The 60,948-nt window shown below is 38.2% G+C and overlaps 5 protein-coding genes and 1 pseudogene across 6 annotated transcripts in view; 2 read left to right on the top strand and 4 right to left on the bottom strand.

Moving 5' to 3' along the window:
* Nucleotides 1–11,186: 11,186 nt before the first annotated feature.
* Nucleotides 11,187–14,473, top strand: LOC131840808 (uncharacterized protein K02A2.6-like). Its single transcript, XM_059189004.1, has 3 exons — nt 11,187–11,841; nt 12,439–13,371; nt 14,460–14,473. Exons 1-3 carry the CDS (start codon nt 11,187–11,189, stop codon nt 14,471–14,473), a joined length of 1,602 nt encoding a protein of 533 aa, XP_059044987.1.
* Nucleotides 14,474–15,451: 978 nt separating this feature from the next.
* On the bottom strand, nt 15,452–16,749 carry LOC131840771 (ADP,ATP carrier protein). The gene has a single exon (XM_059188967.1). The coding sequence runs from the start codon at nt 16,493–16,495 to the stop codon at nt 15,593–15,595; it is 903 nt and encodes a 300-aa protein (XP_059044950.1). The 5' UTR covers nt 16,496–16,749; the 3' UTR covers nt 15,452–15,592.
* A 1,908-nt stretch (nt 16,750–18,657) lies between these two features.
* On the top strand, nt 18,658–22,748 carry LOC131840777 (transcription initiation factor TFIID subunit 10-like). 2 transcript variants are annotated; one of them, XM_059188975.1, is made up of 3 exons: nt 18,658–18,740; nt 18,818–18,981; nt 21,148–22,748. In XM_059188975.1, the coding sequence occupies exons 2-3, from the start codon at nt 18,848–18,850 to the stop codon at nt 21,362–21,364; spliced, it is 351 nt and encodes a 116-aa protein (XP_059044958.1). In that variant the 5' UTR covers nt 18,658–18,740; nt 18,818–18,847; the 3' UTR covers nt 21,365–22,748. The 2 variants fall into 2 exon arrangements, with proteins under 2 accessions (XP_059044958.1, XP_059044957.1); XM_059188974.1 differs by having other exon boundaries at nt 18,660–18,740; nt 18,811–18,981.
* Nucleotides 22,749–43,316: 20,568 nt separating this feature from the next.
* Nucleotides 43,317–44,396, bottom strand: LOC131840807 (tigger transposable element-derived protein 1-like). Its single transcript, XM_059189003.1, has one exon. It carries the CDS (start codon nt 44,394–44,396, stop codon nt 43,317–43,319), a length of 1,080 nt encoding a protein of 359 aa, XP_059044986.1.
* Nucleotides 44,397–46,001: 1,605 nt separating this feature from the next.
* Nucleotides 46,002–46,755, bottom strand: LOC131840805 (uncharacterized; annotated as a pseudogene).
* A 12,489-nt stretch (nt 46,756–59,244) lies between these two features.
* Nucleotides 59,245–60,948, bottom strand: part of LOC131840804 (uncharacterized) — a 1,962-nt gene continuing 258 nt past the window's right edge. The window contains exons 1-3 of the mRNA XM_059189002.1: nt 60,660–60,948; nt 59,472–60,238; nt 59,245–59,439 (exon numbers count right to left, since the gene is read on the bottom strand). The exon at nt 60,660–60,948 is cut by the window's right edge and continues 258 nt beyond it. Coding sequence (XP_059044985.1) covers nt 59,245–59,439; nt 59,472–60,238; nt 60,660–60,948 — 1,251 coding nt within the window. The remainder of the gene's footprint in view (nt 59,440–59,471; nt 60,239–60,659) is intronic.

Raw genomic sequence — 60,948 nt, 5'->3', positions numbered from 1 at the left:
CAAATATTGTATGTACTTCTCGTTTTGCTTTTGAACTATTAGAAATAATCTTTATTCAAATAAGCACTTTTGAATAGTCAAGTTTTTTTTATTCTACCGCTTATTCGGAATGTAGATTCACAAGAAGAATAAGCAGGAAACTTGTGTATTGCTCATTAGAGCATGAGTATTAATAATTTGAAGGATACTTTAATGGATCAATGTTTTAATCATCACCAGAGTTGGTTTTTAGCACTAGATAGAGTGATTCAAGAGGTAGGTTTATATGTACATATAATACATGTACACCCGTGAAAAGCCAGAGCGGGTAGCTAGTATAATCTTGTTAATATTATAAACGCGAAAGTTTGTGAGTATGGATGGACGTTTGTTACTCTTTCACGCAAAAACTATTGAATGGATTTTGAAGAAGCTTTACAGTAATATAGCTTATACATCAAAATCACATATAGGCTATAAATTTCACGCGGGTGAATTCGCGGGCACAGTTAGTATGGAATATAGTTGAAATGGGTTCCTCCTCAGTCGGTTGAAAAACGAAATAAACTATAGTTTTAGATATTAGAGCGTTAGTTTTAGAAACAATCTGAAGAATAGTTTTTATATTACGCAAATAATCTCAAACATTAATTAGCGTTTTCATCACTAGGTAAGTGTTTCAAATACTGTTATATCTGTTATCTGTGAGTAGGTATGAGCTACATTTACTGTACTTTGGCGTTGATAAGGATGACGAATTTGTAATTATGTCTATATGGATATGATAGGAAAAGTTATAATATACTTTATATATATAATTATAATAATAATCTCAGGATAATTCACACAGCGCCATCTAGACCCAGTTAAGGTAGCTAAAGCTTGTGTTATGGGCACAAGACAACTGATACAAATACATAGATATTTTATTTCGTAAATACTACATATTACACATGCTCATGAATACAAATGTTTGTGACGTGCGAGGAATCGAACCCGCGATCATTCGACGTAAAACGGTGAGCTAAACCGCTAGACCCTCGAGGTTATCGTTTACAAAAAGAAAAATGTCTAAGTATTTGTATCAGTTATACAGTACCCATACCATAAGCTTTATTTAACTTGAGATTAGATGGCACTGTGTGTATTGTCCAGAATTTTTTTTATATTTAATATTATTATATTATAATATTATTTTAACTTAAACTGATACAGATAAATAGGTTTTCTGACATTTGAGAGACAATCTGATAATAGTAGGTGTATAAACAAAATAGTACCTGGGTGACCGACTTTCCACGTCTATCAGTCATTTTATTTACTACATACTAATATTTACAATATTTTTCTTAAAACCGCATTATTTTCTGTGTTTTCTGCAGGAAAATTCCTAGAAAAAACAAAACACTAATCAAATAATTATATACAAATTCATAGAAACCGTTACAGTCACTTCCGAGGAAATTAATCTTATTAGATTTTTTTATGTTAATGTGTTGCCACAAGCTTAGCGCCCACCTGAAGGTAAGAAGGCAAGTGGTCGTCGCCTATATACGCGAACAGCACTACAGACATCACGTTATCATGTGATGCCCAGCCAGCGTCGTTCACAGCAACGCGTAGACACAGACCACTCATGCATTGCCATTCCAGAAGGATAAGATGTCATACCTAGTAGGACCCTGTAATTTACTGAAACAGCTTGCAAAGCAAACCGCTTACCGTCTGAAATAGGTGAGACATGTGGGTGAGTACCTATGCAGAAAACTTTTTACAAGATCTTCCTACACACAGTTACCTAGATACATCACTACTACTACTAGTCTACTGGTCTACTAAGCAATGCCGTGTCTAAACTGTGTGACCCCATACATTTTCCTACTGTTATTTAGTATATAAGATCAATATTTTATGTACATTTTGTCAGTCTATTATCATCTGTAATATACATCGTCTCAACTGACAATATCGTATTGTTACCTGCAACACAAACTATATATAAAATGATTTTAAACCTACTACTAAGATGTCACTTGAAAATCACATATAGGTACGTACGATTACAGAACTCCATTCCACTCGCGACGTCTCGGACAGCGATGAGTTAGTGCCAAATATACTTATATATGTACATATATACCATGCAACATTGTAAAACATAACTGTGATCTATTTTTTAAGAGAATTTGGCAATGGAAAGCATCCGGAAATGTTATAACCTTACCGCGGTGAAGAAAATCAATGCTTGCAATGCGACAAGTTATCCGCAGCGATGTCGACGAGTATTTCGTAACATTCAGGGCAGCGCAGACCACCGGATTCTTCTCATGTTGTATTATACCACATGAATATTTCTTCATCAAAACCCTACTTATTGTTAAATGTGTTCAGAAAACAGAGAACACATGTTTTTTGACACATTTCTCAGAAGAAAGATAGATGGGTTCTTCAGCCATCTTTGATGAATATTTATATTATTTTAATTCATCAAGTGACGAGCATAAGCGAATATTTTTTCAACGCTGACTCTCTTGCTCTTGCACTAACTGTGTACGCTGGTGGGAAGAGTGGATGATGTTAAGATGATCATGAAGTCAGGTCAGGTCACTAGTAATTTATCATGATGGTTTCCAGGGAGACTCGCACGGGGGTCAACCTGAACATTGCTAGTAATGGGGTTATTAATACACATTACTAGGCCCTCCCCCATTTTTGGTGTGCACAAGCCTAGGTTTGCCAAGTTTAAATGAGTAAATTCATAAAATCTTTATAGAAGTGTAATCATTTTTATTTTATTATATAATTACAGACGGTAACTTAATGTCATTGCGTGTTATCAGATATTATGATAAAATTTCAAATGTCGCAGTATAATGTGATTGCGTAAATCCAAAGAGAATGATAAATAGATAAAGATACGTGATAGATTTGTATAATCAGTAATTCACGTGCTAAATTCTTAGAATGTATAGTATTATTACAACCTTTAAGTTTTTTATAGTAGGTACATTATACAGTAATTTTCAAATTTGTGGCAAAAAATGACTACTACGGAATTGCAATATATTTTGAAGGCCTACGTAGTCTAGCGGTTGAGCACACCGCTTCACTTCCGATGGTCGCGGGTTCGATTCTTCGCACGGTGCAAACATTTGTATTCTTGGGTATGATGGTTTGTATCAGTCTGGGTGTTTTCTATTTATATCATTTGTCTAGTACCCATTACACAAGCTCTTCTTGGGACTAGATGGCGATATGTTCATTGTCAAAGGTTATTTATTTCTGTTATTTTTTACGATCCAGGATAAAAAATAATGCAGCAATCAAATAACTGTGACTCGAAAAGCGACAAGAATGAGAGTGACATTAAAGAGATTTTTAATTTACTGTCATAATAAAAAACGTTACGTAAAGTGACTTAGAAGGCTTCTGTTATTGATGCAGAATAATAATCAGAAAGAAAGTAATAAGTACAAAAATAAAACCATAAATTAAAAATAAACACTATTTGAAGTAAGACTAATAATGATAACATTTTGACAAAAATTTAAACTTCTTCTATGATAATTGATTTATTTTCTACAATAACAAAAAACACCAACAGGCGCTGGAATCATATGGAACAATTGGACGGTATTCTATACATAAGAACCCAGGACAACAAGGTATAGACGTAGCTTTAGAATGATTAATTTGTTGTTTCGATGATAGGGATTGGAGACACACTAATGTTATTTCAAAAACAATATTTAAAAAGCTAGGAAATCATATTTTTGTTCGTTATCTTAGCTATAAAAAAGATATGCGCTTTCTTTAGGATTCTAGAAAGCAATGTAGAAATAGTTTTTCAATTACCTACACATTATTATTTATAAGTTATAAAGATTAGATGAACATTTGGGGTTAGTGACATTAATAAGAAATCAGACAGTTATGTCATTCTCACTTTTTTATTTATAAGTATTATGTAAAAACTCTTTGGAGGCTGAACTTGGAGAGTATAAATAAGAGGATTGTTTTTTTTAAATGAACAATTATCACAAAAAAATTACTATATTTCAAGATTTTTTATTTGTCTACAAATCTAAAAACCAACTTCTAGCAATGCTATTTTACATTTTGTACATTGCTATTTTTCTAGTTAGGAGGCGAGTGCTGATGGTACTCTAAATCAAAGGAAGGACTTATGGAGCGGCTGAAGGCCAACTCCTGCCTGATGGATACGACTTTAATCTGAGGGCACCGCTAAGGGTTCGAACCTCGGCTCAGGTCGTCGTAATTTCGATCCCCGTTTGAATTAGACGGGTGATAGATACACAGGTTCTTATCTTCCCTGGAAACTACGGTGGTTACTTCCTAAGGAGAAGGAATGAGATTGTTAGTAATGTGGACTAATGAACCGTTTGCTAGCAATGTACCATGTAAGCTAGTCTCCACACGGTCGTTCCGGGTTTTCTACGTACAACTACCGGCATTTGATAAGATAAGGTTTATGTCTGGCGTCTAATTAAGCGGCTCATAATGAGTATTGATTTGTAACACAATATTTTTTACCGATATATGTATATAGATAACACCTATAAAAATATTATTTATATATTACTTAATATTATAAATGTGAAAGTTTGTGAGTATGGATGTATGTTTGTTACTCTTGCACGCAAAAACTACTGAACGGTTTTTGATGAAACTTTACATTAACACATATATTATGTAGATATTATGTAAATTGGGCGATACATAATGATCTCGCACACTTATATGTAAAGTTCTCGTGTCACGATGTTAGCTACCATACTTCTCCAAAACGGCTTGACCGAATTTTATTAAATTATATATGCATATTCAGTAGGTCTGAGAATCGGTTACTATCTATTTTTCATACCCCTAAGTAATAAGGGTTGTCCACCCTTAACATTTTTTTATTTTTGGGACAAAATATTTTTTTAAAAATACATACAACCCAAAATTTTCACCCTTCTATCACCTATCCCTATTTTTTAATAGCGATCTTAATTTATAATGCAAAACAACGTTTGCAGGGTCACTTAATAGTTTATAGAAAAATGAATGCAGAATGCTATTTTTTTTTAAATTATGCATAAAATGTGCATTAAGTCAATAAAAAAACATAACACACACCACCATGTATGCATTATGTAATAGAGCAGATTACCTACTATATATTATCTTGCTCTGTGCGCAGCCGGGAGATGCCACGAGTCATGACCTTTGGCCTGACCCCGTCTCTGCTACATAGTATTGATTGAATCGCCAGCTGTCTCCTTCCACGGCGGAGTATTGAAACCTTTTTTTTAATTGATGATTTTTTTTATACTACGATGGTGGCAAACAAGCATTCGGCCCATCTGAATGTAAATGGTTACCGTAGCCTATGGACGCCTGAGATACCAGAGGTGTCACGTGCACACGCGTGACCGTACGCGTACCCTTTTTGAAAAACCTCATGCTGTAGTCTCGTGAGAAAACCTCGGCAGGTAGTTCATTCCACAATCTTAGTGTACGCGTAAGGAAGCTCCTCTGAAACCGCACTGTCCGAGACCACTTAGGTTGCAGCGTGTGAGCAATTCCCTGTCGATGGTAAGTGGTGATGAGGATGATAAGATGAGCATGAGGTTAAGTCAGTTAGCAAATCGTGACAGCACAGGATAATCACGATGATTTCCAGAGGGTACCGCGTGGAGGTCAACCTGATCGGTACATTGCTAGCAATGAGGTTATTACTCCACATTACCAACAATCCCCTTCCCTCTTATGCCTCCTTTGCTAGGAGTATACCATCTCAGATTGACCGCCTCGTGGTTTCCCCTGGAACCATCGTGATAATTCGTGGTGAACTTACCACGATGGGCTAACTGACCTGACCTCATGCTCATCTTATCATCCTCCACTGGTGCCAGGCCAGCGTAAACCATTAGCACAGGGGGTGCATCATTCCATTATCATCAATAAAAAAAATTGGTTTATTACTCCACATTACTAACAATCCTCTTCCCTCCAGTATTGGAAAGTATATGAAATAATAGGTAATGAGAATGATGAGGGGAGGGGATTGTTAGTAATAGAACTATTAGAATAAATTAGAATAAACTTAATTTAAGAATTTTTGAATAGTCAACAATTTTTTTTTAATCAATGCTTATTCGGAAAGCTGTCGCATTACAAGAAGAATAAGCAAGAAACTTGTGTGTTGCTCTTTTAAACAATCCTTGTAAGTTCACATTTTACAAGTCGAAACGTGTGAATACAAACTACCAACCAGCACTAATTTATTTAGGCTCAAATATAAAAACTCATAGTGATAAGAGCAGACCAGTTCCTACAAGCAGCAATCGTTCACGAATATGACGGATGGGCCAACCATCACTGCGCTCGACCTTATTTTAGGGAGCCCAATGACCCGGCCCGATATTAATTTTATTGATAACAATGTACTCGACCTACACGCGGTCCACCCTGATAATCAACTTTATTTTCAGGTGAATTACACCACGATGGACAAACTGACCTAACTACATGTTATCTCATCATCCAACAGCATGCTGGCGGGGCACCAGCCCGCCAGCGTAAACCGTTATCCCAGGTACACCATTCTGATCCAGAAACATCATCAATTAAAAATAAGATTTTAATTCTCCGCCGTGGAAGGAGACAGCTGGCGACCTTAGGCGTAGACGAATAATAACACCATAAAAAAATATTGTTTTAAAAAAACTGTTTTCAATATAGTTGTTTGTCATTAAAAGTGTGAATAAAACAATAAAAATCAATACTATGTTGTTTTTAACGATGATTTTGATTGTTTTTAAATAATATTTATTCCTTTAGTTACTATGCACTGAGTAAATAAAAAGAAAAAACACTACGTTATAGAGTTGGCACTGTTCTTTGAGAACGAAAGCTGAATTGAATCTATGTAACCGCTTGTTGTAAAATGCTTTCACAATTTCATATAAAAAATATTTCTTTATGTATGTGATGATTTGACCTGATCTCTCTCATTTATTAAAAAAAAAAAATATTATGGCAACGCTTCGTACAACCAGCCAGCTTTAACTTAGTTTAGTTTCTTTTTAAACATTTACTCCATCTATAAAATATCTCCCGCCTAAAAAGAATAATTTCTTTGTACCAATATTGTTAGTCTACCTGCCTTGGGCTACCGACAAAAATACCATTGAAAAGTGATTATTACATTAAATGCAACGTTGAACTTTATTAACAACGTTTACAGATGGTTTTCCACTGTACATACCTACGCACAATGAGCGCGTTATAACTGGAAGAAATGGACACCGATGATTGACCATGGAGGTTATTCGAAATTCAAAACCGACCGAAAGGTAAGCTTGTGGCGACATGAGTTTATATTACTAGCCACGAAGGAATCTAATTATTAGAGGCCTCTATTTTTTTTTAAATAATGCACAGTTACATTCTGATATTATACATAATTCATTAGAGTTAAAATATCAAATTTACATTTGGTTAAATAACTAAACAAATCAGTCTTAGTGCTTAAAGTCTCTAAAGGAAATAGACGATGGTTTTAAGGTGGAGGTCAACTTTACCAGCTATAGGGTCACTTGTCCACATTACTAACAATCCCCTTCCCCAGTAACCAGAGTAGACCACTTTCTACAATTGTTCCGAAAGCCGATAACATAATAATATCATTAAAATTCTGCACATAGTTATAAGGTCATTGATCTCTAGTACGCGTAAGTCATGGCCATAGTGTTTCTTCTGTAACGTACGCAATTACTTCAAATTGCGAACTATTTCTTGCACCTATTCGATAATACCTCACAACTCACGTGTTCACACTCAACTCACATGTAAGTGGGTTATTACATTATATAACCGATTAAGGTTTACACTTTTAAAATAAGTACTTAGGGTTTAATTATTTAAAGCTGACACTAATGTATCACAATTGCAATTTACCAAATTTCTGACAAAAAAAGTTAAATTATCAATAGATTAATAAAAACATCGCAAAATTATCGATTTACAATCGAGAATTGGTAAATAAAAAGCATTTAAAAAATAAACGCTTATAATATATAGCGTTATTTTGTTCCTATTATTTTTAATTTAAACGACAAACTGTATTATTTTTTTAATGTATCTCTAGACGGCCCATCATTTACAAGTTTACCTAAGTACATGAAGAACGCACGATCATCGCATTATGTGACGTTCGTACCTTATACCTTACCATTCCGTAGGACTATGTTGTCATGCCCCTGTACCCTGTAATTTCACTGCCATTCTTACTATTTAACCGAAGCACAATTTACAAAGCTGACTTGCTTCTATCTCCAGAGGTACAGACTATTTTATACAATAATTAGTTGTATTTTTTTATTATGATTACTAGCCGTTCCAGCAAACGTTGTTTTGCCATATAAATAAATATTGCTATTAAAAAATAGGGTCGGTGGTAGAATGGTGTAAATTTATGGCTGTATGTAATTTTTAATGGCACAAATATAAATAATGTTGTTGAAAATATTTGTTATAAAATTATTCTCAGACCTACTAAAAATACATACAAAATTTCATAAAAATCGGTCAAGCCGTTTATAGCTGGAAGAGTATAAACATGAAACCTGCGACACGAGATTTTTATATATTAGATTATTTATTAATTAGGTGGTTGTTATGTAAAATAAGTATGTATGTATGGCGTTGTGTATGTAAATTGTCCTGGGTTGTTATTATTATTATATAAGTATAGGAGGTTGTTTCAAGGATCAAGTATCATATAAGTAAGTATGAACACTTAAAAAAGGCTGCCCGACTACGTTGGAAACTTGGCGCTGCAGCTTCCCATCCTCGGTCGAAGATCCCGAGGCAGGAGATGTTCATGTAATTGAAATGGTCAACATACTGACGGCCTACCTGATGGTTAACACAGCGCCGTCTAGTCCCACGGTAAGCAGAGCTTGTGTTATGAGTACTAGACGACTGATATAAATACTTTTTGTTTTTGTATATACATAGAGAACACCAGACCGATAAAAACAAACATACTCTTGAATACAAAATGTTTGTGTCGTGCGAAGAATCGAACCCGCGACCATTGGAAGTAAGACGGTGTGATAACCGCTAAACCACCGAGGACGTCTATTGGTCCAGCTAGGTAGATTGGTACCTATTTATAATTTTATTAGCCGTTTAAAGTTTAAAAATAAAGGCTAATATTATAAAGTAATATGCGTACCTATCTACATATTTGCTCTTCCACAGACGCCAACATTATCTAATCATGATTCAAGGGCATTTCTATCTATCTATGAATATAGTTATATAACATTTTATCATATGTACGTACTAAACTACTAAATGGTTGACGTAGTAGGTACTATGTAAGTTTGTTACATATACCTACTTACTAGATGCATAGCTTGTATTGTTTTAGAAAAACTAGTAGACCAGCGCGACTTTCCTCAGTTCTTGCTACATTTTTGCTCCGCTCCTATTTGACGTAGAGTGATGTTATATATAAACCATATATATAGCCTTCTTCGATAAATGGCCTATCCATTACTAAAAAAAAATCTAATTTGTTATAATGGGCTCGTAGTTTGTATTGTATTAGAAAAAACCTAGTAGATTTTTCCTGTTTTTGCTAGATTTTTCAATGCAGCTCCGAATTTATTGGCTTTAGTGTGATGTTATATATTATGTCTATAACTTTCCTTGATAAATGGGCTATCTGGCATTTTCAAAATTGGTTCAGTAGTAGATCGAGATATTACTTTCCTACAACCTTGTGAACTTTACCTATTATATTATGCTACCTACCCGCTCCGGCTTGACACGGGTGTACATGTATTATACATATATTCCTTCTTCTTGAATCAACATCTATGGCAAAAAACTTCATCAAAATCCGTTGGGTAGTTTAAAATATCTAAGTGAACAGACAACAGTGGCGGAGGCGAATTCATTTTATAAATTTAAAGGTACAAGAGGTATAGAGGGTATGGATTGTTAGTGATGTGGACTAATAGCCCCATTGCTAGCAATGTACCATGTCAGGTTGACTCCACGCGGTTCCCCCTGGAAATCATCATGGTAAATTCCTATAAATTCGTATCCGTCAGGCGGGAGTTACCCTTTAACCGCTCCATAAGTCCTTCCGCGGGTTTGGAGTGCCATTTGCACTCACCCCCTATCGTACAGTGAAGCTGTAAAGGCCAGCTATGGCCAACAGCATTAGAGTAGTCCGAAAAAAAAGGTAAAGTCCTGGTGAATTTATCACCATGGCCTAACTGACCTGACCTCATGTTCTTCTTATCATTTTACACTGGTTTCCCGCCAGTTAACTGTTAGCGCATGTAAGATTCCATTATGAATTAAAAAAATGTATAGATAAAATATGTGATAATAATCATCTGCTTCATCCTTATCCCTATTATTAATATTATTATGTAACGAAATTATTAACAATTTACAATTGTAACATTAAAAATTACAATTTTGTACTAATTAAATAGTAAAAAAAAGTAAACTTAGCAATCCATAGAAAATAAACCTTTACAATTGAGAAATATTAGTAATAACATTACATAATTAGGCCAGCAAAATTGGTTTAAACCCAATCTGTTTTTATTATGTAACGTAATAAGACTAAGCCAAATAAATCAATAAAAATTTCAGCTAGTTTTTCCATGGCAGTACATCAGCTTGTCTTGTGACGATTTACTAAGAAAAAAAAAGAAAAAATAGACCTTTTAAAAATAGACGAATATGGGAAATATTCGTCCATTTCCTTTTTCAATGATGAAACAGGCACAGATCCTTAGACCTCACAACCTAGTCTACTTTCTTCCATAGACTACGAAATATGGAATGTTTCTTTTTTATAGTCGATTTAATTTAAGAGTATAATAATGTGCAAAACCGTAGTAATTTCGTTCCTGTCATTCATTCATATTTCCAGAGTACAGAGCTGTAACAAGTGTTAGAATTATATAGATTAGTATGGCAACACTGAACAGAGATTATTAGAAAATGTCTTGCTTGTACAATGTCATGTCTTCTGCTACAATAAAAGTATTAAACTATAATAACAGTATTTATCATTATAACATGGCGCAGTCGATAATTTAAACTGAAAAAAGTGATAGAGAGTGATAATAAATAAGTGATATTGAGTAAGTAAACCAAAAAATATGGATATGTTGAAGCCGCCGCCATCATTGTCGTTTACCGGCGACATTGCCGAAAATTACAAAAGATTTAAGCAAAGATATCAGTTATATGTGAAAGCGTCAGGAGCTGATGTAAAATTGGATGATGAGGGACAAATAGCATTATTTCTTCACACAATAGGTGACGAGGTAATACAAATATATAATACTTTTGATTTAACCTCTTCTACAAAGTTCGATGACCTAATAAAGAAATTTGATAATTATTTCATACCACAGAAAAATGAGTCTATGAATAGACATATTTTCTTCAGTAGAGTTATGAAGGAAGACGAATGTATCGACGATTACGTAACAGAATTACGTATATTGAGCAATGATTGTAATTTCGAGTCACTGCGAGACAGTTTAATAAGGGACCAGATTATTCGAGGAATAAGAGAAAAGAGCCTACGTGAAAGATTATTAAAAGAGCATGGTCTTGATCTAAATAAATGTATACAAATATGTAAAACGTTCGAAATAACTTGTATACAGATGCAGAAATTTGAAAAAGAGAAAATAGAGGTAGCAGAAATAAAGAAAAGCAGTAAGTATGAGTACAACAAGAGCCAGACAAAGGGAAAAAGTCAAACAGCACAAGGTAGACAAGCTGAGGTATCAATACATAATGCAAGTAAGAAAAATAGTTTGTGTTATAAGTGTGGTTATAGTCATGGGTATAAATGTCCAGCATACAATCTACAGTGTAGAAAGTGTGGACGTCGTGGTCATTTCGCGCGAGTGTGTAAAAATAGAAATAAAGTGCAAGTGATAAATGAATCCGTATCATCTGACATTGTGATTAGTTCTATAGAGGTCGGAACAATAAATAAAAGTGATTTATTTGAGTCTCTTCAAGTAGGAAGCAAAATTATTGACTTTAAGTTAGATACAGGATCTGATTGTAATGTGTTACCATTGAAAATTATTAAGCAGTTAGGTTGTAATACAATGATTAAAAGTAGTAATATTAAGTTACATAATTATGACGGGTCACAAATTAATAGTTTAGGTTTTATAGACTTGAGATGTAAACTGATCAATAATAGGCAAGTTAATTTGAGATTTCAAGTAGTAAAAGCAAATTGTACACCAATATTAGGTTGGAATACTATGGAACATTTAAAACTGTTTGAACGTAAAAATCTGAGGCAAGTAATATGTAATAAAAATATGCATTGTCATGATATAATAAATAAGTATATACAGATATTTGATACAAATAAAATAGGATGTATTAAGGAAAAAGAAATAGAGGCACAGGTAGGTATGATTATAGAAAATATTCCAGTTAAATCTTGTAGATTAGAAGAAATTAAGAAAGAAACAGAAAATGACAGGGAATTTAAGTTATTAAAAAAATATATTATAGAAGGATGGCCAGATAATATAGAGAAAGTACCAGACAGTTTGAGAGATTATTGTACATTCAAAGAAGAACTTTTTGTATATGATGATTTAATATTTAAAAATAACTGTGTAGTAATACCAATGTCAATGAGACAAAATATGCTTGAACAGTTACACTACAATCATTTAGGTATTGAAAAATGCAAGGCTAGAGCTAGATCATGTATATTTTGGCCTCATATGAATAAAGAGATAGAAAATAAGGTACAGAATTGTAATACATGTTGTAGATTTAAAAAACGTAATAGTAAAGAACCTATGACCATAAGAGACATGCCTCATAAGCCATGGTCAGTTTTAGGAAGTGATGTTTTTTATTATAAGGAAAAGCCATTTCTAATTATTGTAGATCATTACAGTAAATACTTTGAAATTATAAGTTTAAGTAATTTATCTGCAGAAGTAACAATTGCTGCATTTAAATCAGTATTTGCTAGATTTGGTATTCCTGATATTTTATATTCGGATAATGGTACAAATTTTTGTAATCAAAAGTTTAGAGAATTTACAAAAAATTGGAATTTTACTCACAGAACTAGTAGTCCTACATTTCCTCAGTCAAATGGTCTTGCTGAGAGATATGTGCAAACGGTTAAAAATTTGTTTAAAAAAGCTGATTATGAAAAGAAAGACAAGTATTTAGCATTATTAGAGTACAGAAACACTCCTAAAGTAGAAATGGAGAATAAAACTCCTTCTGAATTGTTAATGAATAGAAATGTTCAAGGTTTATTACCACAATATTCATGTCCAAGTAATGATAATATAAGAATACAGACTAAATTGTACAAAAATAGTTTTAGACAGAAAAAATATTTTGATAAAAACACTAAAAAGTTACCAGAATTGAACATTGGGCAAAAAGTTATATTAGAATGTGATAAAAAGCCTTTTACATATGCTGAAATAATTAGAAAAGATTATAGACCTAATTCATATAAAGTAATGTGTGAAAATGGACAAATGCTAGATAGAAATAGAAAGTATTTGCATAATTGTAAAGATCAGTCTAAGCTTATTATTAAAAAAGAAAGGAAAATAGATGTAGATTGTGATAGTGGTCAAAGTAAAGATTGTGATGATAAAGAGCAAACTGTAATTAAAGATAATAATATTGAGTTACAAGTTCAAACTGAAAGTCACAATAATGAAAATCATTACTTTACCACTAGGTCAGGTAGAATAGTAAAACCTCCAAGTTATTTAAAAGATCATGTTTATTAAGTTCATTTATTGTGAAGGAAGGGGGATGTAACAAGTGTTAGAATTATATAGATTAGTATGGCAACACTGAACAGAGATTATTAGAAAATGTCTTGCTTGTACAATGTCATGTCTTCTGCTACAATAAAAGTATTAAACTATAATAACAGTATTTATCATTATAACAAGAGCCATTCTTAATTACGTCACAGCAATTTCCCCCCTTTCCCCTCCCATGTCACAGCTGATCACATTTTTATAGTTAAAAACGTATTTTAATATGTACTACAATTAGAATGTGAGATAACAAAATCTAAAACCCCTTGGCCTTATTATTTTTACAGGAACTTTGCGACTCTTACAACGCCTTGTTATGTAATGTTACACATTGATTACATTAGCGTGTAACACATTATGAATGACCCTAATCCAGAATTAGAGCAATATAGTTAACTGTGTAAATCTTAATTTGTCTAATTATTAATTTTACTGAATTTCAACTGTTAAAATTTAATATTAAATATATTGAAATGTAATCTAGAATTAGAGCAATATGTATTGAATATGTAGACTGTGGATAATCCACAGTTTATTTAATTACTAATTTCACTGTATTTCAACTGTTAAAATTGTTTTTAGTTTCGATGACATAACGAAAGTAACCTATTCCACATTTTGGTAACTGTACTTAACTTCACTCCATTCTTCGTAAGTAGTGACGGCATTCAAGATTACGTCATTCGCAGAAAAATCAGTCACCTGTATATATATTTATTTATTCATCATTCTTTGACAGACTAAAATTAACTTCTGAGATACAAGAATTAATGGGCATTTAACATAGATGTTAAAGCCATGAATATTATTCCTTTGCCTTAAGTTAAAAAAAATAAAATAAAAAAAAGAGAAGGAAAACCACAATATTATTTTTAACATCTCTATATTATCATAACTCGTGTCGCATGAGTTTTTCTATAGAAAAATCCACGCCGAGCAAACAATATCCGCATTATGGTAGATAGCTTTTAACCATTCTAAATTACAACTCCAATATTAATTTAATGAAGTCTCAAAGTGGATCAATACACTACACTTTTTCAAAGTGAACTAAATAAATATGTCTTTAGTGTCCTCACTCATACAGAATAGCACAGATACATACTGTTACGTAACTACTATAAAATCACATGATTTAAGACAATTTTCACAGCATAATGTGAGCATTACATAAGTCCATGATACTTTTACAAAGTACAAGGTCTCACTCCAAGCAATGTCACTAGGTTATGTATTGATTCTAATTAGCAAAGAATATTCCTGCACACTATTATTCAGATACATTTATGTGCCAACAAAGATTTCAGTTATGTAGTACTTGAGCCATCTGTACTATTTCCTGCCTTAACCTTGGCTTCAATCTACAGACTGTATTTAGGTTATTACATAACTGTCACACACTGGCAGAATGACTGCTGAAAATTAGTGAAAAACTATTCAAATTTTTGAATTCAGAATAGAATAGATGAAATCTTTGATGCTACATTGTATCCTAACTACACATAGACAAAACAGCTAGGTCACCACAAGTTATTATGTAACACAAGTATTGATTTTAATAAAACAATTTAATGTTGGAATCAATTTATAACACTTTATTTAACTAAAAATAAGTTACTAGAATTGATTTTCGCATGTAATAATACAGAAATCCAGGGTGTGACTGTATGGTGAATGGGGAATTGAAATTATGGTAACAAATTCTTACATTAAATTTAGAGGAGCTTCTTGATCTCATCGTATAAGACGAGCACGAAAGCACCACCTGTGCCTCTTAGGACGTTGGAGAAGGCTCCCTTGAAGAAGGCAGAGCTTCCTTCAGTCTTGGCGATGGTTGCCCAGCAGTGGAGTGTGCTCCTGTAGAGGATATCAGCCTTGGCACGGCCAGACTGCATCATCATACGCCTACGGACTGTGTCGAATGGATAGGAGATGATACCAGCAACAGTGGTGACGGTCTGTGCAATAGCCCAACTGATGACAAGTGGTGTGTTCTTGGGGTCGGGCAACATGCCACGAGCTGTGTCGTAGAATCCGAAGTAGGAGGCACGGTAGATGATGATACCTTGTACTGATACACCGAATCCTCTGTACAAGCCGATGAGACCGTCTGTTTTGAAGATTTTGCTCAGGCAGTTTCCGAGGCCACTGAACTCGCGCTGTCCGTCGCCTTTTCCTACATCGGCGGCGAGACGTGTACGCGCGAAGTCAAGCGGGTACACGAAGCAGAGGGACGTGGCACCGGCGGCACCACCGGAGGCCAGGTTTCCGGCGAAGTAGCGCCAGAACTGAGTGTTCTTGTCTACGCCACCGAGGAACACCTGCTTGTACTTGTCTTTGAAGGCGAAGTTGAGGGCCTGAGTGGGGAAATACCTGATGACGTTGGCGAGATTACCACGCCAGAATGACAGGGGTCCCTGCTCCTTGGGAATGCGGACGAAAGCATCGACGATACCCTTGTAACGCTGGTCCTCGGTGATCTGCTTGCTGACGTGCTGCACCTGGAGTAGCAGCTTGACGCGCTCGATGGGCGCGACGGCGGTTTTCGAGACAGCGGCAGAGACACCGCCGGCGATGAAGTCTTTCGCAAACGCGACCGGATCGGCGAGGTTCGACATTTTGTTCAATTAGGTGGGCTCTTCACTGGGTAATTGCCTCGCGGGCGTCGACTCGGAATACTACAGGTACACACACGGAATGGAGAAATCACGAAACAACTAACTCCTGAATTTTATAATCAGGAGATTTTGGTGTGGTTTCGTGATCACGGGAGCACAGGGGTAGGTGTGTGCCTTTTTTGAAATTCGATCGATCACGTTCTCTCGCAATTCTGCTCAGAGGAGCGGCGCAAAAGGAAGGAAGGGGCAAATGTTGCCAACCACACGATAAAGTACCACGAGGTCGGTGTGCCTATTATAAAGTCAATTTTTTTCCTTAATATTATATCTTTTTAATCGAAATAATATAAACAAGTAACAGAAGTCTAATGAATTGAATTTTCTGAAATATATAAAAACAATTTACTTAGAGGAATTACGAAATAACAAAACTTAAAATAAACATATTTTATTGTTATTCAATAACAAATCATTCGGTTACTTTATGTTTTGTGTTTCCAAAACGGATTTTGGTCTATTTCTGATACTTTTACATAACCAAAATAGACTATCACCGCTGATATTATATAGCAGATCGTCAATACATAATTTAAAATTAAACCTTAATAAATGGTATATTAACCGAAAGTGGCAACACTGATAACATGGTCGCAGATTGCGTTTAGTTACAACAATATTTAATCAATATGAGACGAAGAAAGAGAGATAAAATTTTTAATTATATCACTCTTTTTCGTAACTATAACTTTATTGAAATGACAATACGAATATTTTTTCATTTCTAAACTTAATATCATTTAAAATACTTATCCCAATTTACAATCATGTTTAAATAAATCTGTTAAAATAACAGTTTCTTAATTTCCATGCTAGGCAACTGCACAGAATTGAAAATGCACGTCATTGTGACGTCAACAGCATATTTTAGGGCGCCAACAGACATTCCATTTTGTCGAGTAAAATGAATCTATCTCTGTAACTTCATGATTTTTTAAACTTTGTTTCTTGTACTTGTTTCATCCACCAAATATCTTGATAATAAGCAGTATTTCTGTTGAAATTATTTTATTGCCATAACAGGCGGTACAACTGCTTTCGTTTCCTGTTATTTAATTCCTATTTATTACGGTTGCCCTTTTACATTCTAGTCCTCTACAACACAAATGAGAGATGACGTTTTCCGTGGTGTTGTTTATGATGATGATAGCTACCATTTACCATTATTCCGTCTAACTTGTATTCCATGTGAAAAATAGCGACATAGGAGGTGCAAGTTAGAGAGGATGGTACATGGTGGGGTACTAGGAGATATTAGGGTATTAAGGAGTATCCTGAAGAGGATGGTTTAAAAGATGTGTCCAGCTGCCCTAGAAAGGAAAGAAAGTGTACAAGGGATATTTAGTTCTGTTCGTGTTTTGTGTGACTACAATTTTGCTTAAGAGCATAACTATTGTCTATCTATTCTTACTACAAAATGATATATATAATTTTTTGACGTAAGTATCCAGTCTTGTACCATTAATATAAAAACTAAAGTAAAGTCTACGTATTATTTTATTGACATGACATGTCAATAAAATAATACGTAGACGGAATAATAACTATATTTAAATGTATTTATGTAAGTACTGCATAATATAGGACTTCAGTTACTATCTATTTCAATTAGAGATTATAGTCATGTGTATTGCCAAATAACAATTGTCATCTACAGACATTGAATATAATATTAATCACACGAATTACATCGGTATGTTTGTTGCCGCCCTAATCTGACTCACCATAGACATGTTAACTAGAACAGCGCACATTATCGGTGTTAAAAAAACATCGATGTTGAAATCGATCAATAAGAATTTATTTATAATATATATTCCATGACAAATAATAATTTTAGCACAGATATGATAATATTACATAATTTCAGATAAAATCGATGTAAAACACCAGTAAAAAAATGTTCCGTATCTACTACTTAGTCTTGGTATTTATAGATTGCAAGTGTTTTTTGCAACATTGCACTTTTATTTCAATTTGTGGTTTTTTAAAGTCATATTATTGACGTCTTGACATCGGTATACCGATATTATCGGATGTTTAATATTCTAGTTAAAACATCAATAAACATCGATGAATAGTTTAATATCGATCATTCCTACTCTAAACGTATAGCGTCATCGTGCAATATTTTCTTGATTTCCCGCTTGTCTATTGTCATTGTTAAAAACACACATCTCTGTTTTGCGTAAGTATTTTTGACTTTGTTATTTGTTTTTTACTTTTTTAAGCTAGATTGAAGTGTTATGTGTTTCTAGCATGCAGGTTGGCCGAACTGGTTTACCCTCTGTTGCAATGGACGACGATACGGGCGCGGGACATGTACTTAGCGACTTTCTGCTACAACTTGAAAACTACAACCCTTCAATACCAGATTCAGTTGTTGCACACTATTTGAACATGTCCGGCTTCGAATCACAAGATCCAAGGTAATATATTTTTAAAAGTTGTTTGAATTTTGGGGTATTTCTGTAGGTACCTAGTTACATTCTAAGTGATTTAGAATTACGAATGTAGGCGGTAGAACATATAAACCTTTAAATAATTTGGAGTAACGTAATTTTAACTTTATTCTAGAACAGAATAGAATACCATTTACCATTTATTATTATTTTCATATAATTTCTATAATATTAGTTTTAAATTATGACCTTATTATTAAAAAAAGAAATCCAAATAATTTTATAAGTTGTAGAGTAACCATGAAAACAATAAAATCATATTGAGAACATGCTTCTTTTTAATTGACTTCCAACTTACAGAAAACCAGGCTTCTCAATTTGAATATTTATTTTTATTGTGTTTTACCTTGAAAATGAAAACCTACCTACTCATGTTTCTTTTTTATTTGGTAATTGGTGCTTCTGATATGGTCTTATACTTGATCAAGACCAGTACTTTCTGATTGAATCCTTAATGCTATTTGAATTGAATTTGAAGAGATTTTCTTCAACACTATTATTTGAAGTTGGTTTAAATAAAGTTTATTTATATTCTGATGGTCTTGTATTGATTCAAGATGAATTAAAGTTTTTTTTATAATACACTAGCTACTCAGCCCGGCTACGCACAGGTGTACATATATTATACATATAAAACTTCCTCTTGAATCACTCTATCAATTAAAAAAGCCGCTTCAAAATCTGTTACATATTTAGTTATAACCATTCAAAAGTGCTTAAATTTAAGTTTATTTCAATAAAGAATTTTCTGAATAAACTGCTGAATGGAACTTAATGAAATTCACATTAAAATGTATTGTACAACAAGGACATAGGGTATCTTTTACAATTAAAAAAGCAAACGGGTAAAAGCTATACTTTAGTTAATTAATAGATTTTCAAATGATTGCATTTTTAACTCTTTTTTGTAATTAGGACACATCAATCACATTATCTTATTTGTGACTAGCTGTATCTGTGAATTCGTCCGTGTGGAATTTAACTTTATTTTTCTAAATTAAAAGTAGCCTAAGTTATTCCTTATTACATCAACTACCTGCCAAAAAAAGTCCTGTCAAAATCGATTCAGTCATTTCAGAGATTAGCTGGAACAAACAGACAGACAAAAATTGTAAGAAATGTTATATTGGTGTATGTACCATATTTATTTTTCACCGCTTTACATCCGATGGTTGCGGGTTAGATTCCTTGCACGGCACAAACATTTGTATTCATGAGTCTGATTGTTTGTATCGGATGGTCTGGATGTTTTCTATGTATATTATGTATGTATTTACGAAAAAAACATCTATATATTTGTATCAGTTATCTAGTGCCCATAACACAAGCTTTAGCTTAACTTGGTCTAGATGGCGCTGTGTGAATTGTCCTGAGGTTATTATTATATGCATGTAGTAAAAAATGGTTATTTCAATATTACAAACAGATACTCATTTTTTTTATTTGTATGTATAGATATCACTCCTGCATTGTCCTTACAGAGGACTAAGTTGTCTTATCCTGTGATTTCACTGCCTAATCGGCACCCTACAACCAAAACACAGTTTACAATACACAGAATGCTGCTGTCACTGAAATAGTTGAGACAACTTTTTGCAAAGTCACCCTGATACAGAAAAAGGGATGTTTGTATTAATGTGTGTGTGTAAATGTTTGTATTAGTGTGTATGTAGTATTATCAGGTCAATTGATAAATTCACCAGGAATTTGTCATATTGGTTACCAGGGGGAACTTTGTGGAGTTCAATCTAACTTGGTATATTGTTAGTGATGAAGAAATTTCACACTTACTATCCCTTTCTCCCAAATATTATTATACATACTTATTTTGTATTTGGGGGTGACTATTGCATTTGCTGGGTCTGGATGCTGGAATCTAATTAAAACAACATTTATTTAAAAGAGCAACATTCAAGTTTTTTGCTTATTCTTCTTGTGATGAGTCTGCATTCTGAATGAGTGATAGAATAAAAAATGTGACTATTTAATAGTGCTTTATAGTGCATATGAACAGTTTTTTTGAATAAAGCTTATTTATATACTACTCTATTAGCATTTCATATGGGATGTTAAGGGGTACAGATGTACAGAAAAGTAAAAAAAAAATAAAGTATTTCTTGTTAAAATTTTCAGGTTAATAAGGCTCATCGCATTGGCCTCCCAGAAGTTCCTATCAGATATTGCTAATGATGCACTACAGCATTGCAAGATGCGAACATCCAGCCAGATCAACCAGGCCAAAAACCAGAAGGGTCCTAAAGAGAAAAAGTATGTTATGACGATGGAGGACCTAGCGCCGGCGCTCCAGGAGTACGGCATCACTGCAAGGAAACCGCATTACTTTGTCTGAGACGAAGAAAACGGGCAAAGGGATAATAATATTCAGCCTTAAAATCAATGTGTTGAAAAGAAAGAGACTGCTAACAATTGGACAATTTAAGATGTGTTTAATATATAAGCTGTTTTATGTTGGCTGTATGCATGTTTTGTCGATGCCACTGTATCGTTCAAATGGGGATCGAAAATATGATGAGCCGAGTTACGAACTTCTAGCGGTGCCTTTAGATTAAAGTTGTATTTATAAGGCAGGAGTTGGCCTTCAGTTGCGCCAAAAGACCTTCTGCGGGATCTTCTGGGTAGCTGTAAAGGCCAGCTGCGGCCAACAGCCTTAAAAAAGCTATATGCATCATCTAGACGGAAGTATATGATCTTTTTATGTTTTTAATGATAATATTGTTGATACGTGGATGGATTGGAATGGTGCGCTAACGGTTTATGCTAGCCGGGCACCAGTGGAGGATGATAAAATGAGCATGAAGTCAGGTCAGATAGCCCATCTTGGCAAATAGCAATTTACCATGATGGTTTCCATGTGGACCGCGTGGCGATCAACTGACATGGTACATGAGGTTATTAGTCCACATTATTAACAATCCCCTTCCCCAAGGGGAGTTATATTGTAACTAAGCTAAGCCCGGGACTTTGTACCCTTAACTTTTATACTGTAAACTGATTGGTATAAATAAAATTTTGTATCTAGCTTACTGCAATTATATTAGTGAAAACTGAATTCAAATGAGTTCAGATGTTATTTAGATTAGCGCGGACAAATAGACAAAAACTGTGAAATTGTGTCGTACATACGCGCTTTTCCATACAAACATGGATTGAAATACATGTCGCAATTATTTATACATTTTGCGTATTAATTTTTGGGTCTAGTGTAATAATGAATTTCAGTTTAAAGTTTTTGAATTATTATATAAGGTTTAGAGTAACAAAAATAATATTACAGATGATATGCTCGAAATATAGATAATAAAGGGTCTATAAATTATCTATAAACTATATATTTTTTAATCTCATAATAATTATAACACAATAAGACTGGTTTAGTATTCCTATAGAATAGTAATTGCGTCGTTTAATTCAATTTATGTCTGTGGTCCAAAGTTTTGTAGTCTGTGAGTTGTTTTTAAATATCGTTAATATTAAATAGAATATTTATGAAATTCTATGTTACTATAAAGCAATAAACAGTTGCACATTTATCTGTAGTTCTAATTGAATCGCATTAGAAAGTGCGTAGCTTATAAGTTATCATTTTCTTTTGAATTACGTTATTTTTTATGACTATTTACGGCAATTTAGTGAACTGTTTATGTTCTTTGAAAGAATTGTTTCGATTTCAGTTGGGCCGTATGCTTATTTGCCACAATCGTAGTATAAAAGTCGTTTTTTAATTGTTTTTTTTATATTCTATTTATTTTTATTGAAAACGAGATATTTCGGTAGTCTCAACGGCCATGATCACTGAGTAAACTTTTTGTCTGAAACAATTTTGTAAATTTTATGAATTAAATATAATAATTCACTTATATGTTTCTAATAGAAAATATAACTATTATAACTGTTATATAGGATAGGGTAGTCAGAAGTGTTGACATATACCGACGTCGTGGTGAAACACTGGTTTATATATACATATATAGCGAGCCTACTGCCGACTCGGATAAATTTTAACTTTATTAACCGTGTTTCCTTTAGTGACAAGTGACATAGTATGTATATTAAATTCCAGTAAATAATTATGAAAATATTGTAAAAATGAATCTAAATATTTAAAAAGATAATATTATTTATTTTCTAACATTGGTACTTACAAGTAAGTTATAACGAAAATGGTGCTCAATGATTTGAAATGTCTACAAGAATTTTATTAAAAAAAAAGATAGATATGGAAAGTGAGATATGGCAGAGAAATTACAGGGTACAGAGACTTTGGTATATCACCAATATAACAATAACAACAATCAACAACATAGCTATATCAACGTCTTAACAAATTCTTTTTTATTTTGTTACTCATTGTATAACAAGAATATTTTTTCTACATTGACATTTACACTGTCTTAAAATTTTCTCTTACAATTAGTCTGTTTGTGTGTTTACTCTGATGTGTTGGTCACTGTCTTGGTCTGATGTGTTGGTCATTGTCTTGGTCTGATGTGTTGGTCATTGTCTTGGTCTGATGTGTTGGTCATTGTCTTGGTCTGATGTGTTGGTCATTGTCTTGGTTTGATGTGTTGGTCACACTCTTGGTTTGTTGTGTTGGTCACTGTCTTGGTCTGATGTATTGGTGGCCGAGTTGGTCTGTTGTGCTGGTCACTGTCTTGGTCTGTTGTGTTGGTCACACTCTTGATCTGTTGTATTGGTCATTGTCTTGGAGACTGACTTTGTGAGGGAAATTATCTCTGAAGTTCTCACTAATAAATAATAAATAATAGTAAATAATATAGAATAACAGATAAAGAAAATATATTTGTGAACAAAATAAAGTCATATAAAAACAAGTGCGGAAATTTTTAACATGACGGCAGGCAAAATGACAATACACTTTATTCAAATATTCAAACATACTTCGTCTGTCATACCAGCCAGTCTAATCATCGATTGCAAACCCTGTTCTAAGAGACTTTGTCTATTGTGTTGGTCTTGGTCTCATGTGCTGGTGATTTAATTGGTCCTTTGTGATGGTCACTGTCTTGGTCTGGATCGCTGGGGACCTTGTCTATTGTGTTGGTCACTATCTTGGTCTGATGTGTTGGTCACACTCTTGTTCTGATATGTTGGTGACTGTCTTGGTCTGTTGTGTTGGTCACTGTTTTGGATTGATGTGTGGGTGAAATTTTATTCTGACGTTGGTTGTCCGATATATAATTACACAGTGATCTACAAAATTTAAACTTATTCATGACATATGAAGTATGTTCTAATACCTATAGGTGAACGGTCTGCTGGTCGGCCGACCGTTAAGAAATGTCGTCGTTAATGAAAGAAGAGAGCTTTTTTATAATGTAAAATATATTTAGTAAAATTTCTATCTTGTTGTTCGTATTTTTCCTTGTCGTATCTATCTTGTCCATTGTTTCGACAGTCCTAGTCACGTCTTATAACCGGCCAGCAAGCAGTCCTGTTGAGGAGACCGCAACAAGATTTAGATTCATAAGAAAAAGTGAGATAGTTTACAAGAAAAATAAAACAAAGATAATGAATGATAGAATTTACTTGAATATTTGGCATTCGGTTGGTCTCTTTTGAATATTCAGCAGTAATTAATCATCCTTCGACTCCCATTTAACTTGGTATCTCTTTGCCATCTTCGAAATGACCTGATGGAACCTTTTCCCATACTCGTTGCTTACAGCCCCTAAATTCTCATGGAAAAAATATAAATCTGATTCCAAATAATGAATGTTCACTAACAAGATGACTGCGAACAGGGATGAATGCAAGAGAAAACATTACGCCGACCCCAAATAAATGGGATAAGGAAGAAGCAGATGATGATGATGAATGTTAAGTAACATATTACAGTTTAAAGCATTGTATGCCAGTAAGCTCTTCAATCTAGTCTATGATACTAGTTGTAGCATACAGGCTTGATTCTTTTGGAACACAATATTTTATGTATGAAATTCTAGGAGCTCTTCTCTTCTATAAACATTAGAGTTTGTTACCTAGATTAAATTGTGGTTCAATTCCCGTCAAGTCGGTGCCACGAGTTACTCTGTGGTGCGATGCGGAATATTGTTAGCCTTATTAACAACTTCTTCGTAGTTCCTACATTGCCTTGAACAATATATATATATTTTTAAAATATAACAGGTACTCATACTGCTTATTTGATGGTAAGTGATTACCGCCGCCCATTTGACATGCTGTGAGTCCCTAAACAGTCGTCTAAATCGTCGTCTCTAAAATATTATAGCTTTTCCCTGAATTTAGAAACGAAATAAAATTAAGGATTGGGTTCAATACATATAAAATTATTTCATTGCCAACAACTATAATACATTTCTTGTCTTTGTTCTTGTGTTGTACAGTGTTCACGTCGCTTATAGGAAGTAGAAAAGCAGCAAATTTATCTTTAGTGACTATGTATTCAACTTACCGTATAAGTCGTAAAATGGAGTAATTTCAAGCTTGGGATCGTGGATTCACCATTGCTAACAATTCTCTAACATAAACCTGGATAAGCAACTCGTTTCTAGCAAATCTGGTATTTAATTGTTCCAAACATTCTTTATAGGAAGATGGAATGAATCCTACTAGTCGTCTTTCTTCAGTGTTAGGAGTCATTAATTGCAACAAGTACTGTCTGTGGGGTCAATATTAGGATCTCTGTCTATTTTCGAGAATTAGGCTCAGTAGTTCAGCCAGTTATTCAAATTGTCGTTGTCAGAGTGTACAAATTGTAAATCGGGACGTAAAAAGCTTTCCTAAGCATCTGTTCTTGATGTAGTCTTAAAAATCGTCCGATTATAGATATCATTGTAACGTAAATTTTTCTAGTATTGTGGGGTACGGAATTAGATTTTTATATTCTGTTACTCCGACAAGATTATCACAACGACTTCATGTTTTAAGAATTTGACCAACAATTCTAACTTGTTATATGACTTGACAATTTGGATGTGCATTTTTTAGTAATGAGTATACTGAATGAATTGGTTGTAATCACTATTGTATAATGAATATTTTGAGATTAATAATGCCTTTTTGAAATTTTTGGTCGGCAAAAATTTTTAGGTGCGGTGCGGATAGTGTAGGAAAATTTTAACGATGCCCAGAAAAAAAAGCAAGAATTTAGTGCTACCTATGTACGTATTTATTATTTTGGTTAAAAATCAAATTCTGAAGTATAAAACACAAGACCAACAAGAAATCAACTTGAGAAACTACACCGACGGTCTTGAGTCAGTCCTTTATAGTTTGGTACTCGAGAGGAACAAGTAATTCGAAGTGTCTTCTAAGTGAGCGGTGGTAATTCGAACGATAATTGTTTTTTAAAAAAATCACCTTTGAGAAAGATGTTTCACATATTTGACGATCCGAGGTTCGACCTACGCTACGTTCGCCTGTTGCTGACCGGGGGTCTATAGCTTTCTTGCCACTCTGTTATATATATTATCATTTGTTTCATTTAATGAACTCGGAATTGAGGGTTTCGCGCATAAAGTAATTGAGTTGTATTGGTGGTCATATTTTACGCTAATGGAGCAGCTGCATATAACAATGCCAATCGTTTTGATTTTATTATGTTCTATGAAAGACTTAATGCTCCTCCACAATGGTCATGCCTGCGCTCAAGAACACAATTTGTTTGGCAATTATACGGACTAGAAAATATCAATTTGATTTTACAAATACTTGTGATTTGTTTAAATAACTCGATTGTGAAGGGAGTGTCTTGATTTTTGTAGTCTCTTGAACGAGGTGAATATTTACTTGATGGTCGTACATAGGAGAATTAAATAAAAAAACCTGGCCTAAATTATTATTTATAATATATCATGTAGACATGCATAATGGTACAATCAGATACTGTTTTTAAGGTATTGGTTTAATAATAAGGATCTTTATTTTTAGACTTTAACTAGAAAAATATTCGTCAGTCGTTTTCATCACTCTGTTCATTGTTACTACATTCAATTTGTTCGTTGCCCACTTCAGGCAGAAGAAGATTTATAGTATCCGGACAGAATGGCTTACAAATGACAAATATTTACATTATGTAATACCATAAAATAATTATGAATCGTCTCCAACGTTATATTAATTTCATATTCTATTAATTAAGTAAATACACTTCCAATCACTACATACATATTTATTACATACGGTATATATTTTTTATTTGCTCTTTTGGAATTAAAACTTTTAAGGTTCTTGGCATGCCGTCCTGGATTTAAGGCAACGTGACGTATAGTTGCCCATGGTTGAACACATCGGACCGCAGATCTATCGGTTACTTTATCGATGGTTAGCCCTCCTTGACTTTTGTATGCAGCTATCGCGTATCATACTTGCAACGGAAGTTGTCGACGATACATTTCAGAGGGACTTCCCGGTTCAGTCGGTGCTTAGAATTCTTGGCATTATATCGCTGCCTTCAATTCTTCTAGGCTCGAAGGGGCTGGATTTATTGCTTGTACCCTTCGTTTGAGCTCGTCTCAAAAATGCTCGATGGATAGGGCACAACATGTTCCAGGAGAATATTTCTGATGTACCCATCAGCTGCCAGTCTTTCTCCTCGGCCTCCTCCAGGCACAAAAACGAGGTTGAGACAATGAAACGGTCGTCTCGTTCAGAAGTACAACTGTGGCGGCTGGTTGTTGGTCTTCCAGTGAATGCTCCAGTCTCTTGATATCGTTTGTATACTCGGGATACAGCAGACTGACTCAAATGAAACTGGGTAGCGACTACTCGTTGATCCTTGTTGCAATAAATTAACAACTTGAGCAGCTTCTTGAGGTGTGGTATCCATGGTTTCTTGAAAACAATGAATGCAGTTTACGGAGATGTGTATCCGTCAACTGTTGATAAGCGACTGATATGGGTTGAAGGGTGAGTAATAGTCCCATACACCCTAATTGCGCAAATGAACATGTGTGTACTTGTTTTATTTAATAGTGTAAAGTGTAAGTGTGTATTTAAAAGTTTTAATGATGAAAAATAGAAAAGTAGGTTACATGATCATCCGGAATTGTTATTGTAGTACCGGAGTCATATACATTGCTGTCCACATAAAACTCCTGCGGTAGCCATGCCAATATATCTGTATTGTCCACTGGAACTGTTACAGCAGGTGATCCACCATCAGTTTTATTTAAAGATCTCCTTTGGTCTGCTAAATTATTTTTACTGATCTTAATGACTCTCCCCTGATTTTTTAATTGTTGTAATGTGTGTGTGCTACGTTTGCACGTTGAATTATATCTGTGAAATATAATAAAGAGTAAGTACAAATTGAAATAACAATTCACATATAAAATTATACTAAGCATGCAAGTTACACAACAGGCTGTCTTTTTGTCAATGTGGTTGCTCGCGAGTGTAGTTATCGTCATCCTTCGTTCTCCTGATGGGCATATGGCACATTTTTTTCTTTTTTTGTGGTGGAATGACCTGCAGTTTCTCTTTCTTCAGTCTCAAATGTCAAACTCGAGCGACTACTTCCTGGTATATTCAAAATTTGTGTAATCTGAGTGTTGGTCTCTGAGTATAAGTGACAGTTATATTTACTATATCATCTGTAATAAAAGACGGAAAGCAACATAAAATATCTAATTCATTTTTACACATACGACAAGGGCGTGGTCTAAAATCTATCGGTCTATTTTTAATTATTCAATAAAGTTGTGTTACAGTCCATTACTTGAGATCGAATAGCCTCTGCTGTTGTGCATCGACTTTGTCCAAAGTCAAATTCTCCACACGAAGTAAACATTCTTACAATTATTTATAAAAGATGCCTTGTACAGTATACGATCTCTAAGAAGATCATCCACTATAAGTAGATTTAACATAATTGCAATTTATAATCAATAGTCTTAAAGTTGTGTAAATTCTTTCAAAATTTTGACTTGTTTAAAATTTCCGACTTCCAATTGTTTTCTTTCAAAAACATCATGGGATTTTAGTTTTACATATTTCTCAATTTCTTGTAGTTATATTTCTATCTTCTTTTGACAATTTGATTGATAGTATAATTTTTGTCGACTCGGGAATGGTCTGTTGCCTTGTCACTTCCTCGAGCTACCAGATAATACGTGAACATGCTTTTCTACCCCCTCCTTTGTATTGCTGCAGAAGTAGAATCGAAGTTTGGGAGCAATTTTACCTAACTACGCTCCATGGTTGTTAAAATTTCAATCTGTAGTAAACTTTACAATTACAGCTCATATATCTATGTATTATAGCTTTAATACTACCTTGTGGTTATAGCCGAAATATACTTTTTAAACTTACAGTCAATAACAGGCAACTGGGTTAAATTAATTTCTAAGCATTGAATGTCAATATTAGTTATCCCATATTAAACTGAGAGGCCCTAGTTGTTTTGATAACATGACATGACCAGGATATGATGATGATGGATTGTATTTTGACACTAACCACTACCTAAAACAGCATTACGTAATAAAATCTGAGCTAGATAATGAAGCCCATAAACTTTAAATTTATATATTATAATATACATTGCGTAATTTTGTTCACAATAATAACTGTACACACAATTCGAGTCTACTGCGTGAGAATTGAACAATAAATAAATTGCATTCATGCTGTCGCTATCAACTTGCGGAATCTGACTATTGTTGTATCCAAAACGGCATTCGCGTGTTCACCAATGAATTGAAAATCACTGTTTTATGTATTGAATTAAATCTATAAAATAAGCGCCAAATTTATTTGTTAAATTTGTAATCGTGTCATTTAACTATGACCCATGCGCACGGATACAATCCTTGGTCTGCCCACTCTACACCTAAGTATACTTTATAATATGCAACGTCTAAATAAGACGGCATTCCTCTGATTCTATAAATGGAGTTTCTGTGCCACGAAGAAAAGATTAAAATATATATGATTGCCAATATTTAGTATAACATTGTTATCATTAGTAGTGAAAATAGCTTGACTATTAATACATGAATAAATAGAACCGCATGCCAAGAACATTACGTATTACAAACTATTGTACGAACTCTGCAAAGTTCCGTATTTGTAAGTTACTATTCCATTAAACTATAATACAGATGTTCTTCGGGATCAGTATCTTCGATGGATGCGCAGATCTCGTGGTATGGCGTGAGACAGTACGAACACTGGATCCATTTGGGTCCATTTCACTTTTTTTTGCCTTTTGAGAAGATTTGCCCAATGTTGAGGGCTGAGACGTATGGAATCTTTATTTGCATTAACAATTGTCGGTGTTAAATATTAACGCGCCGCTGTTGCGCCCTAGGCACTGTTGTGGTCGTCTAGGGGGGGGGGGGGGGGGTTTATCCCTCTGCCTGGTCTCTCTTTTGTAGACCGTACACTTGCAGCTCGCGGGCGGTCTCGGTCCGCCTGGCCGCGGACAGTCCAGTCACCCGCTCGCCCGCTCGCCCGCGGGCGCATTTGAGTGGGCGGTGGCAGTTTGTTGAGGCGTGCCCGAACGCCTGGCATCGGTGGCATTGCGCGAGCACCGATGCCATGGCATATACGGGCAGAGTGCCCGTAATTCTGACAACGGTGACATTGTCCGGTGTAGGTACGAATGCGAGGCGGACAGAGATGACAGTTGGCAAACGCTTTTTATATCAAAGATCTATTTGCCTTCGGGAGAGAGATCTAGTTTGACTAACACAAGGTCGATAGCAGCCTTGTTACGAGAGCGCGACTGGTACATACAATGTACCTCGTGCGCTGGGTAGTTTTGGGATTGAAGGTCCTCAAGGATGGAGTCTGTAGAGAGCCCTTGGGTAAGCCGCGTATTACAACGCGGAGCTTTTTCTCTTCCTCGAGAGCATAGGTGTGATACTCTATGTTTTTCTCTCGAAGGAAGGTGGTAAGACGACGATGGTCGTCAGATGATGGGACTGTAACTTTGATCCCTAAAGCGGTAGCTTTAGCATGGCTGAAGTTAATGTGCTTATTTTTAAGCACATTTGACACCGTGTTCCAGGCACTTATGTCCTGAATGATGACGGGGGGCGGGGCTTTGGTCTCGGGGTGCGACTTACGTACACTCGGACCGGGGGCGGATTTAGCGGTACCGTCATGGGCACGCTTTGTTTTGGCGGGCTGGGAGCCCTGGATCTTCTTGGCACGCTTGTTGCCAACAACGATAAAGTCGTCCTCGTCTGAGGAGACCGGGGGGACGGGAGAGGGGACGTCGCTGTCGCGGATGGCGTCGAGCTCCATACTAGGAGTGTCAAGCTCCGCGACGGAGTCGTCCTGCTCCATGGATGGAGAGCCGGGTTCGGCCTGGTCGGCTTGGATTAGGGGAATCGGCGGGAGCCGTTGGGAGTCGTCCCCGAATTCGTCAGTGTCAGTCTGAGTCATTGGAAACGCGGGTGGCGAGCTGTGCACTACTTGTGCGGGGGCAGCCTTATAGGCCATGAACGAATCTAATATGCAGGAGCACTTCTTTTCGAGGAACTCGAAAAGGAGCGGGATGTCGGCCGCGGAAAAGGACATTGTATACACAAAAATAAAATAAAAAGTAAAACAAAATAAAATAAATCTATTATAAATAAGGGAACGGTCGTCGGCGGGTGCAGCCGACGGTGTCAGCGGGGGCCTTCCTGCCGGGTGAGGCAGGGGGGGTGAGTGCCTATTGATATGTGACCCTAATATCTAAGATCACTAATCTTATTGAGTGAAAAATGTGTACCTAAACGAACCTACTTGGTGGCATCGGCGGCGGACGACAGGCGGCAGGCGTTGGCGGGTGTTAGTGGCAGCGGCGGCGGCGGCTTGGATTGGCGCGTCGCGCAATAGGCCTGACGCACCTCCCTAACTCACGACAATCCGTGCCACTGAACGTCCACACACAACACTTCACTTCACTTGAACGAAGAGAGTTCCTCCTTCAGTCCTCACAACACACAAGTAGAATGAACGCGCGAACGTAACTACGCTAAGCGCTCGCGCGCGGCGGGTTGCTCGAGGGAGCAGAGGACAGCGAGACGGCGGCGGGACTAGCGAGCACATACGTGCGTTCGCTAGCGCGTCGGTCAGCGGAATGTGCTCGTTGGGAGGCCCCTTATGGCTACCTTTGTCGGTAGCTCAGAAGCCAGGCTGTAATAGTACCAGCTTATGGTGGTGTCCCTCTCGCTAGCTCCACCAGGTACTGTTGGATTGCACGGAATTCCGCATCCGACTTCGGGAGAAATCGGAATCCCGTGCTGAAGGGGTGGGCGTTGGGTGCCTCGCGGATTCTCGCCAAATTCGCGAAGTGGCGGGTCCAGTTCGGCAACCTCTCAGCCACTATAGGCGGGCCGCCGCAGTGGCTGGCCCTTCGCTGCCTGCGGGATTCAAGAAGGTGGGTTGTGGCCCTGAAGGCAGCAGTCACTGTGGTGACTGTCGCAGTTGGATTGCAGCGACGAATTTGCACCAACAAATTCGGTCTGCAATCCTAGTGCGTTGGACACTTATCAAGTTAAAAACTTTTCAAAGTTGTCTTGGCGCACTGAGAGTATCTTCACTCTGTCGACCTGCGCAAGTGGGCACCAGTTGCGGGGCTCACTCTGGAGACTCGACGGCGAACCGGAATCTCACAGAGTATATATATTCAAAACTATTATGACACCTCATGCAGAGACAAAATATAGACAAAAACGATAGTTTTATAATTTTGGCTGAGGCATGGAACGCGTCACTTACAGCTCCTTTAAAACTTTGAATTATGTTTTTGCGTGTGAACGCAACAACAAGGGATATATTTCGCCAACCATTTCTGAAATATCATAAATAGTTATTGGCTTTCCAGGATGATTTAACATCCAGTTTTCAGCCTCTTTGTTGTACTGTGCCTTAAATGGTCTAAACACACAACGATCCAAGGGTTGTAAATTATCTGATGTATGCGAAGGCAATGTGAGTAGAATTATATCACTATTGGCGGCTTTTTCAATAATCTCAATTGAGATGCGTTACATGGTTGTCCATTATTAAGATAACCGGATTTTATTTTATGGGTTTGACAATTTGTATGAAATGATCCAACTATTTTCTGAAAATTAATTCTGTTGACCATCCAGATTGGTTGGCTGTACTAACCGTACCTGGAGGAGCATCTTTTAACATATTGTCTTTAAAAATAATTCAAAGAAAGACTATCAACGGTGGAACTGTTTTTCCGATTATATTTATACAGGCAATCATGCTATTATTTACTACCCTATCTGCTAATGTAAATTTACCTAGCTATTTTATGTTTTTAGGGTTACTTTTCTGGCGTTATGAACTATGCATATTCCCGTTCTCATCTAGATTGTAGATATTTTCAGGAGAGAAGTGGTGTTTTTCGATTACTTTTTCGAGATTATCAAAGAATATATAAAACTACTTGATCGCGCCAACAGGTAGGAACAAATGAAGATGACGTTGACGTTTTTGATATATATATCCCATATATATCAGATATATATCCCGGCTAAGAAAAAGAAGCGAATTTCATTCAAGTGATTACACGCTTAAAAATGTGATAGGAATTTGTAAAATAAAATAAGTATCAAATTATTACTACATTTAATATTTAAAAAACTTTTAACAAGTAACAATAGAATTACTTAGTCTTTTTTTTGAGAGATATCTTTTTAATGAGCAATTAAAAAAAACAGGTATCTAATATTATTATAATAATAAATAATCTTCATTTCTTTGTGAGATAAATCAACAAAGTTTAATAATAATTGGTAATCATAAAAGTAATCTTTCAGCGTCAGGCCTTAACAATAGATCTATGAGTGGGACATCATCTGGCTCCCAGTCCCAGTCAACTTCTGTTTCTTCTATGATGTCCTGATTGACATTCACACTGGGATTCCAAATCCAGTCCATATTGTATGACGGAGCTGCAGCTGTACTATGGATGCCCCTTGTAGACTTGTTGAAAGTCTTAAAGAAATGAACCAATTTATGCGCTTTTTAGGTTCCTAATCGATTACGAATCTTTGATTGAACCAGGCCGAAGGTAGAGAAAATTCTTTCGAGACCTGTCATTGACACTACTGCTGACAGCAATTGTTCACAGAGTGCTCTGACATGCTTCTTTGCCATCCCAGTTGAGTCAACGCGGATCGTTTGTGTTCATATCTAGGAGCTTCCACCATTCCAATGATGAGGTCTGTTTAACAAATTGTTGGTCAGATGTTTGTCCAAAAACCGGTGGTTCAAAATATTGGCCAAGTAATAAACTGACCCCAATGCCATATAATGTCTGCGTTGGAATACATTTTTAACTTCTGATATTTCATTTTCAAACTCCTTTTTAAGCTGGTGCCATATTTCTACTGCCACGGATATTGTTGTTCCATCCCTTTCTCTAAGGCTCTAACAATTGGGTCTAAACGTGACAACAGTTTGAATTGCTTCGTTCGTTATTTCTGTGTCATTTTGCTTATGTCGTTATGAATTTCATTCTTATTATTTTAGCATATTTGCACCAGTATTCTACGATTGTCAGTGTAAAACCGAATACAGTCTGTCGGGGTATTCCATCTGACGGTAATGGGCATCACCAATTTTTTACCACCAACAGCCTTGTTGTACCATTGCTTTTTGCTTGCAGGTAGATTTTATTCGAAAATATTTCACTACTTTATTTAAAAGAACAACACGCAACTTGCCTGCTTGTTCTTGTGATGAGACAGCTTTCCGAACGAGTGGTAGATAAACAACAAATTGTTATGACTATTCAAAAGTGCTTAAATTAAGTTTATTTTTATAAATGATTTTCTATTTATATTTCTGTTTATCAACCAATCTTGATTACCCTTCGGGTGTTGTGAGGCTACAGCAAACTATAGGCTCATTATGGACATTAGACCAACCGTCCAAAGACATAGATACCGTTTTACCTTCAATATCTTTTTTTTGTTTTTGTAAGGTGTCATCATAACTATCTTCTAAGAGAAGTCTTCCTATTTGATGAGACGTTAGAGATTTGTATCCTGGGCCAAGCGCTGTAATAATTTCTTTAAATTCAATGTGGTACTAATCTGACAGTATAATCTTAAAATATGAAACCGTCATGATAGTTACGAGCTTACATTATTATACTTAAAATGGATGTTTAACGATGTACACTACAGTCTGATCAAAAATAACTATCTATATTCTGCATATATTGACTAAAATATAAGACGACAAAGCAATAGGTAGAGTAAAAAAAGGAAGATTTTATACTTTTGATCGTATAATTACACAATAAACAATTCTAAGTTACCAGAACTCCACATACATTGTTATGTTAATAATCACAACAATAAAGATCAAAGTAAAATTATTTTTCTGTTTCATTCTCAATTGCCTCATCTTCAGTATTTTCACACTCATTATTATTATTTCTAAAATCATACATATTTGGTTAAATTTCTTCATGTGACTTTCTGTGGCTTAAAACAGAAAAATTTAGTCCAGTTTGTGCTGGCCGCTGCCCCCGGGAGTCGGAAGGCGCGTCGGCAGGCACCGAGTCGCTGGTACGCCCGGACGTCAATCTATCCTCCTCGAGGTGAGAGAGTGCCCTTTTCAAAGCACTCCCTACCTGAAGGGCCTCAATCAACGCCGCGGGCGCGTTGCGGGTGAAGGACCAGGTGCCTTTTTATAGGCACCACGATGATTCGTCCTGAGAAGGACGTTTAAACGATGCTGATGCGACGGTGACACGATGTGATGACACGATGCGTGAAGAGGATTGTGATGACTATACTTAACGACGGCGATGATGGACGGGCAGTGAATGAGAAAACGGTTCTTGTGGTTCAGAATGCAGAGGCGAGGAGAATTTCTTCAGTGGTTGATTCCTTTTCAGGTCGATTTCGCTATCCGAAGATCAATGTCGCTATTCAGAGGTTGAATTCGCTATGATTTGTAGCGCTTTTGGACGCTACTTATATACGATTTTTGGCTACTAGCCAGCGGACCCTTGGCCGCCCTATTCTCCTCACCCCTTTATATAATTTTTATTATATTTTATCAATCTTACATTTTGTGTTTACAATTTGTGCATCAAACGTCAATACCATCTTTAATTTACATTTTTATTATGATGTGTGCGCTGCGCGACGTGCGGTTTAGGAATAATTCGCGATTTCGCGGATTGCGCCTTTTATATGACCTCGCTCCCCTTCCCCCTCATATATATATAGCGCGGGAGAGCGAGGTCGCGCGTCAGTCGAACGAATGCTGCCGCGCAACGCACATTACAATTATTATTACATATCTATAAATGAAATGATACTATAAAAAGATCCCTATGTATTTTGGGATCTATTTCTTATACTATATTCTATTCTGTTCCTATTTATTTTCAGGGGATTGAAACCACAACCATTATAATCATTTATTTGTCAAGTATTTTTGTAAATAATAACATAAAGAACTTAAATTTCTATAAACTTATCCCTATCAAATCTATTAATCTTAAGGTGTTACTATGTAACAATTGTACTATTTATAAATTTGCTATATCTAATCGAACTTATTTCTACAAACTATGACTATATATAATCTTTAAGCGGTGGTCCGGAACATTATTCTCCCGCCGCTGCAGCGGTCGTCGAGGGCGCTGCAGGAGCCTTGTCTGGTTCCGGAGCCCGCTCTTCACTATCAGCAACTCCCGTTGGCAGGACCACGAGTCGTTTGGTTGGCCTCCTCAGCACGCCATTCTTGGTCTGGATGTCGGCCACTCGGATGACGCCGTCTGGGCCGGGAAACACTGCTATTACTCTCCCGCGCGGCCATGTGTTGCGCGGGAGATTGGAGTCGACGATCAGGACTAAGTCTCCGATGCGCAGAGGTTGCCCCGTGCCGCGGGGCTCCCGCCGGTGTTGAAGTTCCGGTAGGTACTCCCTGAGCCATCGGCTCCAGAAGTGGTCTGCTAGCCGCTGCGCTCTCTTCCAGTGACTCCGGCTATCGATATCGGTGTCTTCAAAGCTTCCCGGAGTTTGCACTTTGCCCGATCCTCCCAGTAGAAAGTGGTTAGGCGTGAGGGCTTCCTCGTCGTCCGGTTCAGTTGACACATGTGTGAGCGGACGGCTATTCACGGTATATTCCGCCTCACACAGCAGTGTAACTAATGTTTCTTCCGAAGGGTGCCGCTCATGCAGTGTGGCGGCTAATGCTGTTTTCACGGAGCGGACGAGACGTTCCCACGCTCCGCCCATGAATGGTGCGCTGGGGCTGATGAACCGCCAGCGTATACGATGATTAGCCGCGTCTTCGCGACTTGCTTCTATGGCGGCGCGACGTAGCTCTGCGTCTGCGCCGTGGAAGTTGGTCCCATTGTCGGACCAGATCTCGGTTGGCTTCCCTCGTCGGGCCATCATCCGCCTGAGTGCGGATATTGCGGAGTCTGTAGACAATGAGGTGGTTAACTCTAAATGTACTGCTCGCGTTGTCAAGCATGTGAACAACGCGACGTAGCGTTTGTGGTGTTGTCGCCCCATGGTGACACTAAGAGGCCCGAAGAAGTCCACGCCTGTGTATGTGAACGGCCTCTGGTGATGGGCGAGTCGGCTGACCGGATGGTCTCCGGTGGGCGGGATCGATGCTGTTGCGCGTCGTAGTCGGCACAGTTGACATCGCTTGACGATGCTGCGAATTGTCGGTCTCGCTCGAAGTATCCAATAATGCTGTCGAGCTTCGTTCATCACCAACTCGACTCTGGCGTGGTGATGCGTTCTATGCACCCAGTCCAGGTACAACTGGGTATATCGATGATTCCCATCCAGGACTATCGGTTTCTTCATGCTGTCTGTAACATCGACGACTGCTGCTATTCTTGATTTCAACTTGATATAACCGTCTTCTTCGATCACCGCTAGTGGTTTCAGTCGGCTATTGTTATCGACTGTCCCTTTACCGCGGAGTGTTTCTATTTCGTTCTTGAACGATTCTTGTTGCACGGCCCGTATCCACAATTGTTCCGCGCGCTGTATATATTCCGCAGTTAATTTGATGAAATTTCTTTCTTCACTATTGTCGAACCTCGGCGCTGTCCGTACTATTTTGCGAGCTGTCTTCTTATTCCACGCCGGGTCCTTCTCTATATTGCGCGCTGTGCGCCTATGATGTACAGCGTTTTGTGAGGCGGTGTTTTTTCTATTTTCGACCGCTTCGCGTAACCGGTCGATGAACTGCAACACGCGTGCTGTGGCTCGTAGTAGTCGCAACCATGACGTGAAGCGTGTGATGTCCGGGAGTACGCCGCTGTCTGTTGTGTTGCTATCGCCTGTGTATACCATGTGCGTGCGTTCTTCTCCGGTGTCTGTTGTTATGCCACCAGACTCATCTTGCCCGTATTCTTCCTGCGGCTTGTATAGGAACTGGGGTCCGGTGAACCATCGATGTTCCGTGTCGAAATCCGTGGGCACTCCTCGAGTTGCGTCATCGGCCACGTTGTGACGCGTAGGTACCCATTTCCATTCGTTCGCTTTCGTTTCTTCTTCTATTCTATCCTCGGCCCCCTCACGTATATGATATACATGGTGGACTTGATGGCCGAGACTGCGAGTGGACGCTCCATGCAGCACCCATCCGAGCGGAGTTTTCGATGCGACTGGTTGTGACGAAGATCCTCGGCGAACTTCTATGGCCAGTAACAGTTCCCAATTGTCTTGGCCGATGAGGATCGTTGGTGTGGCGTCGTGGTAACACAGTATCTTCTTGATGCCAGCCAGGTGTTGACATCGTCGGATATCCCTTTCTTCTATTTGTTGTTTGGCGAGTTTGAGTCCCTTCATTGTCCTGGCGGAGATCTCATACTCCTCTTCTGAACCGCATAACGTTAGAGTTACGCGTCTCGAGCTATTTGTTCGAACCGTTGCGCCGGCCAGTGCTTCTATTTTCAGTGGTTCTGTCGGCCCCTCCGCGCCGACTCTTGTGGCTATTTCCTCATCTATGAGGGTGACGGTAGATCCATCGTCGAGGAGGGCGAAAGTGTCGATGCTGGCCCGAGGTCCGACTATTTTCACCGGCAGTATTTTGAGATAACTGCGCGGTGAACGTGTGAGCGAGACGCCTGTCGATACTGTTGCTGTCTCTGTCTCTGTCTTCTGTGTCTCGCTCGTTGCCCTGTAGTGCAACAATTTGTGATGCATACGTGGACAGTCATCTATTCCGCAAGTCTTCGTCTTGCAGTTATGTGTCTGTGTTCGATATTGTAGGCATCGGAAACACAGACGTTGCGCCTTCGCTATTTCCCAACGCCCGTAGCTATTTTCTTTCTTGAATTTTTCACACTGTTGCGCCGCCGTGTGCGAATTTGATTTGCACACGGGACACGTTGGCTTGTGGCGGGGTGGGCTGTCCGTCTTGCTCGCTGTATGTGTTCGCTGCGGACGGATTTGAACACGACGACTTTCCGACGGCTTCGGTTTGTCGTCCATGCTTGCTATCTTCATGGGTTCGGCGCTTACGCTATAAATTTCAGCTTCTATCTTCACGAAGTTGTAGTACTGTACTAAATCCGGTACGTCTTCGTGGGCTTGCTGCTGGCAGTAAACATACCACCTATGTCGAATGTTCGGCGGTAGTTTTTCTATTAATAACTTCGCCACTTCCGGGTTGTATAGGAAGTTGATCTTCTTCAACGTCTTCAATGACACGATGCTATTCTTGACGGCTGTGGCGAATCTGCAGAACTCCCCCGGTGTGTCCTTCGGTGGTGGAAGACTCCGCAGCTTTGCTATTTCGACTTCTGCTATGTTGTTCGGTCGACCGAAGGTGAGCTCCAACTCGTGCATGATCTCTTCGGCCGGCGTGTTTGCTATTAGGAGGCTCTTCATTGCTGACCTAGCCTCCTCGTAAGGCTCTCCGGAGCCTTTCTATGTTCTGCGACGGCGTTAGATACCCCGCAGATTCTTCGTAGGCTGCCTTGAAGGCCAGCCAATCTGTATGCGCCCCGTAGAACGGTGTGAGTTCCCCTCTATACTGTGCTGCTAGGGGACCCGACGTTGACGCTTGTGGGTGCGGCGCGACGGCCGCTAGCGACGATGTAGTCGCCCTGACGATTTCGGTCACTGCAGTTGCGAGATCACCAACTTGAATGGTGTCTGTGGGTGCCAATCGTTGGTGAGTTTCTATGGTACCCCGAAGCGGCTCCTCTATTCTCGCCGGTGTGGGCCTCTTCGGTGGATTCGGTGGTGCTTCTGGTGGAGGTGGTGGTGGCTCGGACTGCTGCTCGAGCCATTCGACGACCCTATTGTGGCCGTCTTGCGATGCTGGTTCCGACGGTTCTTCGTCTTCTTCTCCGAAGGCTTCCAGTCGGGCTAGCTTGGCCTCCGCCAACTGTAATCGATAGCGAATGACCTCTTCTCGGGCGATAGCGATTTGTTGCTGTCTCTCCTTTTCTCTATCGGAGAGCTGTGATCGCGCCGTTGTTTGTAGAACGACGGTTTCTTCGACGTCTTGTGTCCCTTGTGGCGACCTCGGCGGTATGCTATGTCGAATAGGGAACGGGTTTTCCCTCCGCGGTGGGTCTGGGACCTGTTCTGCATCTGTTTGATGCTCTTCTGTCTTCTCCTCTTGCATTTTGCCAGTTCTGCTTCGTGTGACGGGCATCTTCTATTCTTCTTGATCCGGCTCGAAGGACCAGCAGATGTGCTGGCCGCTGCCCCCGGGAGTCGGAAGGCGCGTCGGCAGGCACCGAGTCGCTGGTACGCCCGGACGTCAATCTATCCTCCTCGAGGTGAGAGAGTGCCCTTTTCAAAGCACTCCCTACCTGAAGGGCCTCAATCAACGCCGCGGGCGCGTTGCGGGTGAAGGACCAGGTGCCTTTTTATAGGCACCACGATGATTCGTCCTGAGAAGGACGTTTAAACGATGCTGATGCGACGGTGACACGATGCGATGACACGATGCGTGAAGAGGATTGTGATGACTATACTTAACGACGGCGATGATGGACGGGCAGTGAATGAGAAAACGGTTCTTGTGGTTCAGAATGCAGAGGCGAGGAGAATTTCTTCAGTGGTTGATTCCTTTTCAGGTCGATTTCGCTATCCGAAGATCAATGTCGCTATTCAGAGGTTGAATTCGCTATGATTTGTAGCGCTTTTGGACGCTACTTATATACGATTTTTGGCTACTAGCCAGCGGACCCTTGGCCGCCCTATTCTCCTCACCCCTTTATATAATTTTTATTATATTTTATCAATCTTACATTTTGTGTTTACAATTTGTGCATCAAACGTCAATACCATCTTTAATTTACATTTTTATTATGATGTGTGCGCTGCGCGACGTGCGGTTTAGGAATAATTCGCGATTTCGCGGATTGCGCCTTTTATATGACCTCGCTCCCCTTCCCCTCATATATATATAGCGCGGGAGAGCGAGGTCGCGCGTCAGTCGAACGAATGCTGCCGCGCAACGCACATTACAATTATTATTACATATCTATAAATGAAATGATACTATAAAAAGATCCCTATGTATTTTGGGATCTATTTTTTATACTATATTCTATTCTGTTTCTATTTGCCGACCTATTTATTTTTAGGGATTGAAACCACAACCATTATAATCATTTATTTGTCAAGCATTTTTGTAAATAATAACATAAAGAACTTAAATTTCTATAAACTTATCCCTATCAAATCTATTAATCTTAAGGTGTTACTATGTAACAATTGTACTATTTATAAATTTGCTATATCTAATCGAACTTATTTCTACAAACTATGACTATATATAATCTTTAAGCGGTGGTCCGGAACACAGTTTGTCTATTACGCAAAGGCGGTTATTATTGAAATTTGCCGTACAGTCGCCCGCCGCAGCTTGCACGGTATTTAGTATTCCTGATTACTGCTTTAATGCACTTTGCTGCATTTTCCTTATAACGAAAATGATAAAAACAGCCAGTCAGGGTTGTTTTTGTTACGTCGCTGAGATCTTCCTCCAGAGTGTGACCTTGAACGGTCGCGGCTCCTTGAATTCCTATGCGACTGAAAACTTAGCCTTGACGCAAGCCTATTCACCTGAAGCGTCAGTTTAGCGATTTGATCTACCAGCATATCTGTAGTGGTGGTCTGGGCAGTGTGTGACATTTCGGCTATTTGTCCGTAATGTGTCCGGCCTCCATGACCTTGTCTGCAATAGTTGCTAGTTTGTCCATGTCCGTGAACTCACTCACAGTCAAATCTGCCATTATGCACTATATTTCGTAATGTTCACACCACTAAATACGCGGGTCACCACTTTCACGGGTATAGGTTATCAATTTATAGTATTATGTATAGGTTGTCCTATATATATAGCGTGTTCGGGTGTGGTATCTGTTAGGTTCACGAAATAATAATGCATCATATACCAGACTGGGGAGGGACGTGCAGTAGATGCGCTATGCAACGCGATGTAATTTGATCGTACTCGTATTATTACTGTATGTGTGTGTGCATAACACACCTACACAATTTATCACATTGTGTCAGTGTGTTCATTATTATCGACTATGGAGATGAAAAGATGAATAAAATAATGATACTCATAGATCCCACAACTCCCAAAAGGTTTTATAGTATTTTGACAACTTTTGCTGGATATTTTCCCGAGAAATGCTTTTGAAACTCTCATTGTTGCCTTATTAAAATCTTTTGTGAATGGAGCGGGAACACAGCTATTATATTAATTAAATATCAAAGAAAAGTAAAAAGATGTGTATTTTTCCCAAAAGGGCTCACAGTGAACAAGAAAGTAACAAACAATTGGTCAAAAGTGACATATAAAAAATAGATATCAAAAATATAAAGTTTATAAAAATCGATCTCCATCAAAAATATCTTTATGTGAATTCCACGTTAAACCTAATATATCTTTAAAAGGTTTATGCTCTAAATCTTTTTTATCTGACGGATCTTCTAATCTTTATATTGACATGTAATTCAGAATATTAACTGAACGCCTGACTTAGCCTGTCTTTTTTATTAGTAATACAGGCAGTCCTCGTACTTACGGCATGTTAGGTTCTCGAAATACGCGACGTAAATCGAAACGACGTAAGTCGAGACATATTTTTTCATATGTTTACATGTAAAACTCAAGGGTTAGGTTCCACACGGACTCGAAATAATAAAAAAAACTGCATTTATAACAAAGGACGTACTTTATTATTAAAAGTAAGTTCTTAAAATAATTATATATTATGCACTTATGAAATTGCTAGTTATTTTTGGTATTTGTGTGTTATTAATTTTAATAATAATTATAAAACTTATACATGTGTAATGATAAATAATAAATTAAACTTTTGGCTTAAAGAAACTATCAATTCTAGATTGCTTGGCTTCTTTCTTCTTGCTATCATACAGATCTTGGTAACAGTGATAGGCTGCACAAATTTTGTTATTAACGTTAAAACTTCTCTCAAAATTAGGATCAATTTCTTCAAAAATTTTCATGGCATTCTTCAAATTTGCAAAGGCTACGGAAAGTTTTTTTAGTGTAAGTTCTTTTTCAGAGTCACTAATAGAAGAAGCTATTTCTTGTGACTCGAGTGCTTCCTTTTGTACTTGTGCCTCCAATTCAATAAGATCTTCATCAGTCAGTTCTTGCGAATGTGAGCTTAACAGATCATCAATATCATCAGTAGTAACTGCAATGTCAGGCAAACGGTTAGCCAAATGAACAATGTCAGTTGTGATCTCATCGACATTTGGTTGATCTGTAGATGTAGAACTTTCAGATGGCTCAAAAAAAAATGGGCATAATTTTTTCCACACTCCTTTTAAATTGTTGGGTGTCACCTCATCCCATGAAGTAGCAATATTTTTTACGCATTGCAGGATATTATAACTTTTCCGAAAATCTCTCAGCTCCATGCCATCATTTTCATTAGCCTTTACAGCCTGTGAAAAAGTTCTCCTGAGATAATAGGCCTTAAAAGACGCGATAACTCCTTGATCCATCGGCTGTAACAACGAAGTGGTGTTGGGAGGCAGGAACACGACTTTGATTTGAGGATCAATATCGGCAATACGCACAGGATGGCCGGGAGCATTGTCCAAAATAAGTAAAGCTTTATAAGCCAAATTATTGTTTGAACAGTACTGTTTCACTTCAGGTATAAAATGCTTAGTAAACCATTCTTCAAAAAGTATTGATGTAACCCATGCCTTTGGATTAGCCTTCCATATAACTGGAAGAGTACTCTTGACGTAATTTTTGAGAGCTCGAGGATTTTCAGACCTATAAACTAAAAGGGGTTTCAATTTAAGATCACCTTCAACATTCGAACCCAATAACAACGTCAAACGATCTTTAGCCGCTTTAAATCCAGGCATAGACTTTTCTTCCTGTGATATAAAAGTACGAGAGGGCATTTTTTTCCAAAACAAACCAGTTTCGTCCACGTTAAAAATTTGTTTAGGCGAATAGTCTCCACTTTCGATAATTTCCTTTAATATTCCAGGAAAACTCTGAGCAGCCACATGATCGGCACTAGCAGCTTCTCCTTGCACTCGAATGTTATGTAACGAATATCTCGTTTTAAAGCGCATGAACCATCCGCGACTGGCAGAAAAACATTTTGTTTCGTCACTATTATTCTCGCCACGTTTATTTTGCAGTGTTGATGATACTCAGCGCCTTATTTTGTATAATAGCCAAACTTAGAGGAACCCGTCGCTGAGTTTGATCTTGAATCCAATTGTACAACAGTTTTTCCATTTCATAAATTAAAGCATTCCTTTTGCGTATAATAGTGCTGTTTGAAGAGACGGAAGGAAGAGCTGTTAAGAGTTTTTCTTTATCTTTCAATATTGTTTGTACCGTCGTGCGTGATAAATTAAGTTCTCGTCCAATAGATGAAGTCGAATAACCGCGATCTTTGAGTTTTAAAATCTTAGATTTAACCTCCATTGTAATTGACTTTCTTACTCTCTTCTTCACTTTATTATTACTGTCTTGTTTAGGTGGCATTGTTTAAAATTCACTTAAATATGTATGTAAACACAAAAACTGTCAAAGATGCAAAAAAACTAATTTATTACGTCTTGATTGTCCGTTGTCCCTGAATGTACTAAACAAAATCAGCGACATTTGCGGGGTATTCCCCGCACGAGACGACAACGCGCCCCGCCCGCGCCTCTCACGGACATTGACCTTGCGACAAGTGAATTCTCCGATATGCCGGAAATCGAAACAAATGACGTATGCTTGAGGAATAGTGTCAAAACATTGTTTGACGTAACTTGAAACGACGTAAATCGAAACGACGTAAGTCGAGGACCGCCTGTACTTCAATTTCAATTTGAACCACTATTATTTCCGATAGCCAATTATTACCGATCGTGGTTATTATGCCTTTACACTATCCTCTGCCATAGTGGTGGACACGAAAAAAACATACATATTTTTTTCGATTTAATGCATCGGATAGTGGCATTGATGTAATATCGATATATCAAAAAATACATCGATTGTTTTTCTATAAGTTATATATGTATGAGTTATATACGTTTACATTAAGAAAATCACGAATTCTTCAACGTGTCTTCTACCAGCTACAAAATCATTTAAGAGTTAGATTTTTTATGAGATCTTAAAAAATATTTGTCTGAAGTTTATAAAAATCGCAAAAATTATTACTTTATACCTAAGTCAAATAATTCAAATCCGAAATTTGATAGTTCAAATGTATGAGATGGGGGGAAATTTCATACATTGAATACAGATTATCTGTCAAATTTTGGCACTGAATTATTTGACTTAAGTTTAAGCCATTATTTGAATTTGGAATAGTTTATAATTCAGAAAATAGAAAAACGTAATACAGAAAACATCGTAGCTTAAGTAGTTTTAATTACGGTAAAAATACAAAAAACTCTCAAAATATTTCAATCTCCCGCCACGTCTCGGGTCGCTTGTCCCTTAAAATCCCAATATGTTTTATCGATACTGTTTAAAAACAGAAGTTGCTCAATCTTTTACCCTGTTTCTGTTTGTTTCATTGTTGAGTCATAACTTGCGCCGCTTGTGAAAACAAGCCTTGTAGATGGCACTGATGTGCCCACCATTGTTCAATATTTAAAGGCGATTTTGTGCAATATTGGAAACCGTATTTTGTAATCATTCCAAATTCCCAAAGGATTATCTTCCGACAGAAGTTGTCAGGTAAACTGAAAGTTCATCAGACAAGCTGTCTACAGAATTATTACTCTTCCAATTACGATGTACCAGTTTGTGATGATCACTCCATAATGAAAATCTTTTGTCAGACTTCATCTTCAGTCAGACTTCATCTTCAGTCAGACTAGATTTCTTCATTTTGACGAATAGGAATCTTCGTCATATCTTTGATTTTTGCTACAGCATTTCTACAAGCTATTGCATCATTAAAGTGTATTTTTTTAAATCGAGGGTCTAAAATGTTTGAATGGCAAGAAGATTTACATGTTCAATGGAACCCATTATTTTCGTTATTTCTTGCAGAATCAGCTTCTGCAACTCTTGTGCCACAGCTTCTAGCACAGCTGAAGTAATTTTAGAAAATATGCAGCGGACTAAATGTATTATTTTACTGGTTGTGCAATTTTTATATCCAAAAATTTCTTTTGTGGCTACCTCCAAAGGCCGCAATATCAAGACGGATGAGGCAATGGATATGTCCGAACCGCTGAGCATTGGGGGTGCATTGGAGTGCCGGAAAAGAATATTATTTAAGATACTGCGCAGTTCCGTCAGTTAAAATTGCTGGCTGAGTCTGCCAGCAAGTTTAAATTCCATTTCAGTTTCGTCGAATGAAGACGTCATTTTAGATATACGTTTAGGTTATATGCAATACTAATACAATTACAAAGCTTACTTTTTCTGAGGATTAACATACAAATACCTTAATAATATAAAAATATTCGAAGAAAGCACAATTGCACTCCTACAAAATGGCGTCATTGTTTGTCGCAAAAATGGAAATTTCCGCGTGGAAAAAGCACCGGCCGGCTGCACATATAATCTGCATATAAATAATCTATATTCATATAAACTCCATTCTAGCACTTTTGAATAGTCATATTTTTGATTCTACCACCCATTCAGAGCGCAGATTCATCATAAAAAGAATGAGCAAAAACTTGTGTATTGCTCTTTTGAATAGATTTTTTTATATAAATAACTAGCTGACCCGGCAGACTTCGTACTGCCTCGTCGATAAATAAAAGACCCAATCTTTTGTATAAAATGATTTTAAAACAAACAAATCGAATCCGTATTTAATAAAAAAGCATTTATTGAATAAAGCATGAAGTTTTATTATTATTTTCGATACATCATGTTGCTTACTTAGAAAACAGAGTTTTCCTGAAATACTGGCTATTTATAATGTTTAAATTTGATATTCACAGACACACACTGTTAAAATAAAGTCTGTTAATTAATTTAAAGCTTTCTCATAAACTATATTTTTTGTTTTGTTTTGTGGTGCGTAAATAAACAAAGAAGACGGTTTTCCGACGCGTGAACACGCGACGTATAATTGTCCATGCGCGAAACAAGGAAACTCCAAGTTGATTCCACAAACTTCCAACGACTGTCCTTGCGATTTATTTATGGTCATCGCAAAGGCCAGACGTACTGGAAATTGTAAGCGTTTAAAATCGAATGGTAAGTCAGTTGGAATCATCGGTATCCGCGGGATCAAGACATCCTCTCCTTTGTATTTTCCTTTTATGATTGTCGCCTCAATGACGTTATTCATCAGTCTTTTCACAGCCAGTCTTGTTCCATTGCATAGTCGAGGTTGATTAATGTTACGCAGCATGATGACAACTGATCCTACTTTTAACTGCAAATTGTGAGGTGGTAATCCAGGCAATTCCAGTGAATTTAAAAACTCAGTGGGATAGTTGATTACGTCGTCCTGGTTCATTACGGTGTCGACTGATTTGAAGGAAACCAACTGTCCTGGAATAAAATTCTGAATGGTCGCATCGAGGTCGAGGATCCTCCTCGACATCTTTATTTCTCGCTGCTAATATTGCTCGTTCACCCAGCCAATTATGGTTATTGAACTTTTGCGCTATATCTGGGAAAACTCGCTGAATAAGCTCCACTTTTGAGTCTGTGATGTGACAGAAATCTGTAGATAATGTGATGAATTCGGTCGAGGTGTCCACTGCAACTTTATTATTTCCAATGTCTAACAACTGCTTCGCAAACACATTTGCAGTTTCATCTTGTTGCAAAAATACTCGCATGTTAGTTGTTAAGAGGAGTGTCTTTACGTACTGCCACAAATTTGATGATTTTAGGCATGCATTTAGTTCATCAGCAATAGTTGATCGGGGAGTAACTGGAAGAGTCTGACGAAAATCACCTGACAACAGAATCATGGCCCCACCGAAAATATTTTGGTTGTCACGAAGATCTTTCAACGTTCTGTCCAGTGCCTCCAGTGACCTCTTATGGGCCATTGTGCATTCATCCCAGACAATCAATTTGCATACCTGTAGGATCTTGGCCATTGCGCTATTTTTGGCGATGTTGCAAATTGGTGTTTCGGTGATTTGCATGTTTAGTGGTAATTTCAAGGCAGAATGTGCAGTTCGCTCGCCTTCTAGTAGAGTTGCAGCTATTCCAGATGAAGCCAACGCTAGAGCATCATCATTTCGCGATCTGATCCTCGCCAAAAGCAATGAAATTAAAAACGTTTTTCCGGTTCCTCCGGGAGCATCAAGGAAATAAATTCCACCAGATCCACTGTTCACAGCTTCTATCAAAGTGTCCTACGCAATTCTTTGTTGTTGATTTAATTGTGAAACATTTGTACGAACTGTTTCGGCCAATTCTTCAATGTCGTACTGATGTTCTCTTTGCAACTCGTGGTTTAATGCATCGTGCATATGACGATTGGGTGCTGTCATTCCCAAACACGACAATACTTTATTTGCCATCAATAAACACATATCTTCTACCATGATCAATGTGTCATTGTAAATTTCTTCAGTCATTTGTAGTGTAGGATTCAAAGTTTGACGGCGCACACGATGCAAAACATCCTCAGACATTTCATCTCTATAATTAACCCACAAATCTTTTGGATTCGAGGGGAAACATGTCGATATGAAAATCGCAAACAATGTACGAATTTGATGCGACGACGAAGATATTACGGAATCCTTGAGCGTATCATCCCAGTGCGAATCGTTCTCAAGTAAATGTAATACTTGACATGCCTCACGGTAAGTCGCACACAGCTGTCCATTAACTGTTCTCAGTTAACATTCACCAACAACAACCGCAAATAATAACATTCATCGTTATTTGGATGCACTGTGTAGATGCGACCCAGAGCATCTGAAGCAAATACATTTGGATGTCCTTCAACTGGTGTTCCTTGTTTTCGACGCTGAAACGATTTCGATGATGCGTTCCATGTGTAATAGCGTGGCATGTCAGCATACAGCAAAGTGCGAGCAAAATCATCAGTTTGACAGACTGTGAAGAAACTTGTTAATGTTGTCGACGGTGGATGTGCCGCCCTGTCTGCCGCGTTAGATTCATTAAAATAAACTCGTTGACCATTTTCTAAATGGACTGCCAAATGGACTACTGTAGGGTGTCTTTCATGGATCGCAAATGAAAAGATACGCCAAATAGCTTCGTTGCTACTTACATAGCAACCCATCTGGTACTCTGATATTTCATCATTTGCATTGGTTACACCGAAGACAGCCATATCACTACCTTTATTAACATATTTACATATGTACTTTATCGACTTCACAGAATTACAATATTCCACATTGATGTGAGTCTCAAAAGCTTTGGACAATATTGGCGAGTATGGCACAATCCAACGATTGTCTACATCAACATTTTGTCCTCTTACCTTCACAACTACCGATCGCCCACTGTCCGCAACTGATCGCCGAGCAAGCAGGTCTCTTGGGTATCGCTTGGAACACCTACCGTCGACCATACAGGGTGAATTGTAGTTGAAATGTCCGCAAGGTCCATGTATCATGTGTTTGGAAACTACTGCATGCAATTTTGGGTCAACTATTTCATCTGGAATTTCAGCTGAAATTATGGAATCAATCTCATCTGGCCTTATTTTGTCCACTAACCAGACTAAAATGTGCGCATGTGGTAATCCACGCTTTTGCCATTCTACAGAGTACATCCAACAACGGACTCGGCCATACACACAATGCTTTATTAAGAAATTCATGAGAGATTTTAATTTTTGTTTAAAAACTCTGGCGGTTATGTCATGTCTATCAACTGGTTTTTGGCTATTTAGTAATTCTTTTTTTATTTCGGATCCATTGTGGGTTACATGTGAATGTAACAAATAAGTCTGGGCGGCCATAATGCCTAACATATGACATAGCATCCTGAGCATATTCATGCATGTGGCGTGGGCTTCCTATATAAGTAGCTGGCAAAATTGTCATTCTTCCTACATTATTCACATTGCCATCAGCATTTATAGCATCGCGGAGATGGATGTATTCCTCTGACCGTAGCCGTCGTTGGTTCAAACGGATGTATGTCAATCGTTCAGTATCAATTTTGACATACATGTCAACTGCAAACTGATGAAAAAGTCGTTGACACATCAAAATATGATTTACTTCACCTTGACGGATCATGAGTCTGTATGAATAGAAATTCATAGCACTAACTTTTTTGTTGGTTTCAGCACCTGCAATCAAAAATGATAAATGTTTAAATTGTTACCTAGATGAATTGAATTTAAAAATATTATTTAATCTTGTTCAATTCATTTACCTGTTACTTGATTTACCATTTTGATATTAAAATGGTATCCATCTTCCCCCTGCCAGAAGATCAAAGGATATTGTAGTGCATCATAACTCCTGTGTGTTTCAGATACACGTTTTAAATCACTATTCCGACGATGAAGCACAATATCTCTAGATTGTAAATTTTCTCCCACAATGACAACAGCCACTTCATCAATGGTAGGTGAATTGAACCTCCTCGTGTGTTCACCGGCAGGTGTTTTGTCAGCTCGAATAATAATATTATGGCTATCAGATGGCATCCGATCCAATGCTATTTTGAACATGTTTACTAAATTGTTTTTCTGATGAAGAAACATTTGTAATTGTTGGACAATAGTTCTCTGCACTGTTGGATTGTGAGCACAACGATTATTAATTACCGCATCTGAATTGCCCATAAAATAAATTTGTAAAAATTGATGATCTGCATCAGGTAGTGGTAACAGAGTTCCCAGTAAGTGATAAATTTGTCCTTGTATCTGTAATTTTTAAAAAATTTCCGATATATATATTTTAGTACAAACTTGAATAATATAAAAAAATATTCTTATATAATACCTTGAAAGTAGGCATGAAATTGTCTTGTATAATATGTGTAGCACCAAATGATGTCATCTGGAAACAGTTGTTATATTTCTGAATGTTGGTCAAGAAGTGCTTAGAATCATTTCCAATCCCAGAAACTAAAGAGCGTAAAGGATCTGGTGGTGGGACCAATTGTGCCAATTTTACTTTGCCTTCAGCACAACATAATCCAGTAGATTCACCAGTGTATTTTAACGCCTTACAATATTTACAAATTGTTTTCATTTCCCCAATTGTTACCGATTTGTCGGCACAATAATCAATTGCCGGATCATAGTGGAATGCAGCTCGTTCAAGAATCACAGGAGCACTGCGTCTGCGGATTCCCTCAATTTCATTATGTCTAGCTTGCTGTTGTTGTGTTTGATGTGCACGAACTCGTTGCAATCTAAGCCTATCTCCTTCATTGTCACTCACTAAAGAACGCAATTCTGACATAGCAATACGACTATTTTCTTGATCTAGACAGATCAAGAAAATAGTCGTATTGCTATGTCTCTGGTCATCAGTGCGGTTAGCACGTGAGGTAGCTCTTCGCACATTTGATTGACTACGACGACCTAAGTCAGGTCGTCTTCTCCTTGGCATCGTAAATTGTAATTAATCAAAATGAGAAAATTTCCCGCTCATTTAGCAGTAAAGTGTCACTATCACAAAAAAGAGCACATTACTTGGAATGTCACTATCACAAACGATCACCAACTTAAGATTTATCTATCGATTTCTATATAGTCTTATTAAAAAAATAATCGGACAGATTAACAACTGAAGTTCAGCTAAAATTGATTGTCTCGAAGCCGACCACTATTTATGTACTATATTTGAGACTATGCAATTTTGTCGCGTTCGCGATTCACTTTCACTTATGTTGAGTTTCAGAACGCGATATTAGATCCTCCAACCCGCACGCGAATTTGAACTTTATGCAGCGGTAATAAATTACAAATTGACTCTCCATTTTATTTAGAAAACGTTTGTATGGCGAAATAGAAAAATGCTGTTTTGAGGATTTTTCCGGCAATTATTCGAATTTTTCTCACCTTTTAAACCTTCCCTAGACCTCCACGAATAATTCAAGACCAAGATAAGATAAATCCGTTCAGCCGTTCTCGAGTTTTAGCGAGACTAACGAACAGCAATTCATTTTTATGATCGCTATATGCAATTATGCATATTGTGATCGAAATAATGAATAAAACAATTGTATATTCCGTGTAGTTGTAATTTCCGTGGCCAGTCTTGCACTTATAAGACTTGCCTTTTCCATCCGTGTAGCATGCTTTAAACTTTTATCAGCGGCACTCTTACCGTTGTCGTTACCAAAATAACATCGACGACTGTTGACATCGACAGATGAGATTGTTTCTTCATTCTTGAGATAGCCTCCTGTTGGTATTTTGCCGTGATGGTATAGGGATTCAGCGGCCTTAGCGTATCGAACAGCATCATGACCGCTCCCAGGGCTTCCCTCACTTGAATTAATTGCACCAGTCGTTATTACATCATGAGAAAAGCCTCATGTTCATAAGGAATTTTATATCGCACGATAAGAAAGCAAACAATACATTTTTTATTGCACACGCTAACCATCAATCACAACTTCCTTGTTCCTACTGTAAAGATTGTCAGAAACAATTTTTAAAAATGCATTTAGCTTCATTCATGTTTGCAGAACAGTTTTGGAAATTGGTATAATACCAACATATTGAGCTTCGTTCAGAGTTCTTGTAGAATTTAGCTATATGGCCATACCTTAAATACTTCAGACACTGCTTTACAAGAGCAATATATAGCCTCACCACAAAACGCCAGCTATTCAGGTCGGTGTCAGGACACGACAGGAAAAGGTGATGGATACAGTTTTGGTTCGCTGCACTGTAAAGGTTTTATGATAATGCACATATCTGTGTATTTATCTAACTAAATTGTAGATCACGGGCTGAAACCTCTCGCTAACATCGTATATCGTACCGGCAGTTGAAAATACCATAGGGAAGTGGCAAGTGACTATAATAAGTGGCCCAAACCAATCGCGTCGCTCCTTAGGAGAAGGGGTTTTTAAGGCTGGAAAGGGTGGTCAAGGGAACTGAATGAAATTTAAATGATCAATTTTATTTTATTTACTTAAAAATCGCAAAGATCTGTCATAGGTACATGTATTTATACAAATTCATTCTTTTAAACAAGAATTTCACTAAATGCATATGTAGTACTATATAAGGTAGTTAGGTAAGGTATTTAGTTATCTATAAAAATTTAAAGTACAAGTAGGCATCCCAATATAGCTTTTAGAAGCCTAATTGATCTCTCAATGACATTCCGTGTTCTCTCGTGTAAGCGTAGTATTTATTGCCTAACGATTATTATTTAATTTTAATTTATTTTTTAAATTTAACTCAATCGAAATAAATTTCTTCAACAACGAGTTATATAAAAAATCTTAACTTTTCAGTCTTAACTATGATGATTCTTTCTATAGAGAGTGTTAGGGAATTTACTCTCTGCTACCAAAATGTTAGGGAAAGTACTATGTATATATATAGGGAAAAATATGTGTGGAAACGTCTGTCACGTACCTGTATGGTTCTGCGGATTACTTGGGCTTCAGGGTCTCGAAGATATCTTCGCTAGCTTTTCAGTTTCACAGTAGGTTTAACACAGTTCTAATTTATTTTAATTCACAACACAATGCGCGCGCGCGTCAAGGCCGCTGTACGGTCAGTTCAGTACTAGTTAAGCGAGGGGAAGGGAGCGCGGGAACAGAAAACTAACGGACTCTAATATAATAATCTGTGCTTACGATGATACAGTGTAGATTTTGAACAGAGAGTATAGTAAGAATCATCAAAAATCGGGTACAAAAATTATAGTATATAAAATCTAAATCTAATCTAAAGTATATAAAATAAATGAAATCTTAATTTATCTTTTAAAAAAAAACTAGTATTAAAATTAGGTACCTATCAATTTTTTTTAATTAGTTCTTCGAGATCTTTCGTTTCATTTTGTCAAATTTGTGAATTTTGTCAAGTTTTTTTTTCTTTTGTTTCTAAGTGAAAAAATGTTATACTCATTTTCTTTGTAGGTAATTTTGTAGTAAATTGAAAGCTGATCCTGTTTTAAACATCGTAGCGCTTATTTAAAACAGGACTAAACAATTATCTGTACTGTATTAATTTTGTCAAGTTTTTGGTTCAGGCACTCAATGAGCTCGTTAACCACAACTCTATCACACATGGCCTTCGCTACTAGCACGGCGTGCGCCGCGCCAAAAAATTGATCTGTATATATTTAATTAAAACAATACGTGCACATCTGAACGCGCATATTGTTAAATTGTAATGGCTAGTTTGCCCAAATGTAGAAGTCATGACTAGTTCCAACATCGCTAGCATCCACATTTATAATCTCCATGTCAGAAAAAATATAATTTAATTTGTACTCTGGGGAAAGTAAAGACTGCATACCATAATAATGTTGCATACTTGTATACTCGCATACCTGCTTTCTAGGTTTTACTTGGGTGCTTACATTTTAGCATGTTTATTCTCACAGTATCTTATGGTATGTACTCATAGATATAGTTGCAGCAATAACAGTAGGTAAGTATATAATTATAAAAAGATTTTTTTAGTAATTTTATATATTTACTTTGGATCTTGGATAAATTCAATAAATTGGTGATTTGCCTAATGATATTAGACACCGTTGGCTAGGCTATAGAATGAGCAGCAATGTCACCAGTAGGCCGTTTGTTTTAGAGTACATTTTATTAAAGACATTGGTTTCCATTGATAGAACCGTAGATTTTGTTGATCCCGGTATAAGACTCCTAAGCTCATCACACAAGTTACGCACCAAATCATTATTTAGTTTGTAACGTTTTACAAATTGTGCATTGTCTATATTAAATGGGTTTGATAGGTCATGTAGTCGCCGTCTTTTCACTTTCTTTGCCTGTTTTTCACACATAGCGTCCATTTTCAAGAACTCTAATACTTTATATTCATCACACATAATTTAAATTAAGAGAAAACAAAAACAATCGAAATAACTGTCGGGCGGAGGGCCCAAGAGGAGGGTTACCGGTCGATGGTCCGAGTTAAGCTCGGCATGGATTTCTGGGGAGCTCACCCGTGTCGGGGCGGTGGTTCACGTTATGGGGATAATGAGTAGAGGGAGCTGCCGTTGACCTTAGGGGCCGCGGGCAGTGTTTTGGGGACGGGTTTGTGTACGGGCATGGGCGGGGCCGATTGGGCGGGCGGGTTGGGTGCTGCTTGCTTACAATTGCCGGGGGTTTAATCCAGGCATTATTAGCAGGCAGAGGGGCGGGTAGGAGTGGCTCGGGTTGTGTTTGAGCCTTGGCGGGGGCACGTGCCGGAGCACGGTTGCCCTGGGTGTGGGTGGCCTTCTTTTTGGCGGGACGTGGGGCGCGTGAACAACCGCGGTAATTCGCGGTGTGACCCTCTGTGAGGCAGAGGGTGCAACTGGGGGGCGTGGGGGTATTGGGCCTACGGCCGCAATCTGCGGTGGCGTGATCGCCTAGGCACTTAACGCACCATGGGCGAGCGAAGCAATTACGGGGAGAGTGCCCGTAGTTCTGACAACGGTGGCATTGTCCGGGGTAGGTACGCTTGCGAGGCGCCTCTACGGAGAGAGAGGATAGTTGGCAAACGCTCTTTATGTCAAAAATCGATTTGCCTTCTGGGGATAAGTCCAATATGACTAGTACAAGGTCGATAGCGGCCTTGTTGCGTGAGCGCGACTGGTACATACGATGTACCTCGTGCGCTGGGTAATTTTGGGACTGAAGGTCCTCAAGGATGGAGTCTGTAGAGAGCTCCTTGGGTAAGCCGCGTATTACAACGCGGAGCTTTTTCTCTTCCTCGAGAGCATAGGTGTGATAACCTATGTTTTTCTCTCGCAGGAAGGTGGTGAGACGACGATGGTCGTCAGATGATGGGACTGTTACTTTGATCCCTAGTGTGGTAGCTTTAGCATGGCTGAAGTTGATGTGCTTATTTTTAAGCATATTGAATACCGTGTTCCAGGCACTTTTGTCCTGGATGATGACGGGGTGCGGGGCTTTGGTCTCGGGGTGCGACTTGCGTGCACTCGGACCGGGGGCTGTTTTAGCGGTACCGTCATGGGCACGCTTTGTTTTGGCTGGCTGCGAGCCCTGGGTCTTCTTGGCACGCTTGTTGCCAACAACGATAAAATCGTCCTCGTCTGAGGAGACCGGGGGGATGGGAGAGGGCACGTCGCCGTCGCGAATGGCGTCGAGCTCCATCCTAGGAGCGTCAAGCTCCGCGACGGAGTCGTTCTGCTCCATGGACGGAGAGGCGGGTTCGGCCTGGTCGGCTTGGGTCGGGGGAAGCGGCGGGAGCCGTTGGGAGTCGTCCTCGAATTCTTCAGTGTCAGTCTGAGTCATCATTGGGGACGCGGGGGGCGAGCTGTACACTAAGTGCACGGGCTTGGCGGCTTTGAATGCTATAAAGGCATTTAAGATGCCGGGACACTTTTTTTCCAGGAACTGGAAGAACAGAGGCATATCGGCCTCTGATAAGGACATTTTTTAAACAGTGGTAATTAACACAAAAGAATAGAATAAGAATAGAAATAATAATATAAAACAATACAATAACAATACAATACAATAAAACAATAGGGTAAGTCAGTACTTAAGATAAGGAGTATCGCAATTCGAGAGATTTCTCGTCGTCTGCGGGTGCAGCCGACGGTGTCAGCTCGGCATGGGGGGAGCCTCCCTGCCGGGTGAGGCAGGGGGCGATTATCTGAGTGCCTACTATTGATATGTGACCCTAATATGTAAGATCACTAATCTTATTGAGTGAAAAATGTGTACCTAAGCGAACCTACTTGGTGGCGTCGGCGGAGGGCGGCAGGCAGCAGGCGTCGGCGGGTGTTGGTGGCAGCGGCGGCGGCTCGGATCGGCGCGTCGCGCAATAGGCGTGACGCACCTCTCTAACTCACGACAGTCCGTGCCACTGAACGTCCACACACAACACTTCACTTCACTTGAACGAAGAGAGTCCCTCCTTCAGTCCTCACAACACAACACTACACCCGCGGAAAGTCCGGTAGCACTGTGTCGGAACGGATGCCGAGAGCGCGGTCGGCGCGGGACACGGAGGCCCCGGGCTCGCCACGCTAGTCGTGCACCGCGCTGCACCTAACACGCGGCGAAGTATAAGAATAAGAACGCACGAACGTAACTGCGCTACGTGCGCGCGCGCGGTGTGTTGCTCGAGGGAGCAGAGAACAGCGAGACGGCGGCGGGACTAGCGAGCAAACATATTTAAATAATCGTGTGTGTTTATAACTGCTAGCGCGTCGGTCAGCGGAATGTGTGTATGAAAGCTTTTTTTTTTTTTTAAACGGACTACTCTAATGCTGTTGGCCGTAGCTGGCCGGTGCGTACAGCTTCACCGGACGTTATGGGGCGAGTGCAGATGGCACTCCAAACCCGCGGAAGGACTTATGGAGCGGCTGAAGGCCAACTCCTGCCCGATGGATACGACTTTTTAGTCTGAGTGGGGCACCACTCAAAATTTAATTATTAGATTGCAGGGGTTCGAACCTCGGCTCAGGCCGTCGTAAATTAATCGATCCCCGTTTGAATATGGACGGGGGATCGATCGGAGGGGCGCCGGTGGTGGCCTCCCGTTCGGTTGCCGGCGCCCCGCCGCCGCTGAGCGCCCGGCGCGCGCAGGCGCCCGGTTGAATGCGCGATATTGAGTGTTTGAGGTCGTCGTCTTCGCCGGCGAGGACGGTGTCGTGTGTGTGTGTAAAAGTGTGGTCGGGGTGGAACGGGTGGGCCCGTGGGGAGGTTACCTGCCGTTATGGGGTCGTGGGGGTCAATGAGAACGTGCCTCGGGCGACGTTGTCGCGTATATCGGATATTACTCCTCGGTGCGTAGTCGACCGCACCGACTATAAGCGGGTTAGGGTGGGATTGGGCAGAATCGAAGTAGCGTCGAGATGCTTCCTTCATAAACTCCTTGATGGAGGGCAGATTAAGATCGCGGTGGAGATCTACGCTGCGAACGAACCACGGCGCACCGGTGGCTCGACGCAGAAACCTATTCTGTATGATCTGTAGTCTGTTGATTAAATAGTAGGGTATGTGGGCGAATACGGGACTAGCGTAAGTCATGATGGGACGGATGCAAGCCCTGTATAATGTCAGCTTGCGAAACGACATTTTACTGTGCTTGTTAATAAAAGGATAGAGCCGCCCTAGTATAAAGGCGGCTCGGTCGCGGACACGCTTGATGTGAGGACGAAACGTTAGTTTCCTATCTAGGGTGACGCCGAGATATTTCGTTTTCGAAACCCACGGGATGTTTTGGCCGAATAGTTCGATTGGGTGATTCATAGAGTCGAATTCCCTGCTAAAGTACACTGCTGCACTTTTTTCGGGATTGACTTCTATGCGCCACCGACGGAACCATTCGCCGAGTATCGTTACGGCTTTCTGAAGCGCCGGGACTTGGCGACGGAACCATATTTCGACTTTTAAGTCTGAGAATTTAGGGATCGTTGGTGTATACGGAGAGGACTTTATCGAATAGAAAGTATCGATACGTCTGGCGATAAAAAAGTATCGTACTCGTAAAAGAATCGACACAAAAGTATCGATACCTCAAAGTATCGAGTTCTTTTCTCAGGCGGTACGCCATACATTAGTTTGTCAAAATCAGTAAGTATCGTCTGTACCTATACAGTAAGAGAAAATGAAAAAATAACAAATGGCAATTTATAAGATAAATAAAAACAACCTGTAAGTAAAGCCACAATTTTTTAATCTAAAATATTATAAATCCCATTCCTCCTCGGTACAATCGCTCAAGAAAAGAAGTTCGTCGAGCCTTTTTGGCGATAGGCGGTTACGGGTTTTAGTAATTGTACTTCCAGCTTTCGAAAACAATCTTTCTGAGAGCACTGAAGTCGCAGGAATCGATAAAAATTCTTGTGCCAATTTATATAATTTTGGGAAAACAACTTTCATATCTTCCCATTGTTTCAGAGGATCCAAAGAAAGTGGCGAAACCTGTGTTGATAAATAATTATTTCATCCTTATTTTCAAACTGTGATGAAGAACTGGTTTTACATCGCTTTTTCATGTGAGCTAATTTCTTGTGGTGACTCCAAAAATCGTAAGTTGTTTCAAGAGAGGAATCGCTGTCATGATCGCTGCCGATAACACTAGGAGACGTTGTTATATATCTTCTCAGTAAAGAAATTGCCTTTGCACAAGCTTTAGCGTCCTGAAAATGGATATTCTTGAATCTCGGATCTAGCAAACATGACATTGCAATCAAATAATTATCTTCAATATGTCCGAATCGGCGTTCTATCTGTTTTAGGATTTCTTTTTTTACTGTATCTATTACCCTTCCATGGGGACCATCACCATCACCTACAGCCATAGGTATATTATTAATCTGCGTCTTCAAACAGTTCACCATCGGAATTATTTTACTAATGGTTGCATACTGTTCACCTGATAACTCTTTGGTTACATACTCCAGCGGTTTCAAAATACAAATCAATGTTTTAATATTTTGCATTTCTACAGCCGATGGTGTGGGTGGTGCTTTTGTATTTAACATCAAAATTTGATTAACTATTGGTGCTAATTCAATGTATCTCTGTAGCATATAATAGACGGAATTCCACCGAGTCTTCACGTCTAAAATCAGTTTGAGAGGTTGAGACCCAGTTTGTTTTTGACGTAAAGAGTCACTGAGGATTACACTGTTCTTGAAAAATTTTACAATGTCTCGTACCTTGCTTACTAATGCTCCTAAATCATTGACTCACATGGCAGATTCAGCGATTAGATTAATTGTATGAGCAAAGCAAGGTAAATGTTTGTTCTTTTCTAGAAAATTTGCTATGCCGGCTATTATGTTCGAGCCATTGTCTGTAACTACTGCAGTTATTTTATCCAAACTGATGTGTATACCTGCACAAATTTCTTTTAATTTTTCAGCGATAAAATCACCAGTATGACGCTGATCCAGTGCAACGGTAGCTATACAACGTGACACCAGTTTGTCTTCTTGCAAATAATGAGCAGTAACCCCTAAATAACTGGTAACAGTCATCATCTCACTCCAAATATCGTAGGTTAATGCCACGTGATCTGTAGATCACGTAGATGCGTTTGAAAGTAGAAAATATATTTGACAATGTATTGTCAAATATATTTTCTACTTTCAAACGCATTACACTATAAAAGTGTTCGAATTGTGCTTTAAGGGTATCTACATGAGGAATTTTAAATGATGGACACGCTTGATGCATCAATTTTTTAAACCCACGCCCTTTCACAATGTCAAACGGTCTTTTATCAACGCAAATAAAATAAAGCAAACATTTGCAGAGTTTCAAATAATCTTTTCCTCCATCCAAATAAGAGTATTTTCGTTCCATTGATTGTACAATTGAAAGTTGCCTTTTTTTTGGAAGTGGTGCATAGGTTTCTTCTAACTCACCATCACCACTGATTAC

This window comes from Achroia grisella, unplaced genomic scaffold, assembly GCF_030625045.1.
Source record: "Achroia grisella isolate CSIRO2021 unplaced genomic scaffold, CSIRO_AGI_Agris_v1 utg149, whole genome shotgun sequence".
Classification (NCBI taxonomy): Eukaryota; Metazoa; Arthropoda; class Insecta; order Lepidoptera; family Pyralidae; genus Achroia; species Achroia grisella.
This window is presented reverse-complemented; position numbering and strand designations above follow the sequence as displayed.

Coding starts and splice junctions, on each gene's coding strand:
- LOC131840808 (XM_059189004.1), top strand. CDS start 11,187: ATGGATATGTTGAAGCCGCCGCCATCATTGTCGTTTACCGGCGACATT. Junction 11,842..12,438: donor GGTATCAATACATAATGCAA/GTAAGAAAAATA, acceptor CAAATAAAATAG/GATGTATTAAGGAAAAAGAA.
- LOC131840771 (XM_059188967.1), bottom strand. CDS start 16,495: ATGTCGAACCTCGCCGATCCGGTCGCGTTTGCGAAAGACTTCATCGCC.
- LOC131840777 (XM_059188974.1), top strand. CDS start 18,812: ATGCAGGTTGGCCGAACTGGTTTACCCTCTGTTGCAATGGACGACGAT. Junction 18,982..21,147: donor TTCGAATCACAAGATCCAAG/GTAATATATTTT, acceptor TAAAATTTTCAG/GTTAATAAGGCTCATCGCAT.
- LOC131840807 (XM_059189003.1), bottom strand. CDS start 44,396: ATGCCCTCTCGTACTTTTATATCACAGGAAGAAAAGTCTATGCCTGGA.